Source organism: Catharus ustulatus, chromosome 26 (genome assembly GCF_009819885.2).
Source record: "Catharus ustulatus isolate bCatUst1 chromosome 26, bCatUst1.pri.v2, whole genome shotgun sequence".
NCBI lineage: Eukaryota > Metazoa > Chordata > Aves > Passeriformes > Turdidae > Catharus > Catharus ustulatus.
Genome location: NC_046246.1, coordinates 935,441 through 1,005,584, shown reverse-complemented (window position 1 = coordinate 1,005,584; position 70,144 = coordinate 935,441). Strand labels below are relative to the sequence as shown.

At 51.4% G+C, this 70,144-nt stretch overlaps 2 protein-coding genes across 3 annotated transcripts in view; both read left to right on the top strand.

Moving 5' to 3' along the window:
• Window positions 1-3,031, top strand: part of LAPTM5 (lysosomal protein transmembrane 5) — a 20,814-nt gene extending 17,783 nt beyond the window's left edge. For both annotated transcript variants that reach the window (XM_033081012.1, XM_033081009.1), the window contains exons 7-8: window positions 1,183-1,275; window positions 2,442-3,031. In XM_033081012.1, the coding sequence (XP_032936903.1) occupies window positions 1,183-1,275; window positions 2,442-2,516 (168 nt within the window). In that variant the 3' untranslated portion in view covers window positions 2,517-3,031. The remainder of the gene's footprint in view (window positions 1-1,182; window positions 1,276-2,441) is intronic.
• Window positions 3,032-11,674: 8,643 nt separating this feature from the next.
• MATN1 (matrilin 1) lies at window positions 11,675-34,743 on the top strand. The gene is made up of 8 exons (XM_033080462.1): window positions 11,675-11,992; window positions 16,763-17,109; window positions 21,631-21,853; window positions 25,942-26,067; window positions 26,319-26,732; window positions 29,453-29,605; window positions 32,003-32,083; window positions 33,572-34,743. Exons 1-8 carry the CDS (start codon window positions 11,842-11,844, stop codon window positions 33,619-33,621), a joined length of 1,545 nt encoding a protein of 514 aa, XP_032936353.1. The 5' UTR covers window positions 11,675-11,841; the 3' UTR covers window positions 33,622-34,743.
• Window positions 34,744-70,144: the final 35,401 nt, after the last annotated feature.

The following is a 70,144-nucleotide window of genomic DNA, read 5'->3' as shown; positions in this document are numbered from 1 at the left end:
AAACCAAAATCAGGAAGTCCATTCCTTTGCTGTGTGATTTTTATTTATTTTTCAGATTTACTGGAGTTTTTTCTTGGATGAGTGGAGGTTTTTACCCAGTTTCTATGACAGCTCCAGCTTTGCTCTCTGGATGAAGAGGCTTAGGAAGGGTTTTGCAATATTCCCAAAAGATGCTCAAAGTTTGGATTTGCCTCCAATGTCTGGAATGTTGAGATTGATTTTTTCAGCTCAGATATTTCATTCCTTTTTTTCTCTTTGTCTTGGCTTGGTGTCAACACAAACAGCCCCCATTGTCCTGGGAATGCTCGGCTGCACAGCCTAGCTTTGGGATCTGAGGCTCCCTGTGTTCCCTGAAAATCCCAGCAGCTCCCAGGCACATTCCAGGCCAACACAAACACCAGGCACACGACTCTGCCGTGCTGCTTGAGCAGGGAAAATATTGATTTAACAGGGCCAGTCCCACAGACCCCGCTTATGTCCCTGGGCCACAGCCCCTCAATCAATCCTTCCTCAGAAAAGCTCCATTTATTGCGTGGATAAATCCATGGGGTGCCAGGAGCTCCTGTCAGGGAGGTGCAAAAATGGGGTTTTGCTGAAGGAAGGGAGTTTTGGGGCGGTGCTTGGATCTCTGTGGTGCCTCTGGTGCTTTCCTGAGGCATCCAGACGTTGTCACCTGCTCTGAAAAATCAAAGCCATGAATTCATTTCCTGCCTCAGGATATTGTGATCTGACAAGTGTCCAGTGTTGTGTTTAATGGGTTTTGTGTTTAATCACTTCATTTTTTACTGTATTATTGATCCCAGTCCCACCTCAGTGTTTTGAATTCATGGAATCCAGACTTTGTAACCTGCTCTGAAAAATGACATCAGGGCCACGATTTCCTTTCCTACTCAGGATATTGTGATCTCAGTGTTGTGTTAAATGGATTTTATGTTTAATCACTTTAATTTTACTGAATTATCGATCCCAATCCCACCTCATTGATCTGAATTCATGGAATCATCACATTCCTAGGGAAGGATGGAAACACAGATTTAAGGCCCTGGGATCATGGTGCCAAACTTCTCCCTCCAGAGAAAAGAGCAGGAAAATCCCAGGCTGGTGGCAAGAGTGGAAATGTCCCTTTTGCCCTGCAGTGCCATGGGAAATTGCCCTTTTCCTTCCCTTTTCCCTCTTCTCCAGGCCTACATGTTCAAGTGTGTCCTGAGCTGCTTCAAGTACATCAAAGCCAGCAACAGGGAGGAGGTCAAAGTGGAGCCACAGGCAGTGGAAAAGGTGAGGAAAAATGAATTTACTCCTGAAAGTGGACCTAAAACAGTGGGAAAGGGGCATAAAAGTGAATTGATTCCTGAAGATGGACTTAAAAACAGAGGAAAAGGTGAGGAAAAGTGAATTTATTCTGTGAACAGGAATCCTTTAGACTAGTGATTCTTATCTCTGATTTTTTTGGAATCTGAGAGAATTTACCGCCCTTCAAATCCCCAGTAGCAAGTGCTAATAATCAGTTTTTAATTACAATATATCCATTTAATTTTACTTCTGCCTAAAATCCTTAAAGTCAATGTGCAAGGAAGGTGAAACTCAGGCATGGCAGATAAATGGGAATGGATTCCCTGTGATCCTTGATGTAGGAATTTGGGGTTAATTCCAGCTGGACTTTGGTTTCCATAGCTAAAAGTGTTTAAAATCAGCTTTTTCTTCAGCTTTATGTCTGAGAGTTTTGGATTTTCAATGCTGTAAGAATGGATGGGAAGGGAAGAGGGAGGGTATGGAATAGTGAGGGTTGGGAAGGGTGAGGGCATGGAATGGTGAGAGTTGGGAATGCTGAGGGTTGGGAATGGTGAGGGACATGGAATGCTGAGGGTTGGGAATGCTGAGGTAATGGAATGGTGAGGGACGTGGAATGGTGAGGGATAGGGAATGGTGAGGGATAGGGAATGCTGAGGGTTGCATTTATCTTGGCAAATCTGCTGAGCCCAGTGTTGCCAGCAGTGGTGCCCCAGCTGTGCCCCTCTGCAAAATTCCTCAGCATTCCTTGGGAATGAGGCTGGGATTCCACATGTTCAGGAGCCCTGGTCACTGTCCAGGGAATGGGGGTGTACCAGGGATGTCCCAGGATTATGAGTGTACCAGGGATGTCCCAGGGATGTCCCAGGGATTGGGGGTGCCCAGGGATGTACCAGGGATGTCCCAGGGAATGGGGGTGCCCAGGGATGTCCCAGGGATGTCCCAGGGAATGGGGGTGTACCAGGAATGTCCCAGGGAATGGGGGTGTACCAGGAATGTCCCAGGATTGGAGGTGCCACTGGCACGGGGTGAATCCAACCCTGCTGCCCCAGCTCTGCTGGATTCCTGCCCTCCGTGCCCCTGTGGTTCTTTGTCCCTGATGGAAGCAGGCAGGATGGAATCCCTGTGATCCCATGACCTCTGATCTCTTCCAGGCCGTGCTGCCATCCTATGAGGAAGCCCTGGAATTGCCTTCCAAGGATTCCCCTCCTCCCTACCTGAGGGTGTGAGCCCAGCCCGGGGGAGAGGCAGCTCTGGGTGCTGCCAGTGCCTCTCCCCTCACCCCAGAGCAGTTCCCAGCTTCTCCCAGCCAGATCCCACAGGACCTGCTGGAGTCTTGTCCTGCTCTGGCACTTTCCTGCCTCTGGTTCCCACCCCTGAATCTGGGATTTGGCTGCTGTGAGGTGCAGGGCTGGCCTGAGCCCTGCCAGCTTTGCTCTGTGCTCCAGGATGATGTTTCTGCTCTGGCTCAGCACTGACACCTTTATGGAGTGGGATTAAAGGATGAACAGGGAAGGAATTTTCTCTGGGATAACCCAGCCCTGCAGCTCCACCAGCCAGAATTCCTACAGCAAAGGGATCAGCCAAAAACCCCCAGGAATTGCAGCTCTCACCCTGTCTGCTTGTGATGATTGACAGCAACCCAGAATATCAGCCCAGCATTGCTCTGCCATTTCATACCTGAGTGGGTGCATTTTTCTGTGCTTTATGTGACTTGGAAGATGAGATTCAATTAAAATAAAAATGTTAATGGCTTCCAAACTGTGAGTCTGGTTTCTGAATGAAGAAATAATTTGATTTCTAAAAAAAATTAGAGAGCAAAAAATGGTGCTTTGACCTTGGTCTGATCTTTTCTCATGCTTGTGCTGCTTGCAGAGGAAAAGCTGATATTTCCATTTCAATTTCCTCTCAAAATCTGCCTCTCTGCCTTATCAGCAATGATAAGGATCTGTGGCCTGTTCACAGTGACTCTGCACAGCTCAGGCCCTGCAGATGTCACTGATGGCACTGCTGATGTCCCTGGAATTCCACACCTGCTCCCCTTTCGGGATCATTTCCTGCTCTTTGCAAACATCACACTGTGAAAAATGTGGGGTTTTCTCAGTCTTAAATAAAGGCTCCATTCCAGCCTCATGCAGAGCTTGGATCACAGCCCAGGGGGGCTGCTCTGCTCTGCTCTGAACCAGCACAAACCAGGCTTCAATGGAATATTTCACAGCAAACTTCAGTGGAATATTTGCAGAGGATGAATAAGAAATGTGGTGCTGCCCCTGCTCTTTTCACTGGATGTGCACTTCTGTAATGGGGATGAAGAGGATGATGTAGCTTGTGTATTTTCCAGCTGGTATTCCCATCAAGGGGGGATAATTCCATTTTTCTGTGTTCCATCTCCTTGTTCTGGGCTCCACAGCAGACCTGGGGTCTGGAAGGGTTCCCCAAATGACATCTCAGTGGCTCCATGCTTTTAAACACGCTTAGAAATCACCCTCAAAAAACACAAACTACTCCAATCCTCCAAGCAGAAAATCAATTTTCTGCCCCCACACCTGCCACTTGTTTAACTGTAACCAAAGAGCAAGAGAGCAACTCCAAACCCAGCCAGGAAACTTCACAGGAGAGCCCAGATTATTGCAGCAAAGCCCAGCCCAGGCTCCTGCATTATTCTGTGGCAAGATTAAAAACAATCTTTGAGTTATTGATGAAATTGGTTACTGAACATTGCACACATGTCTTGGTGACAGCCTCAGGACCAGGCTGGGTGCTGGAGCTGCTCTCATTCCTCACCTTGGCTGCTCCAAGCCAGGCCTGGGATGGGCTGCCAGGGTGGAGATTTCCTTTGGAAAATCCTGCCCTGAACATTCCTTATCAGAGCCTGGGACAGTGTGGGACAGCTCTGGGCATCTGAGCAGGCTCCTCCCACCAAAACCCCTTTAACTGGGGCTGCCCAAACGTGCAGGGCTGGCAATTCTCTTGGTTTCCAAACCAGAGGAGGGTTCCTCAATGTGATCCCACTAAATCCTGTTAAAACCCCTCCTCCACCTCTTCCAACGGTTCTGATTCTCCCTCTAATTAAATTCCTGCTAATAATGGGGAATGCTCCTGGCTGTTGAGTGGCTGCAGCAGAGTAAATCAGTCCTGGGCCTCTTGCTTTAATTGACTTTGATAATAGAGCTGCAGTAGCTCAAATACAGCAGGATGTGTCTGGCAGACACAGGGTTGGTTTCAATGGGGGTTCACACCTGGTCTAACTGAGCCTGACTCTAACCAAGCCAGCCCATCTCCTGCCTGGGGCAGAGCTTTCTCTCCAGGGCTCAGCATTCCAGCATCCCAGTTCCCTTTGAGAGCCTCCAAATCCCTGATAAATGTGATAAAATGTGTGGATTTATTGTGAGTTCCCAGCCAGGCCAGGCTGAACTCGAGACAGGACGTGGGCTTGGGTTTCTGGAATGCCCCAGGACTTGGCCAACACAAACTGAGCAAGGCCTGGCCCAGGCCCAGGCTGCTCACGAGTCCCACCATGGCCCCGCCAGTGCTGGGCTTGAGACTGAGAACAGACCCTTTTAAATGCCCCTGTTATTTTGGTTTGGCTTCTCCAAACTGAGTTACTGATGTCTCCCCAGCCAGGCTGAGACCCAGCTCACACAAAGATCTCAGCGCTGCTCCAAGCTTGATTTTGGTCAGAGCAGAGGAGAAATGAACAGTTCTGTGGTGGAGAGGGAAGATTAGGCTGAGGATTGAGCTGAGGGTCTCAGCACTGGCAGCACAGAAAAATGAGAGGCTCTTGACTGAACCAACACCATCTCCTGGAGCCTGAGATGTTCCTGGACTCCAGGGTTGATCATTAAATTCCCTGTCTGCCTGTGGCTTTTTCCACCCAGCAAAAGCTCCAGTAGAAAAGGGGATTTTGTGGAACATTCCTGCCAATGGAAGAATTTTACAGTGATTTAGGATGGGCTTGGAGCAACCTGGGGTAGTGGAAGGTGACCCCACCCATGGCAGGAGGCGGCACTGGATGGGTTTTAAGATCCTTTTCAGCCCAAACTATCCCAGGATTCTGGGATTCTCTGATTCCTGGGGCCTCTGTGTGCCTTGCCTTAACCCATCAGGTGTTTTGGATCATACACGTTGGAGAAAAGGAGTTGCCCTCTGTAATGGTTTGAAAGCAAAACCAGTGAGAGATTCCAAGTCAGAAATGCAATTTAATAGGAAAAAAGATAAAAATAAAATACATGAATAGTACAAAAGAAAACCACTGCCAGAGTCAGAACACAACCTGACACCCCGCTAGTAGGGTGGTAGTAGCACTCAGAATGAAGTTGAAGCAGTGATCCTGCAGGAAGGTCTGGTAGCTCTTGTCCTCTGGAAACCAATAAGGGCCAGGGTAAGGGCTGCCTTGGTGTCCCAAATCTCAGTTTTTATCTAGGTAGGAAATGTTTGGCTCCTCCCCTGGCTGGAGCATCTCCCCATGGGATGATGGAATTTTATCATCCATGCAGTGGGACTCCATGGCCATGAACAGGAGAGATCTCCTGGAGGGAGGGTGGGTGTGGGAAAGATAAAGAACACTGCCCCAGCTGGTTTAACAGCTGGCCCATTAACAGGAGATATCTCCCATGGAGATAAGGATCACTGCCCCATCTGGTTTCAGAAGATGGTGATGGAATGCAAACTTTTGGGCACATCTTTACATTGTAACCTAGGATACCCTCACAGTGACCACATTTACAGCTGGTAAATCTTATCCTGCAGTTCTTTCATAGAATCATCAAGTTGTGGAATATCCTCAGCTGGAAGGACCCACGGGATCATGGACCCAACCCAGACCCCCCAGCAATCCCCCCTGTCCATCCCTGGAGCTCTGGCAGCCTCGGGGCCGTGCCCATTCCCTGGGGAGCCTGGGCAGTGCCAGCACCCTCTGGGGGAGGGAAGAACCTTTCCCTGATCTCCAGCCTGAGCCTGCCCTGGCCCAGCTCCAGCCCTTCCCTGTCCCTGTCCCTGTCCCAGGGAGCAGAGATGGGAGCTGCCCCTCGGGAGGAGCTGCAGATCCCTGAGCTCTGCCCTCAGGGTGCTCTGCTCCAGCTGCACACACCGAGTGCCCCCAGCTGCTCCTCCTGACCCTTCCCCATCTCCATGTCCCTTCTTGGTTGCTCTCGAACACCTTCAGACCATTTTTTCTATTGTGATACCCAAAACTGCATAAAGTTCTTGAGCCATCCCAGCCACTTCTAGCACAGAAACAACCTCAGGGACTCCTGGGCAAGAACTGAGGACTTGCACAGGTGGAGAAATCCAGGCAGGGATGGAGGAGCAGAGCCTTGCAGGTGGTCAGCAGGAGAGGCAGGAACTGTGCCCAGGAGGCAGCTTGGTCCCAGGGGAAGGTGTGGGCACAGGGAACAAACAAAAAGTGATCCCTGTGAAATAAGTGTGACCCATAAAACACACAAACAAGGCCCAGCCATAAACAGCATTTGCTATTTCCAGCAGCAGCCCCAGGGATATTTGCCAGCTCTTTGCAGCTGGAAGGATAAACAGCAATTCCTTTGATCCTGACTGGATGCAGGGGTTATTTTCAAAGCCACTGCTGCCACTCCAGCCTTTCCCTCACATCGTTTGTTGGATGCTTTGCTCTGCCCCCACTGCTGTAATTCCATGGTCCAGGGTGGGAAATGGGGATGCAGGAGGTTGGGAGGGTCCCTCCATCCCTCAAACCGAAATAGAAACATTATGGGGATAAACCAGAAGAATTGGAGGTTTTGTCATCATTTCTCTGCGGGGTGAAAAGTGGAGCTGGGAATCCAGCTTGGAACACTCACCTGGAACATCAAAGGAAGCCAGAAATAGGCAGAAATTACAGAGCATTTTGTAAAACCTTGGAGCTTTCTGGAGGTGGGAGGGCAGCAGAGCTGTGTTTACTACAACTCCCAAGTTTGTTTAGAATGAAATAAAAACCAACAGCAAACAACTCAGGGTTTGGCTGCTGCTCCCTTCCCAGCCTTTTTATTCTGCCTCACCTGTGGGACTCAGGCACCTTCCAGATCCCTTTGGAGAATTTCTGGTCCAGGGCTACAAAAAAAATAAAGAAAAATCCAGTATTTAACTCAGGGCATTGTTAAGGTTGGAAAAAACTTCTAAGATGCTCATGTCCAACCATGGTCACCACTAAACCATGTCCTAAAGTGCCCAATCCACACATTTTTTTGAGCACTTCCAGGGACTTGACTCTACCACTGCCCTGGGCAGTCTGTGCCAATTCCTGACCACCCTTTCCATGATGAAAATTTTCTTAATATCCATTTAAAACCTTTCCTGGCCCTGAGGTGATTTCCTTATCCTGCCTTCTGCTGGAGCTCCACTGAAAGTTTGGGAACATCTTGAGATCCCTGATTTCCTTTTTCCCCACAGAAAACATTCCCGTTTTTCTGGGTCATTTCCATGGCAGTGCCCCAGGGACTGCTGCTGCATTTTGATTTTAACACTTGGGCTCGCTGCAGGGTGAAATTTATCACGAGATATTAAATGTAATCAGGGGCTGTTTATTGGAAATATGGAAATCCAAAGCTAAAATGCAGTTTTGGACTAAAACTCCAGCAGAACAAATGGCACGAGTGTGATGCCTTTAAACCAGAACTGTCAGTCCTGTGGAAAACCCACTGTTGTTTTTCCTGGCTTTTCCCAGCTGATCAGAATTCCTGGGAAGGGCTAGGATGGAGGAAGAATCTGCATTTACATCATGTACTTCATCAGAGTTATTTGTGTGATGACAAATGAGGAATTGCCACCTCTCCTGGCTTTAGTTTTGCTTTCATGTTTTCATTTTAGCACTTTCAGGACTTATCCTTAAGCTGAGCTTTGCTTTCCCTGCCCCAAGACTGGCAGATTTGCCACTTTAAAGGTGAAGGCTTCCAGCAGAGTGGAATTCTGTCACGGGGAATTGGCAAACCAGGGATTTGCAAACCAGGAAATTTGTCTGGAAAACAACAGAGGATCCAAAGGCAAACAAGAACAACGAGGAAACCATGAGGAATTTGGGGAACCTTGCAGAGCTTTGAAGGAAAACCAAAGCTCTCTCCTGCCTGGGTGCAGATGATGATTCCCAGTTGTCTGTGCTGGGGAGTGCAAACGTTGGAAAAATCACAGAATTCCTCAGACTGGAAAGGAGCTCTGGGATCACCAAGTCCTTCTGTCACCCAGCACCACCACGGCCACCACTGACCGTGTCCCCAAGGGTCACCTCCACACCCTCTTAGGACATTCCAGAGATGAGGACTCCACTCCTTCCTTGAGCCAATGCTTCACAACCCTTTCCATGAGGAAATGTTCCCAAAATCCACCCTGAGCCTGCCCTGCCCAGCCTGAGGCTGTTCCCTCTGCTCCTGTCCCTGTTCCTGGAGCACAGCCCGACCCCCCGGCTGTCCCCTCCTGTCAGGGAGTTGTGCAGAGCCACAAGGGCCCCCCTGAGCCTCCTTTTCTCCAGACTGAGCCCCTTTCCAGCTCCCTCAGCCTCTCCTGGGCTCCAGCCCCTTCCCAGCTCCACTCCCTGCCCTGGACACACTCCAGCCCCTCCATGTCCTTCTTTTCCAAAAATGCCCCCAAAATTGCAGGTGTGACCTCACCAATGCCCAGCACAGGTGACTCTGAACCTTCAGCAGGAGCAAGGTGGGACCAAAATCTTCTGGTTCTCCATCAGTAGAAGGAAAGTGAGGATTTGGTGTTTTAAAGCAGCACTTTTGGGTGAGGATCCATGGATTTGGGGGTGTTGGAGGAGAGGCAAAGGTTCCCCGTGCCAGGACACGTGAAGGCCACAACAGCAGCAGGGCCACGCTGGGGCCAGCACGGGCCACTCACGGTTCCTGTGTTTACCTTGCAGGAAGGCTGGGGAAGAGCTCAAAATGCATATTTTCCTCCTGAAATATTGACTCCAGTGTTCTCCTTCTGGGGGCCTGGGGAGAAATGATGTTTCATATTTTAAAAATAAACACTGCTTTTCCAGAGGCATCAATGCAGCCCCAGAGCTCCCAGCACACCTTTGCCTCTTGCCCTCGTTTCAAGGCTTTTAATGCTGCTTGTGTGCCACAAGCTCTGCTGGTGAAAATATCCACCTGAAATGTATTTATCTTTGCTAATTAACAGCAGAATGACACAGAGCAACTTTATATTTTCCCCGCAAGAACAGCCATAGAGGCTTCATTTACAGAGGGCTCTGAATGATCCCCATTCATGGGGAGCAAGTGCTGTCTGCACCAAGAGATCCTTGTGTGCAGGGCAGGAAAACAGGAGAAACCCCAGCCCAGACGGGTCCAGGGCAAAATCTCCCAAATTTCAGGCTTTTATTTCACTCTGGGCCCTGACAGTCATCAATGGATGGGGACAGTTTTATATATTTGGGGAGCAACCTCTGTGTGTGTGAACATGGGAGGTGATTGATGTGTTTGCACTGTCCTAAATCCGTGATTTTATAAATATATCCATGAAAGCATCCACAGAGGAAGGGAAGGGGGTGGAAGGGACCTTAAATCCCATCCAGTGCCACCCCTGCCATGGCAGGGACACCTCCCACTGTCCCAGGTGCTCCCAGCCCCAATGTCCAGCCTGGCCTTGGGCACTGCCAGGGATCCAGGGGCAGCCACAGCTGCTCTGGCAATTCCATGGCAGCCCCTGCCCACCCTGCCAGGGAACAATTCCATCACAACATCCCATCTAATCCTCCTGTCTTTCAGTCTGAAGCCATTCCCTGTGTCCTGTCCCTCCATGCCTCGTCCAAAGCCTTTCTCCATCTTTCCTGCAGCTCCTTCAGGCACTGGGAGGTCTCAGTGAGGTCACCCCAAACCTTCTCCTCTCCAGCTGAGCCATCCCAATCCTTCCAGCCTTTCCTCATGGCAGAGCTGCTCCATCCCTCACCTGGAGCATTTCCTCCTCCTGACAGAAAATCCCCAGAGCTGTCAGCTCCAGAGCTGGCTGAAATCCTGGGATGGACGCTGTGGGAATCCATGCTGATTTTGCATGAGAACATCGCCAGATTTTGATATTTAATGAACATTTTTAATGTTGAAGAGTTAAGAGGAGCCTGGAAGCTTCAGTGAGGACAGGTCCTTTTTTCCCCTCATCAAAGAGCCTTTCTCCCCAGGAGCTCCCAGGCTGCTGAAGTGCTTTTGGAGGGAAGAGAGACTCTGGATAAGGGAAAAGAAAGTGGGCTTTGAGTTAAAGGTACTTTGCATGGCACTGCACTCACACAATGCAGATTAAATGGATGAGGGATCCAAGGATGTGCTACTGGAAAAGGTGAGCAGAACCTAATCCATGCGAGGAGAAGGGCTTTAATCAAGTGACAGCAGTGTAAAACAGTCGTTAAAAAAACAGGAAAAGATGCGAGACAAAGCCATCATTAAATCTCTCTTCCCTCGCTACCAAATCTTCCTGCTGCTCCTCCACAAAGGAAACATCGATGTCGCCTCATTTGCAGCACCCTCAGCCTTGGGGGCCGATCGAGACTCTCGGGTTTTCTGGCAGGAGCTGCATCTCCCTCGTGCGTACGGAGCTGAACGCTGCACCGCCGCCTCAGTCACACCCCAGCCGTCTGTCTGTCTGTCTGTCCGTCCCCAGCCTCTCTGTGCATCTATTTGGGGTTCTGGAGCCTCTCACAGGGGCTCAGCCACACTGAGGAGCGCCAGTTCCCTGCAGCAAAATTCTCCCGCATCCCGGGTTTCCAGGCGTGCTCCCCAGCCCCTCTGCTTTGCGGCCACTCCCTGATCCCACAGGATGCTGTCCTGCCCTTGGCACAGGTGGGGACCGAGAGGGGACCCGTGTGACACTGGCGCTGTCCCTCCCTGTCCCTCCCAGGGGAAGAATACCAGCCTGGCACTCCCAGCCCCTCTGCTTTCCTGTGCCTCTCTCCGCTGCTGCTCCGAGCAAAATCCCTGATCCCACAGGGACCTCCTGCGCTGCCCTTGGCACAGCGGGGTCTGACAGGGACCTGTGTGGCGCTGGCGCTGTCCCCTCCCTGGGCTCTGCCAGGGACAGGACACGAACCCGGCACTCCCAGCCCCTCTGCTTTCCTGTGCCTTCACCCACGGCAGCGATCCCACAGGGATCTCCAGCGCTGCCCTTGGCACAGCGGGGCCGGACAGGGACCCGAGTGACTCTGGCTCTGTCCCCTCCCCGCACCCCCCGCCCCTCCGCTCGCCCCAGCTCTGCGGGCAGCAGCCGCTGGCCCGGCCCCAGCCCCGCTCCCCAGGCTGCTCTCAGTGGTGCCACTGTTCCAGCCCCATTCCCACCTTCCCCCGCTCCGGGGCCCTTCCGAGCTGCCCGTGCCCTCCGCAGCAATGGGGCCATTGTGGGGGCTGGGGGCCCCGGGGGCAGGGCAGGGCTGGGCATCGCCCCCTCCCCACCCTGGAGCAGCATCTCCTCCTGCTCCTTCTTCCTGCCCCTCTCCCCTCGCTGCCCCCCCGGCCCCGGCGTGTCAGGGGCTGGCTCGGAGCCTCCGCACAAGGGCAGGTTAATACTCGGGGCCAGCGCTCTGCCCCGCATTCGCGGCGCGGCTCCGGCCCCGGCACAGCCATGGCCAGGATCGGCGGTGCCACGGCCGGGACCTGCGGTGCCACGGCCGGGACCTGCGGTGCCACGGCCGGGACCTGCGGTGCCCTGCTGCTCTCGCTGCTGCTGCTCCTCCACAGCCCGGGCGCCTGCGGGGCCCCCCCGCAGCCCCGCGGTGAGTGGGGAGCCGGGGCTGGGGGTCTGGGGGTCTGGGGGTCCCTCTGCTGCCGCTGGGGACGGGGAGGGAGGAGGGAATGCCCAGGGAAGTGAAGGAACTGTGTCCAGGGTGTCCCTGGGCAGCAGGACCTGGGGCTGGGTTGGCTCCTGTTGGGACAGCACAGATGGCCGCGGGTCACTCTTGGGGCTGGAGGAGGCCCAGGTGGGACCAGGGCTCTGCCTTCCCTGCCCTCTCCAGCTCCACAGGGATTGCCTGGGCTGGGAGCTGCAGCAGGAATTGGCTGGACACCCCTGGGTCACCTCCCGAGCAGGGATGGGTCAGGTTGCTGGGAGTGGGACTTTCCTTGGATTTTCTTCATCTGTTCTAGAGCAAAATCCTGCTCTGCTTGGCAGGTGTGCAGTACGGCAGCCAGGAGCAGGTGGCTGCAGCTCTGCAGCTTGGGCTCTGAACCCCAGCTGGGAATGAGAGCCAGCAAGGGCTGGACACCGAGGGCAGGGATGGACACCCAGGGAAGGGCTGGACACCCAGGGAAGGGCTGGACACTCAGGGCAGGGATGGACACCCAGGGAAGGGATGAACACCCAGGGAAGGGAGGGTCTGGTCCTCAGGAGCATCTCTGCCCTTCCCTGGGCTCCTCAGGAGCATCTTTTCCCTTCCCCAGCTCCAGGCAGCCTGGCGAAATTGCTGCAGGAGAGGCAAACTCGGCTGCAAGGCCAAACTTGTGGGAGCTAAAAATGTTTGGGTGGTCTGATGATGAAGCCTTGCACGCAGCCGTGGGCAGCCTGGACTGTACAGGTGTGACACTGCAGGAGTACCTCGGGCTGTACAGGTGTGACACTGCAGAGGTACCTGGGCTGTACAGTGTGACACTGCAGGGGTACCTGGGCTGTACAGGTGTGACACTGCAGGGGTACCTGGGGCTGTACAGGTGTGACACTGCAGAGGTACCTGGGGCAGTACAGGTGTGACACTGCAGGGGTACCTGGGCTGTACAGGTGTGACACTGCAGGGGTACCTAGGGCTGTACAGGTGTGACAGTGACTGCAGAGGTACCTGGGGCTGTACAGCTGTGACACTGCAGAGGTACCTGGGGCTGTACAGGTGTGAGAGTGACTGCAGAGGTACCTGGGGCTGAGGGAGGGGAAATTTCAGATAAACTGGCCCATTTCTCCTCAGGAATTGGGGCAAAGAGGGTTCTTTTGCTGTGCAAAATTACAGTAATTTCACGCGTATAAGGCGCACCCTTTTGACTAAAATTTCGGTCCAAACCTGGAAGTGCGCCTTATACTCCAGAGCGCCTTATATATGGACAATGTTCAGAAATTTGCCAACCTGGAAGTGCGAGCTGTGAGCCGAACCGCCTGGGGCCGCGGGGCTTGGTGGAGGGGGTGGGGTGTGGCTTGCGCCAGGCCGTGGGGCTCAGCGGGGCTCAGCACGTGTCCTGGTTTGGAGGACAGGTGTCTGCTGAGAAAGGCAGGAACTTCTCTTTGAAAATGGAGAATGTAAACCTCCTCCCTCCAAATTATTATAATTTTGAAATCAAGGGGCTCTCAGGCAAAGATATGGGAATTAGGAATAACAGTTCTTTACTAGGGAAATTAAAATAGAAATACAGTACTACAAAGAAACAAACCCAAACCCTGACACAGTCAGAGTACAACCTGACACCCGTCAGTCAGGCAGGGTGTTGGCAGCAGTCCCATCCCATGGTGGCTGCATCCTCCTGCAGTGACAGATGTGGCTCAGTTGGAGCAGTGCTCCTGTACAAGGTGCAGTTTCCTCCCAAGCTCCAGTAGTGATGTGGAGAAGTCTGGTTTTCCTCTGAAATCTTGTGGAGAAAAGGCTCCTCTAGTGTCCCAAAATCAGTTTTTACCTGGGTAAGAAAGGCTTGACTCTTCCCCCCTGGCTGGAGCAACTCCCAATGGGATGCAGTAATTTTATCAGTCCCACAGTGGGACTCAATGGCCATGAGCAGAAAATGACTCCCAGGAGGAAGGATGGGTTGTGAAAAGATAAAGAACACTGCCCCAGCTGGTTTATAAACCATGGCCATTAACAGGAGATATCCCATGAGATAAAGAACACTGCCCCAGCTGGTTTCAATGGATGCCCATTAGCAGAATACCTCCCATGGAGATCAGGATCACTGCCCCACCTGGTCACAACAGATGTTGATAGAATAGATACTTTGATCACATCCTGTGTTGTAACCCAAGACAGCAGGGTTGGCCCAATTGTTACTAATTGGTTACTTTGTTGCACACAGATGTTCGCTGCAAAAAAAAGTGCACCTTTTACTCAGGTGTGCCTTATACTTGTGAAATTACTGTAAATCATTTTGGATTTCAGGAAATGAGCCTGAGCAGTGACTGAGCCCAGCTCACTGTGAGCAGTCACCTCTCTAAAACAAACCTCTTTCAGTCCTGGCTTACTGTGCTGTTTTCCTGGGGTTTTAATGGATATGACAACGATGCCCTGAGAGGGATTTTCTGCTAAGTCAGGGCATTAATTCAGCCATTCCTGAATAATTCCTACTGTGGATATTTGTAAATACAGAGGAAGATTTTATTTCTGATTTGAGTTTTAACTAAACTATGCTGGGCCAAGGTGTCAATCAGAGCAAGTGACTGTCACCTCCTGGAGAGAACAGGGCCTGTCCTGCCGACCCTTACTGTGGCTGAAATCCCAAAAATCTCCCACCTGACATCCCTTCTTTACTCTTCCCTTCTCTGAAATAAACTCTAGTCTCATAAAAAGAGGTTAAAACTGTTATTTAGGGCCAAATCACAGAGCAGAAATAAATAAAATACATAGACTTCAAAATTTCTATTGGCTCCAGCTGTTCTTAGGGAAATAAAATAACTTTTCCTGCTTGGTTTGTCACTGAATCCAGGGATGATTCATCAGCACAAAGGGGGATTTGTGTTTTATTTCTGGAGGAATTAATTGCAAGACTTTGAGCCTTTCCCTTCATTTCTCACCTGTAAACTGGGCACAAGCAACCCCTGGAAAAGGCATTTCCAGTGCTGCAGATGGATCTCCCAGGGAGCTTTCCTTCCTCTGAAATTAATTATGGGGGGAAAATGAAATTCATCCATACGGGAAAAGGTTAGATTGGATTTTAGTGGGAATTAGAGCTCCTGACAAAGTGACCACTGCCTGCTTTGCTCCCACCTTCCCAGACCCTTCTGGAGCAGATTTGGTCTTGATGCCCCTCAGGAGACAAACCTGATTATTTCCTTTACAGATCCATCACAGGGTATTTATTTTTATCTTCCTCAAAGACTGGAAGTCCCATTAGATCTCACACCGAGGACCAGCTGTAATATTTATGTCATCATTTGGAGCAGATTTGTTGGCCCAAAAGCTCCCATTTAAAAATCTGTCCACAGAAATCTCCTTTATGACAAGAGCTCCCTGGGCCCTGCAGAAATCAAATATTAACAGAGTACTTGCTGCCTGACAACAACAGGCTAAATGAGAGGAAAAAAATTAAAAAGAACAGGATGCCATAGATCTGCTGGGGGAAATGGGGCCATTCATTTACAAAATCATAAAAAACATGAGGTCTTTTTTTATTTCTTGTCACAGCTGCAAATGAAGATGGAAAATGGCATGAAAGCAAGAAATTAAAATAATAACAACAATAGTAACAATCATTCCATTTGTTGCATTGCTGATGCCTCCTGTTTATAGCCTCTCTTTTTCACTGTGGGTATTCATGGGGCTGTAGAAATTAATTATCAATTATGAATTATTAATTAGCAATGATGGCTTCCAGATTTCTCTGTTGTTTGCCCCTCACACATATGAACAAGCTCTGTGCTGTGTTCCTGGGGTTTATTATTGGTGCCATTACTGGGGAACGTTACTGGGGTCTGGCTCCTCTTGTGCTGGGGGCTTAACCTGGGAATGTTGTTCCCAATCCCAGCTGACTGCTGAGTGCCTGGCTCTGCTCCCATTCCCATTAACTGAAATCCCGGGGGATTGGTTATCCAGGTCTGAGGGACAGCAATCCCTTTCCAGCCTTTTTTGGATGCAGGAACATCTCAGGTTTCAGTCCACAGCTTTATCCCTCCTTCCCTTCCTTCTTCCCTCCCTCCTTCCCTCAGTGCTGCCATTCCACAACTAACTTCCTTCCTTCCTTCCTTCCTTCCTTCCTTCCTTCCTTCCTTCCTTCCTTCCTTTTTTTCCTTCCTTCCTTCCTTCCTTCCTTCCTTCCTTCCTTCCTTCCTTCCTTCCTTCCTTCCTTCCTTCCTTCCTTCCTTCCTTCCTTCCTTCCTTCCTTCCTTCCTTCCTTCCTTCCTTCCTTCCTTCCTTCCTTCCTTCCTTCCTTCCTTCCTTCCTTCCTTCCTTCCTTCCTTCCTTCCTTCCTTCCTTCCTTCCTTCCTTCCTTCCTTCCTTCCTTCCTTCCTTCCTTCCTTCCTTCCTTCCTTCCTTCCTTCCTTCCTTCCTCCCTCCCTCCCTCCCTCCCTCCCTCCCTCCCTCCCATGCTGTCATAGGGGATGAGGTTTCTTGCAGCCCTCAGAGACAGCCCAAGGTGACAAGGGACACCCTGCCCATCACAAATCCATGCCACCCCCAGGAACTTTGCTTTCCTACAGGTGCTTCCCTAGAAAAGCCAAAAGAAATTCAAAATACTCAGTTCAAGGTCTGAAACCTGCAGCTCCTCTCCATGCAGTGCCTCTTTCCCAGTGTCATTCTCTCCCTCCCGGGACACTTTTCCCTTCTTTCCCTTTGATTGCCCTCTGTCCCTGCTGTCCCCAGGCACCCTGTGCAGGACCAAGCCCACGGACCTGGTGTTCATCATCGACAGCTCGCGCAGCGTGCGGCCACACGAGTTCGAGAAGATCAAAGTGTTCGTGTCGCGCGTGATCGAGGCGCTGGACGTGGGCCCCAACGCCACCCGCGTGGGCATCATCAACTACGCCAGCGCCGTGCGCAGCGAGCTGTCCCTGCAGAGCCCCCAGAGCAAGGCAGCCCTGCTGCAGGCCGTGCGCAGGATCCAGCCCCTCTCCACGGGCACCATGACCGGCTTGGCCATCCAGTTCGCCATCAGCCGCGCCTTCAGCACTGCCGAGGGCAGCAGGGTCGGTGCACCCAACTTCAGAAAGGTAAGGAGGCAAGGAAGGGGCTGGTTCCTCCAGCTCCGTGCTTGGGACTCATCATGGAGTTGGAAAAAGCAGAAAGGCGATTTTCTCTGGGCTTTGATGGTGTGTGGGCATGTGGGGGTTGATCGTCAGAGGTGGGAAATCTCCGGGAGGTGCAAACTGGAGGGCTGAAAACCTCCAGCAAGTTCACACCTCTCAATTCTTCTTGGAAACCTCTGGGAGGTGCAAACCCCTCAATTCTTGGAAAACTCCAAGAGGTTCAAACCTCTTAATTCTTCTTGAAAACTTTTGAGAAGTTCCAACCTCTCAATTCTTGAAAACCTCTTGGAAGGCTCAAACATCTCAACTCTTCTTGGAAACATCTGGGAGGTTCAAACCTCTCAATTCTTGGAATCCTCTGGGAAGTTCAAAGCTCTCAACTCTTTTTGGAAACCTTTGGGAGGTTCAAACCTCTCAATTCTTGAAGACCTCTGGGACAGACCAACCTCAATTCTTGGAAACCTGCAAGAGGTTCAAACTTCTTAATTCTTCTTGAAAACCTTTAGGAAGTTCAAACCTCTCAATCCTTGAAGACCTCTAGGAGGTTCAAACATCTCAACTCCACTTGGAAACATCTGGCAGATTTAAACCGCTCAAATCTTCCTGGAAAACTCTGAGAGGTTGAAGCCTCTCAGTTCTTGAAGACCTCTGAGAGGTTTCAACCTCTCAATTCTTCCTGAAGACCTCTTGGATGTCTAAACCTCTTAATTCTTCTTGGAATCCTCTGAGAGGTTCAAACCTCTCAACTCTCCTTGGAAACCTCTGGGAAGTTCAAACCTCTCAATTCCTGAAAACAGCTGGGAGCTTCAAATCTCTCAGTTCTTGAAAATCTCTGTGAGGTTCAAACATCTCAATTCTTCTTGAAAAAGAAGCTCATCTTTGGGACTTAGTGAAAGAAAAGACAAAACTCATTATAACATATTCTGTCCGAGTCTCGAGAGTTACACCCAGCATTGGCCCCTCCTGTAGATTGGAGAGACATTTCCACTGACCTGTCCATGAAAATGCTGGATCCTCATCTCCGGAATCTCTTCCACACCATTCCATATCCCCCTGTCCTCGTGCACCCTTTTCCTGCAGCCAGACAGCTCCCCCAAGCCTTGCTGTTCCCTGTCACTTCTGGTTGTGTGGAACAGACTATCCTGGATTTCCAGTGTCTCCCTGAAACCTCCTTTCCTGGGCAGCTGGAAAAGCTGAGAGCAGAGGGCTTTGGAATTATTTACCTGAGGTATTAAAAAAAAGGGGGGAAAAAATGGAAATCACTCCTTGCTTTTCCCTCTTCCCTTCCACTCTGGAGCTGATCCAAGAGGCAGAATCACAGAATGGGGTGGGAGGGGTTGGGAGGGATCTCTGGAGCTCCTTGTGCTCCAGTGGAGCTGCCCAGGACCAGGTCAGGTGGCTTTTCAATGTCCCCAAGGTGGAAAACTCCACAACCCTTTGTATTCTTGGTTCCCTGGTTGTTTTTTTCACTTTTTTCCTCTGCCTTGAAGTCCAGCCAGCTTTTCCCTTCTGCTCAGGGTGACCCCATCCCCTGCCTGGGAGGAGGAACAGGTCATGCAGGGATTTAGGGAGGTGAAGCTTCCACAAACACCGGACACGGTCCTTGCTCCTTCCCACAGCAGAAATCCAACAAATCCTCACACAAATCTGGTTGTCAACATCCCAAAACATCACACGGTGCTTTGCTCTTGCTTTGTGCAGCAAATGTCACCCCGGGCAGGGAAAAGCACAATTTGTTTCCTCAGGAGCTCTGAGAAAAACCTGCTCCCACCTTCCTCAAAACCCGCGGGGAGCCCAATTACTTTCACCTTATTTTTAAGAGAAGAACAACTAATAAATTGCCAAATTGCTGAGCAAATCCAGGGCTTTGTGCAGCTTCCTGCCTGATTGTCCTTGGAGCGCGGCTGGAACATCACGTTCCCATCCCATAATAAGCCATCACTCCCTCATTAGCTGCAGGATCACTGGGAAATGCCACCCGGGGCTGGGAATACCTGGGAACGCTCAGGAATGCTCAGGGATGCTCGAGTGTCTGAGATTACCAGGAATAAATGGTGTCAGAGCATTGGGATTCCTGTCTGACAGAAGGATGAGGGATCCAGAATGTCAGGAATTCACAGGGAAAGCTGCTGGTTAAATGAGCACAAGGTTTGACCTTGAAAAGCAAAATTTCTCCATTTTCCCAGGGCAAAACTGAGGATCGGGGCAAAATTCAGCTGTTGCAGGCAGCAGAAACTTCACCTTTTCATAATTCCCCTCACATGGCTGAGCAGTGGCAGCCTCTCCAGGATCCAGAGGCTGCTCCTTCTCTCCAAGCCCTTCCCAAACCAGGCACGTACCAGGACTCAGCTTTTTCCATGGCAGGGAATTGCAGAGATCCTCCGACTGCAAATAATTTGGAGATAGGTTTGAAAATAATAATGAAAAAAAAAGGAACATTTTTCACATTGACTCAGGCTGGATGCAGGGAAAACATCTATGGTGGGAGTCCTAGGTAAAAACCAGGATTTCCTGATGATTGGGCTAACCAAATGTGATATTTAGAGGTATCTTTTACACTCTGTCAGGCTGTGATAGACAGCTCCCCTGGCTTCCTCTCACTGTTACATTCATTTTCCCCATGGGTTCTCTGGTGAATTCCCAACCCTGACTCTGTATCCAGAGGTTTTGTTTTCTCCAACGACAGGGCAGGAAACAATGGGAATTTTGAGTCCTTTCTGGCAGATTTCCTCACAGAGGCTTTATGAGGATCTTTCCCATCACATCCAGCTGTGCACGCTGCACCCTGTTTGGGGCTTATCTGGGCTTGGGTTTATGTGGGCTTGAGCTTATCTGGGGTCAGGCTTAGCTGAAGATGGAGAGGAGCTGACAAAACCCAGAGAATTTCTTGATTTAGGAAGAGAAATGCAGGAGGACACGTGGCTGCTGACAGGACCTGCTGGAAGGGTTTGGTCCCTAATCTGCTAACATAATTCCCTGATTTGGTAACGCTCTGATCCTTGATAACTCCTCTGATCCCTGATTTGATAACTCCTCTCATCCCTGATTTGATAACTCCTCTGAATCCTGATTTGATAACTCCCCTGATCCCTGATTTGATAACTCCTCTGTTCCTTGATTTGATAACTCCTCTGATCCCTGATTTGATAACTCCCCTGGTCCCTGATTTGATAACTCCCCTGGTCCCTGCCAGCCCGGCTTTGAGGAGCTCTCCTCTCCTCGGCAGCCCCGGGCAGTGCTGCTGGCCCGGCTGGAGCTCAGGCTGAGCCGAGGGCTCTCTCTCCTGGCAAAAGGCTCCACTGCACGGATGGATCTGCTCCCACCCCAGGAAAACCCCGGAGCTCCTTGGGCACACCCATTCTCCCCACACCACACACCCACACCTGCCACAGGGGATGCTTTGCCCTTTTTTGCCACGCTAGAAGGGCTTGGATTTGTTTATTTTTTCCTCCTTGGAAAGCACCAGTTATTGTGATGCTCCTGGGAATTTTTAATTGTGCAGCTCTTAGGAAGTGCAGATAAACAGCTGAAATTAGATAGTAAAGCGCCACATTTTTCTTGTTTCTCCTGTTTTTTTCCCCATTCTGCATTCCAGCCCAAGCCATTCCCTTGGAGCTGGCAGTCATGTCACAATAAATTAGTTGTGAGGAAAAGTGGCAGAGGCAGAAGAACTGGCAAAGAGCAAGAATTCAGGTCTTGTGACAAAGTCTCTTTCAGAAGAAAAATAAAGAGGGAAAGGGACAAACCAGGAGCAGGACTCTGGGAGGCTTTTAACTGGTTCAGGGCTGCATTTAATCCAAGCTGAAATCCAGTTTCCACTTAAACCAGCTGCCACTTTAATGCTGGCGTTAGCAGAGGTGGGTTTAATGCCTGCTGTTTATTTTGGAACAGAGAATCACAAATCCTGCCTGGCCCTGATACACAGCGTGACCTCGGGCCTCTTCCCCTCTCTCCCCATGGAGATGGTTTCAGTTCCATCCTTCAGCTTCTCCACCTATAAATGGGATGAAGCCTTCCTCTCACGTTTCCATGAGATTCTGTCAAGTCCCACACTCAGCTGGGTATGTCCTGAGTGTCCCTGAAGATCTTTAGTTTGGCTTGAGCTTGAGTTTGGCTATGAACAACATCAATTTAATTTAGTTCCCTTAGAGGAGGATATGCCAGTTGTCCTTTAGTGACATCCAATCCAAACCATTCAATCCTTGGCAGTTGTCCCTTGGTGAAACCATCAACCCCTGGCAGTGGTCCCTTGGTGAAACCATTCCATCCTTGGCAGTTTAATTTTTCCAGCTCAGAAAGAAACTAATTCCAACTAAAAAAATATGTTTGTGTGATCTCCAAAGAATGGGACGAGCTGGCGGGATTCCCTTTTCCCTTAATTTTAGGAATGCAAACCCTTTCCTCCTACCCCAGCCTGTTCCACAAACCTTTTGGGAATGTGAACGAGGCTATCAGTGCCCACCCAGCCTGTCCCTCCCCCTGCAGGTGGCCATCGTGGTGACTGATGGCCGGCCTCAGGACGGGGTCCAGGACGTGTCCGCCCGGGCCAAGGCCGCGGGCATCGAGATCTTCGCCATCGGCGTGGGCAGGGTGGACATGGGCACGCTGAGGCAGATGGCCAGCGAGCCCCTGGACGAGCACGTGGACTACGTGGAGAGCTACAGCGTCATCGAGAAGCTGACCCACAAGTTCCAGGAGGCTTTCTGTGGTGAGTCCTGACATGGCCAGCCTGGGCTGGGGTGCTGCCAGCCAGCAGGGAATTGGGAATGGATTGGGTGGAAGGACCTTAAAGCTTAGCAGAGAATCCTGGAATGCTTTGGGGTGGAAGGGATTGGAAAGCTCATCCCATCCCCAGCCATGGCAGGGACACCTCCCACTGTCCCAGGTGCTCCTAGCCCCAATGTCCAGCCTGGCCTTGGGCACTGCCAGGGATCCAGGGGCAGCCACAGCTGCTCTGGCAATTCCATGGCAACCCCTGCCCATCATGCCAGGGAACAATTCCTTGCCAAGATCCCATCCAGCCCTGCCCTGTGGCAGTGGGAGCCATTCCCTGTGTCCTGTCCTTCTAGACCCATTTCCAGAATCCCTCTCCAGCCTTTCATATGGAAGTTGTGCCTGTGACCACCCTTCACCCTCTGCCTCCTTGCCCCAAACTCTGCAGGACCGGAGCCCTGTGGGAGCCAGGGGCTCTTTGAAGTTGCCTTTCCAGAACTGCAGGTTTTTGTTCAGGGGATTTCAGGTTTTGGTTAAAGAAATCTTCAGATTTCACTGTCACTGAGGAGTTTGTAAACATGATCCACACACTCCTGGAGGCAAGGGAAAACAACCTGGCACAGCTGAAATCCCGCCTCTTTGGAGGCAGTTGAGAGAATTTGTTTTGTAATTCCCCCCTCCAGCATTGCCTCCTGAACTCCCAGTTCAACAGGGATGGTCCTAGTTCTGTTGGAGGCTGAGCTGCCTTTGCCTGGTGCTGCTTTTGGGGTTGGGGGTCTCATGGGGCAGGAATCTCTTCTGGCTGGAGTAGGATCTAATTGCTGTCTGCAAAGCACATCAAAGGAGCCCAAGCATCCTAAAACCACCATCCTATAAAAACAGCATCCTACAAACAGCACCCTACTAACACTGCCTGTCCTAGTTTGGAGGACAGGTGTCTGCTAAGAAAGGCAGGAGCCTCTCTTTGAAATGGAGAATGTAAACCCCCTCCCTCCAAATTATTATAATTTTGAAATCAAGGGGCTCTCAGGCAAAGATATGGGAATTAGGAATAACAGTTCTTTACTAGGGAAATTAAAATAGAAATACAGCACTACAAAGAACAAACCCCAAACCCTGACACTGTCAGAGTACAACCTGACACCCGTCAGTCAGGCAGGGTGTTGGCAGCAGTCCCATCCCATGGTGGCTGCATCCTCCTGCAGTGACAGATGTGGCTCAGTTGGAGCAGTGCTCCTGTACAAGGTGCAGTTTCCCTCCCAAGGACCAGTGGTGATGTGGAGAAGTCCGGTTTTCCTCTGAAATCCAGTGGAGAAAGGGCTCCCTTAGTGTCACAGAAATCTCAGTTTTTATCTTGGTAAGAAATGTTGGGCTCTTCTCCCTGGCTGGAGCAACTCCCAATGGGATGCAGTAATTTTATCAGTCCCACAGTGGGACTCAATGGCCATGAGCAGAAAATGACTGGCTGGAGGAAGGATGGGTTGTGAAAAGATAAAGAACACTGCCCCAGCTGGTTTCAACAGATGGTGATAGAATAGATACTTTTGATCACATCTTGTATTGCAAACCAAGACATCTCCCTACAAACACCATCCTATAAAAGCACAATCCTCCAAACTCCATCCTACAAACAGCGTCCTACAAACATCACCATACAATCACCATCCTACAAACAACATCCTATAAAAGCACAATCCTCCAAACTCCATCCTACAAACCCCATCCTCCAAATGCAGCTCTGCTCGTACAGGAGCTGCTGAAGAATGAGAATGTTTTATTGCTTCCCAATGTTCCCCAAGGCAGTAGGGCTGGGCCATAAATCCCCATTTTCTGTCAGCAGGAGAGGCCCAGGTGTTTCTCCTGCCATTCCCTGGAAGTGAAATCGAGTGGCAGCACTTCCTGCAAAGTGTGATCACCTGGAATCCCAAACACATGGCTGGGCCTTTGAGAGGTGTAAAATCTCCTGGTTCAGCTTCCAGGCTGAAAGGGATGAAGGGGAGCAGCTTTTTGTCATGTAAAATTGGCTCTTCTGTGGAAAGGAGGAAATTTTGAAACAGAGTGAGCCATGGATTATCCTCAGCTGGTAACACAGAGTGAGCCAGGTATGATCAGGTGTCACTGCAGCAGGAGCTGATGGAAGAGGGGAACAAAAACTTCAGACAAAGGAGGGAGAGAGAGACAGAATTGGAGGAGTTGGAATCCAGGCTGTGAATATTTGTGGGAGTTTGTGTTGGTTGCCCAGGAATCAGGAGGCAGTGGCCATGCAAAAGCCTCACTGTGTGAGGAAAAATCCTTTCTGTGCCTCCCTTTGCAGGTGGCAAAGCTCCTGCCATGGAAAAGCCCTGGGAGATGAGGGAAGCACTCAAGATTATTGCAGGGAGCAGAGGACAGCCCTAAGGGAATGTCCAAGTCCCTGTTACTGTGTTCTGCACATGCAACTGCCCCAAGCTACCCCAGAGATGAACCCAAACGCCCCTGCTCGGGCACAGCACAGGACTGACAGTACGGAAAAGTGGCCAAGTGCTTCCTACAGTGCTCAGCAAACTCCTGGGGGAACAGGAAACCCTTGGTGCTCCAGCCAGTGGTGAGATGAACTGAGCTACAGGCAGCTCCAGGGGCAGTAAAATCCCCAATGATGTGTGGCTGTGTGCCAGTGCTGGCATAGCTAAGAGAAGTGGAAGGGCTAAAAATCTATGAAATATGGGTAGATCAGAGCACAAAAGGCTCAAAATAACAAACCTTAACTCAGAAAGACTTTGTTCCACCTCCCGTCAGTTCAATCCAGCCCTGTGTCTGGATTTCTGCGCATTTTCCCCAGCATTTGTACCTGAATTTGCCTCCCCCAGCCCTGTTTTCTCTGGAGTTTTGTGCCATCCTTGCTGCCGTGGCTGTGACAGCGCTGTCACCCCCCAGTGCTGCTGCCTCCCAGTGCTGCCGCTCAGCTGCTGTTTGCTCCGAGCCACAGCCGGTCAGGATGGGCAGCAGGAATATTTGGAGAGCACGGATCTGAGAGCTGCATGTGCAGGGAGAGCTCTGAGGTGAATTCTACTGCAGAGCTGCAAAAAATTGGGTACTGGGCAGCTGAGGGGACCCAAACCTCACCCAGGAGCTTTGCACTTGCCCCACACCCAGCTGGGTTTGCCCAGGAAGGGAGGATTTCCAGTCCTGGCTGTGCCTTGGAGCAGGGACACTTGTGGAAATTGCTTCCTTGTCTTTATGCCTCAGCCATTGTCCAGGATCAATGAGCTGTGTCCCACAGATTTAATTATGGGGCTGATGTGGGGCTGTGCAGGGCTGGCTGTGGGTGGGGAGGCCTCAGGCTGGTCCCTGCTTGAAGCCCTGTCCTAGTTTGGAGGACAGGTATCTGCTGAGAAAGGCAGGAGCTTCTCTTTGAAATGGAGAATGTAAACCCCCTCTCTCCAAATTATTATAATTTTGAAATCAAGGGGCTCTCAGGCAAAGATATGGGAATTAGGAATAACAGTTCTTTACTAGGGAAATTAAAATAGAAATACAGTACTACAAAGAACAAACCCCAAACCCTGACACAGTCAGAGTACAACCTGACACCCGTCAGGCAGGGTGTTGGCAGCAGTCCCATTCCATGGTGGCTGCATCCTCCTGCAGTGACAGATGTGGCTCAGTTGGAGCAGTGCTCCTGTACAAGGTGCAGTTTCCTCCCAAGCTCCAGTGGTGATGTGGAGCAATCCCGTTTCCCTCTGGAGTCCAGTGGAAAAAGGGGCTCCCTTAGTGTCCCAAAACCTCTGTTTTTATCTTGGTAAGAAATGTTGGGCTCTTCCCCCTGGCTGGAGCAACTCCCAATGGGATGCAGTAATTTTATCAGTCCCACAGTGGGACTCAATGGCCATGAGCAGAAAATGACTGGCTGGAGGAAGGATGGGTTGTGAAAAGATAAAGAACACTGCCCCAGCTGGTTTCAATGGATGGCCCATTAGCAGAATATCTCCCATGGAGATCAGGATCATTGCTCCACCTGGTCATAACAGATGGTGATAGAACAGATACCTTTTATCACACCCTGTGTTGTAACCCAAGACAAGTCCCTTCCTTGTCTCCTTGCAGTGGTGTCTGACCTGTGTGCCACGGGGGACCACGACTGTGAGCAGCTGTGTGTCAGCACCCCAGGGGCCTACAGGTGTGCCTGCAGGGACGGCTTCAGCCTCAACAGCGATGGCAAGACCTGCACCGGTGCGTGAGGGTCCCTGAACCCAGCACACAGGGACTGTGGGACAGCATGGCATGTTCTGCTCAGAGAAAGGGAACCCCTGCTCTTACAAACCAGAATCACTTTTAAAACATTGCTGTAATCTCTTGTTGGGTTTTCTCTGATTAACCCCATTTCCTCAGTAATAAATGGCATTAGGGCTCTATTTTCCTACATCATTTATTGAGGTCTTTGCTGCTGTTTATTTCTGCCCTCTTCTCATGTTTTCCCTCAGCTTGCAATGGTGGCCTGGGGTCTGCTCTGGATCTCGTGTTCCTCATTGACGGCTCCAAGAGTGTGAGGCCTGAGAACTTTGAGCTGGTGAAGAAATTCATCAACCAGATCGTGGATTCGCTGGAGGTGTCGGACAAACAGGCCCAGGTTGGGCTGGTGCAGTACTCCAGCTCTGTCCGGCAGGAGTTCCCCCTGGGGCAGTTCAAGAACAAGAAGGACATCAAAGCAGCAGTGAAGAAAATGTCCTACATGGAGAAGGGGACCATGACAGGCCAGGCTCTGAAGTACCTCGTTGACAGCTCCTTTTCTGCCATCAATGGAGCCCGGCCCGGGGTCCCCAAGGTGGGGATTGTCTTCACTGATGGACGCTCACAAGATTATATCTCAGATGCTGCCAAGAAAGCCAAGGACTCAGGTAGGGCTCCTGAATTCCCAGAGGCTTCTTTCTCCCATGGCCCAGGCAGGGCTTTTTCTCTGGATGTGTCTCTTAGGATACACACAGGTTATTCTGAGTAATTCTGGGGAGATATTCCACAACTGTCCCTGCTCACAGACAGCTGGAACACCTCAGTCTGGGTGTCAGGTGCACCTTGGTTTGCCAAGAGCTGGTTTTAGTTCCTGTCTTGGTTTGAAAGACAGGTGTCTGCTAAGAAAGGCAGGAGCCTCTCTTTGAAATGGAGAATGTAACCTCCTCCCTCAAATTATTATCATTTTGAAATCAAGGGGCTCTCAGGCAAAGATATGGGAATTAGGAATAACAGTTCTTTACTAGGGAAATTAAAATAGAAATACAGTACTACAAAGAAACAAACCCCAAACCCTGACACAGTCAGAGTACAACCTGACACCCGTCAGGCAGGCAGGGTGTTGGCAGCAGTCCCATCCCATGGTGGCTGCATCCTCCTGCAGTGACAGATGTGGCTCAGTTGGAGCAGTGCTCCTGTACAAGGTGCAGTTTCCTCTGAAGGTCCAGTGATGATGTGGAAGGGTCTGGTTTCCCTCTGGGATCCAGGGAAAAGGCTGCTCTTATGTTCCAAATCTCAGATTTTATCCAGGTAGGAAATGTTTGGGTCCTCTCCCTGGCTGGAGCATCTCCCCATGGGATGATGGAATTTTATCAGTCCTGCACTGGGACTCCATGGCCACTAACAGGAGAGATCTCCTGGAGGGAGGATGGGCTGTGGTAAAGATAAAGAACACCGCCCCAGCTGGTTTAACAGTTGGCCCATTAACAGGAGATATCTCCTGGAGAGAGGATGGGGTGGGAAAGATAAAGAACACTGCCCCACCTGGTTTTTAACAGATAGTGATGGAATACACAGCCCTGGTCACATCCAGCTTTGCAACCCAAGTCAGTTCCCCTCTGTGTCTTTGGAGCAGTTTCTGCTGTTTAGGGTGGAATTTTACCCTGTGGGATGGACAGGGTGGAGTTTTACCTCTGGGATGAGATGGACAGGGTGGAGTTTTACCCTGTGGGATGGGATGCACCCAGGTCTAATTGCTCACACAAATGTGGAAGAAAACTGGAGGGGGAATTTGGAGGTTCCAGCTCCTTGAGGGTTGGACAGGGCCTGGAGAAACCTGGGATAGTGGAAGATGGTGGAACAGGATCTTCAAGGTCCCTCCTAACCACCCAAGCCAGTCTGGGATTTGTCTGGGTCAGGAAACCCAGCCCAGCACCAGAGGCACACAGGGGCAAAGACAACAAATCCCAGGAGCTGTAGGGCCATGCATGGCTTGGCTGCATCAGCCTCAAGGCCAGGAAAAGGCAAAGAAAAAGCAATAAAACAATAAACAAAGCACAGACATGGATTAAGGAGGAGCCCCAGGCACATTAATAAGAAATTCTCCTCAGCTGCTGTTGTAGGAAAAGTGCTCAGTGGCCACACACTGATGTGTCTGAGCCCCATGAAATATGAATGCCTCGAGCTGCCCCTTTGCTGACCCACTCAGCATGTTCCCAGTCTCTGCCACCCCTGTGTTAAATGGATCCAGCCCCTGGGAATTCAGACAGGAATTGTTGAATTATTCCCATCCTTTTAACTTCACTCTCCACCACTAGATGGGACTCGGGGCCAGCACATAACCAGAGAGGTCAGGAGCTCGTGAAAAACCAATGTTTACAAAGCACTCTGACATCTTATGGGGCTGTTCAGCTCTTATAAAACAAAAGGTTCTTATGAAGTGTATTTATAGAATTTATTCCTCCCTGGTGATAAAACTTTGTGCCTTGTCTCTCTCTCCTCTCTTGTCCCTGCAAGGAAATCTCTTATCTGTCCATAAGTTACTGCTATGGGATAAACAAGTACTTAAAATGAGACTGCAAAATTGTTCAGTGAGCTGAGCCTCAGAAAAACAAGAAATATTGGATATATCCAGAGAAAGAAAGGCAGAAGGGGGAACAGGGAAACATTCCACAGTGCCTGGGCATGGACAAGTAGAGAAAAATATTTTGAATCAGGGCTTAATTAATACCACCCAAAATGGGAAAACTGCATTTCAGTTCCATAGAAACAGGTTAATTGCAGATCAATCTCTTGGCAGAGCAGGATGATGTCTGGACAATTTCTTAACTCCCAGTGGGGGCTGCAACTTCAGACAGAGTCTCAGCTCAGTTCTGCAGACCCCAGGTCTCTGCTGCAGAGGGACTTTGCCACTCAGGGCTCGTTAACAGAGGTTAATTAACAGTGGCTGAGCCTGTTTTGGAAACTCACACTGTTTCCTTTTGCTACATTATCACTCCCTTATCAGTGGGGTGGTGTTACCATCACCTGACCTTTCTCACATCTCCAAAATCTTGTTCTTGTTGATGTTGGCTGGGAAATTCTAGTTAAATGCTGCCTGCAAAAATATTTTGGCTAGTGTTTGACCTGGCTGAAAGGATCATCTCCAAAACCTTATTCTCATGGCCACAGTGCCCATGGCCTGGTAAATTTTAATAAAATCTCTGCCTGTAAAATAACTTTGGCCCTGTTTGACCTGGCTGAAAGGAGTCTGGAACAGTGGAGGTGAAGGGGGAGATTCTCACTGAGAGCTGTGTGGGTCCTGGGTGTGCAGGGGGTGGACAAGGATGCCCAGCCTGGCAGAGGTGGCACCGTGCCAGCCCCGTGCCCTGACAGGATCCCATTCCTGCAGGATTTCGGATGTTTGCCGTGGGAGTCGGCAATGCCGTGGAGGATGAGCTGAGGGAGATCGCCTCCGAACCAGTGGCTGAGCATTATTTCTACACCGCCGACTTCAGGACCATCAGCAAGATTGGGAAGAAGCTGCAGATAAAGATCTGTGCTGGTGAGAGGGGATTGGGGCTCAGTCACAGCATTTGTAGGGTGGAGCAGAGGGGTGGAAGTGCCCCTCAAGAAGCTGCAGATGAAGCTCTGTGTTGGTGAGAGGGGATTGGGATGGAGATTTACTCACAGTGCTGAAGGTTGGAGTGGAGGGTTGAAAATGTCCCTGGAGAAGCTGCAAATCTTCAAACTTTGTTGGTGAGAGGGGATTGGGATGGAAGGGTTCAGTCAGAGTTTGAAGGGTGGAATGGAAGGATGGAAACGCCCTTGGAGAAGCTGCAGATCTTCAGTCTGTGTTGGTGAGAGGGGATTGGGATGGGGTAGAGGGATGGAAACGCCCTTGGAGAAGCGGCAGATGAAGATCTCTGTTGGTGGGAGGGGATTGGGATGGAGGTTTACTCACAGTGCTGAAGGTTGGAGTGGAGGGTTGAAAATGTCCCTGGAGAAGCTGCAAATCTTCAAACTTTGTTGGTGAGAGGGGATTGGGATGGAAGGGTTCAGTCAGAGTTTGAAGGGTGGAATGGAAGGATGGAAACGCCCTTGGAGAAGCTGCAGATCTTCAGTCTGTGTTGGTGAGAGGGGATTGGGATGGGGTAGAGGGATGGAAACGCCCTTGGAGAAGCGGCAGATGAAGATCTCTGTTGGTGGGAGGGGATTGGGATGGAGGTTTACTCACAGTGCTGAAGGTTGGAGTGGAGGGTTGAAAATGTCCCTGGAGAAGCTGCAAATCTTCAAACTTTGTTGGTGAGAGGGGATTGGGATGGAAGGGTTCAGTCAGAGTTTGAAGGGTGGAATGGAAGGATGGAAACGCCCTTGGAGAAGCTGTAGATCTTCAGTCTGTGTTGGTGAGAGGGGATTGGGATAGGGTAGAGGGATGGAAACGCCCTTGGAGAAGCTGCAGATCTTCAGTCTGTGTTGGTGAGAGGGGATTGGGATGGAGGGGCTCAGTCAAGGCTGGAGTAGAGGGGTGAAAATGCCATTGGAGAAGCTGCAGATGAAATCTGTGTTGGTGACAGGGGAAATTGGAGATGGAGGGGTTCAGTCACAGCATTTGAAAGATGGAGTAGAGGGGTGAAGATGCCCTTGGAGAAACTGTAGATGAAGATGTGTTTGTGAGAGGGGATTGGGGATGGAGGGGTCCAGCCAAGGCTGCAGTAGAGGGATGGAAATGCCCTTTTAGGTGGATGTTATAAAAATCTGGAGCTGGCAGGACACACGGCAGGATCAGGAGACATCAATATTTTGGGTGGTTGCCTGAAGCAAAGCAACCCCCACACCTCAGCCATGTCCCCCTCTCCCAAATCCCCTTCCCCTTCCTTTTTCCTCCACCTTTCTGCCCTTCTTCTTCCGAAACGATGAATTTGTCTCCAGGTTCCTGAAGGTGGGATTTGCTTTCCTCCTGGAGAAGTTGGAGAGGGATAATCCCTGTGTCTGCAGAGCCAGGATTGCAAGGCAGACACTCTTTTCCAAGTCTCCTTAAAAAATTAGGATCAATCCAAGAACAAGAGGATGGGAGCTATATCAAACCTCCAACAAATTGTACTTTAAAATCATTCAAATGCATTTAAGCTTCAGCCTTCAAAAAACCCCTAAATTTCAGAAAAAAATATTTGTTTGTAAAATACCAATTTGGGTAAATATATTTACATTTGAGAATTAAAAATAAAAGGAAAGCAAGGAGATATTTGCATTTCTTTGATTACCAGTGCCAGTTTGTATTTCTCAACAGCTGCCTGGAAATCTTCAGTTAATCTCCAGCTTTAGGTTACTCCTGGCTGGTTTAAACCCATTATGTTTGGTGCTAGTGATTAATTTCCTTCAAAAATTTTCTCTTTTATTTACCCCTCCTTTGCTCTGCTCAGAATGGCCTTGTACCCCCTCCCTTTCTTTCCCAGTCATCTTTTTCATCCTGTCCCCATCTAAGTTAATTTTCCTTGAAGAACAGATGTAAATTACTGACATGAATTAGCAAACTGATTAACGCTCACGGTTCCACCCCATCAAGGACTGGAATTACTGAACAAAGCTCAAACCAGCCTTGATGGCAGCAGTACCTCCAATTTTTATTAGGTGTTGTTGTGGAGACAGAGCTTGGTTTTATTTGGTCAGACTCCAATTTTAGGGCAAACTTGAAGCATCAGGAGCAGAGCTCAGTGGGCTTCCAGGGAGCTGGAAATCCAGGAAAGACTTTTAATGGCTGAAATAACAGAAAAAAGTGACACTCTCTGTTCATCTGCAGTTAAAGCCAGAAGAGATCAATCAGATAATTAGAAATAATTGTATTTTTATATCCTTTCTGTCTCTGACATAGAAACAAGAATTGTTCTGTTTCACTGGGCTCAGGGGTTTTGATTAAATAAATTTTTTGTGCCACTCATCCTCTTGCTGTTGTGACCCATAGAGGAAGATCCGTGTGAGTGCAAATCCATCGTGAAGTTCCAGACCAAAGTAGAAGATCTCATCAATTCCTTGCAGCAGAAACATATCCTTTGGAAGTTTGGCTGGGACTGGGTGGGTTGGGCTGGGATTTCTGCAGGGACCATGGGAAAGGTCTGTTCCTGGGGGAAGGAATTGGGCTGGGCTCAGGTAAGTGGGAATGAGCCACCTGGGGGGTTGGATGTGGGCAGAGCTCTGGGCTGGTGACAAGGTGGGCTTGGTCCAAAGTTGGACTTGATGGCCCTGGAGGGCTTTTCCAGGTTCTGGGATGCTGGGATTGTGGGAGATGGGGCTGCAGGTCCTGAGGCAGCTGGAATGGGAGGAGGGAATTCCCTCAGAGCAAAGGAACACTGCCCAAATTCCACCATGGACCAGAGGGACAGAGGGTCCTCTGCATCAGAACACCTCAGACTGTGCAGTGGGTGCTGTGGATAATCCACATGGATACATCCACTCATCCCATGTCCTCCCAGCTGGCCAAACTCAGTGCTGGGAGATCTATCCTGCTGGAACTGTTCCCTGCAAGCATCTCCAGCCAGGTGAGCTGGATCCCATCAGATCTGAGTTCTGCCATGCTGGGCCTCTCGTAGAGTGGCAGAAAGAGACAAAAAAGCCACAGAAAATTGGGAGTAGGATTAAAACTTCTCCTGAAGAAAGGAGCTCATGGAGCCTCGGGGTGGCTCACACGGGCAGGGAGAGTTCTCACCCCTGAGGATCAGGAGAGGATCTAATTTTAAAAGCAGTGCTCTGATTCCTTCACACGTTTCTGGCGCTGCTGTGGCACTCTCGCAGTTCTGTTCCTCCTCCCGGGGTCAGACCGAGTGAAATCGGTGACTCGTGTGCTGCAGAGGTCACAGGAGGTCACAGATCTCACCCGGTGGGTGGCCTCTCCCAGGCACACCAAGAACAGGAATTAGTGAGAAGAACTCCAGGAAAAGCCTCTGCTCCTCTCCTCAGGGTCAGGAGCTCTGCCAGCCCCTGCTGACACTCCCCAGTCGTTCTCCTGCTTTTCCTCCTCCTTTTGGAGTCAGCCCATGGCTGTGGGAGGATGTGTGAGCACATGATGGGTGTGGGCACAGACACAGACAGCTCCTTCCTCCAGTGAGATCCATCTGCCTGAGCAGCTCTGGGACTGCCACAGGGGATGGGGACAGATTCCCTCTGCTCCTGCTCCATCCTTACCTGTGCTGCCAGCCTGGGATCGTGCAATTATGGAATGGTTTGAGTTGGGAGAGGCCTTAAATCCCATCCAGTGTCACCCCTGCCCTGGCAGGGACACCTCCCACTGTCCCAGGTGCTCCCAGCCCCAATGTCCAGCCTGGCCTTGGGCACTGCCAGGGATCCAGGGGCAGCCACAGCTGCTCTGGCAATTCCATGGCAGCCCCTGCCCACCCTGCCAGGGAACAATTCCTTGCCAAGATCCCATCTAAACCTCTCCTCTTTTAGTTAAAACCTTGGCCCATCACTCTGTGCCCACACAAGAAGTCTCTCTCTGAACATTTCCTGTCATTTTTTCTCCTTAACTCCTCCTCACTGGAAGCTGTGGCCAAAAGGATTGAAGCCCTGGAGAACAAGATCATCTAAAACCCCATACCAGCAGTTTTTTACCTCCTTCCCAAAGTAACAGAACCAGAACTGCTCCACTTTTCAGGGAGTGCAGCTCAGCCCCAGGGCTCTGGGCAGCTTTTATTAAGGTCTAGGCTACCTGCATTTGTTTAAAAAGAAGAATTATTACAGTAGAGCAGACTTTGTATAAAGGGCAGAGCACAGGGTGTGACTGAGAGTTAGACCAGGCTCAAGTTTGTTGCATCCTACAGAGTGCATATATTCAAAGAAAACAACCAAAAAAAACCTGGAAAGATTTTTTTTATTTAAAGCTTAATATATATACAATGTGTTAATGAGTACTTGATAATGAGTTCTGTGAATCCTCTGTTGCAGCTTTTGTTTCTGTGCATGTGATTATTTAATTTAAAAGTCAGAGTGACTTCGAGTCACCCTCAGCTGCTGGGTGTAAACCCAAAGCTGAGCTCCTGGCTGTTTTCAGTGCTTAGATGAGGTTTAGTTCTGGTCCTGAGCAAGCTCTGCAGGCTGGGCCAGGCTGCTCCTGGCTGGCTTTATCCCGAGCTGTGGAACAATAACTGAAAACTTTCCTGGCAGGGAATGGGGGCAGTGTCCAGTGCCCCGGGCTGAGCCTGCTCTGGGGGAGGTGCAGGGACCCTCTGTGCCCTGAGTGCCACCAGCCAGGAGATGTCCCCTGCTCTGGGTGACCCTGAGTGCCACCAGCCAGATGTGCCCTGCTGTGCCCCCACACCCTCAGCTGGAGCTCCAGTCCATGCCCACCCCGGGAATGCTGTTGGAGCTGCCCTGGAAGCAGAGCCTCCATCCCTGAGCCCCCCCTGGCTCCCCCCACACCTCAGAGCTCCTCCAAGCTCACCGTGCAGACTCCTGCTCCTGAATTCCCTGGGAATGTGGGCTGGGAGCACCTCAGGCTGCCTGGCCCTGCAGCTGTACCTGGCCACGGATCCCCACTGCACCGCCGGATTTGGGTTTGTTTATGGGGTTTTATTTTTTGTACCAAAATATTTATACGTGAGACTACGTGAGAAAAGCTTTTTGGGGCGACTTGGCCTGTTCAGAAGTGTCACCAGAGTAGATGTGTTTTGGTTTTGGGGGAATATTAAAAGATTGCTGGAAATTTGGGAAGCCAGTGTTGTCCTTTGTGCGAGTGCTGAGGAGGCTGCCTGACAACACCACCTCTCCAAAGGCTCCTTAGTGGGAGGAAATCACCTCATGTCACATCCTCATCTCTGTGAAGGGGAAAAAATGATGCCAGAGAGAAAGCCAGACCCTTCTCCCCAAACAGAGCTTCTTTTACAATAAAAATAATTTCTTTCACTCCTGGAGATGCAGGGATGAGTCAAGCACTGAGTCAAGGACTGCAGGCACTCTTCATGGCCAAACCTCACCCTCTCAGGCAAATCCTGACTATCCCTGCACTAACCCCTCCAGCTCCTGAACTTCTTGAGATGAGTTCTTGTCTATTTTTACACAGAAATTGTGGATGCTTTGTATTTGTTTCATATTTTCTCCTTGGCAGAAGCAGACTCTGTTACAATCACTTGTGGGATTATTCCAAGTGCACTTTGAGAGCCCCTGAGCCACTTCTCTTTATAAATTAGAACAAATTCAGATGTGCAGGAACCTCCTAAACCCCTCTCCCAGGGCAGCAAGCCACCCCTGCTGCCACCCAAGGAATCCTTTTCCTCATGTGGAATCACTTTCCATCATAAATGTATTTGAAATGGGAGCAGGAAAGCCCCTGAAGGAAAGTAGAAGTTGTTTCTGCATGTTCTGGTTCTCAGCTTTTTTCTTACTCTTTACTCTGTTTTTCTCTTCTTCTATTTCCCCCTCTCTTCAATCAGCTGATCAGAATTCATCCCCATCTGATAAGGTTAATCATTGATTAATTTGCTTCTATTTCCAGCTAAAATCCCTTTGCCCATCATGGAAATGAGCTCCTGTGGGTAATTTCCTTCTGTGCTTATTTATTTATTCTTTAAACACCCCAAAAGCAAAAATTTAATGGTCTCAGGATCTGGAGGATGGATTTGATTTTAATTCCTGCCATGGCACCATGGAAATGCCCACCTTGGGAGGTGTCACTGTTGTCATCCTGCAGCTGAAGCCATTCCTCTGATTTTTCAGGAAATGGGAAAAATTCCTGGCTGGATCTTTGAGCCCAACAACTTCCATAAAACATTTTTGGGGGAAAGAACACAGTTTCTAGCCCTTTCTGGGGAGGCTGAGCCAGGCAGGGCCATTCCTGGGGGCAGGGATTCCAATTCCAGTCCTGTGCTGATCCTGAGCATTGCTCCAAAGCACTTCCAGGCAGGACCTGGGGGATTGGAGCCTTCCTCAGTCCTGGAGCTCCTTGTTGTTCCTGGAGTTGTTTCAGGCGTGCAGGCACAGCAGCTCCTCTTCCCTGTGGTTTTGGAAGGAGAACAGACCCTTATATCCATGTTCTGCTTCCTGGATCACCCTCACTCAGGAAAATCCCCCTCAAGGAGCCCAACCTCAGATTGGGCCATACATAACAAATAAAAAATGAACTTTTTCCTCCCAGTGCTCCAGATCCATTGAATTACTTCTGTGAGGAATATTCGGGCTGTGGTGCAGATAGAGCAGAACTGAACAAATTAACAATCCTCCTTCCTCCATTCTCTCTTCCCCTTAAAACAGCAAAAGCCATCCCTGAAGTCAATTAGTCAGCGGGCTTCTGATGTCCTAATTAGCCTTCATTAATGGATTGCCCAGGGGCAGTGGGATGGGACCCAGCAGAGGAAAATCCCTCAGCTCAGCTTGTGTGGGAAACAAAGGATGCTGCACAATCCCACACAGCCTTGATGTCCCAAATCCTGGGAGGGGCTGGCACTGCTCTGGGTGCAGGAGGGTGAAACACAGGGAGCTCCTTCCCCTTCCCCCTTCCCCTTCCCCTTTGGTGCCTCATCCTTAAAGGAGATTTTCCAGAGAGGTGCTGATGCTACAATCCTGGGAACATCCCAGGCTGGTTTGGATAGGGCTGGAAGCAAAGTGATCTCCTGGAGGATGTCCCTGCTCACTGACCAGATGACCTTTAAAGGCCCTTTCCAATCCAAACCATTCCATAATTTTACGATCTTACACATGCCCACTCCTTTCTACTTTTCTAACATGTCCCAAGTTCCTTTAGATTTTCAGGCAAAACAACTCATAAAATATTGTCCACCAAAAGGCCCAAGTTCCTTGAGGTCTTCAGGTAAATTAATTTATAAATTATTGTCCTTTGAGCATGGAAATAAAATCCTTGGCTGCTTTCCCCTTGCCTCCCGTTGGTGCTGAGGCCATGGGAAGCCTGAAGCTCCCTAAGGCAGAGGGAAACTCTTTTCCCTCTGGAGAAGCAATTTCCTCCTGCAGGGCACTGAAATCATAACACAGGGCCATTAATAATCAAATTAAAAGTGTTTCCAATTAAACCTAGGCCTGGGAGCTCGCTGACATCTTTCAGCAGCAATTTGTAACACTCACGCCCTGTAATTGCTGCTAATGAGCGGGTAGGGAGCACACCAGACATCACTGTGGCTTTTCTCCAGGCCCTGCAATCGGGCTGGGATCCCAATAAACGGGAGCAGTTCCCTGCCCTTGGGGGTTCCTGGGGGGATCAGGTTGGATTCTCCCTTTCCTGGAAGGAAAGGAAGTGAATCCCAAGAATTCAGAGCGTTGGGAAGTGCTGGGAGCATCCTCCAAGGGCTGGAGGGACGGGCAGGAAGGAGGAGTTCCTGTCCTGGACACCAAGGGCTGTCCTGAAGCTGGAGGTGACAAGGACATTGTCCAGCTTGGTAATGCCCACACCCCTGAGGACCTGCATCCCCTCTGGTTCTCTATGGTGGCACCTGGCCACGACCCCAGCAGCAGCTCTCAGCAGGGATGTCCCTGGGGTCAGGGCAGGGATGTCCCTGAGGTGACAGCAATGTCCCTGAGGTCACAGCAGGATGTCCCTGAGGTGACAGCAGGGATGTCCCTGTGGTCCCTGGGGTCACAGCAGGATGTCCCTGAGGTGACAGCAGTGTCCCTGGGGTCAGGGCAGGGATGTCCCTGGGGTGACAGCAATGTCCCTGAGGTCACAGCTGGGATATCCCTGTGGTCCCTGAGGTGACAGCAATGTCCCTGTGGTCACAGCAGGGTGTCCGTAAGGTGGCAGGAATGTTCCTGGGGTCATAGCAGGATGTCCCTGGGGTGACAGCAGGATGTCCTTGGGTTGGCAGGGATGTCCTTGTGGTCCCTGTGGTCACAGCAGGATGTCCCTGAGGTGACAGCAGGGATGTCCCTGTGGTCCCTGCGGTGGTGTCCCCCTCCCCGTACCCCCCTCCACAGCCCCCTGGTGTGATTCCCTCCAGGTGAGGCAGTTCCCTCTCTGGAGAGAAGGAAAAGCAGGATAAAAGCTGTTCCTGCCTTCCAGGGAAGGAGCCCCGGAGCCAGCTGGGCTGGAAACTGGGAACTCCACATTCCTGGTGAACTGGGAACAGGGAATTTGGCACCTCAGCACAGTCCAGCAGGGCTCAGGTGACACAGGGAGCTCCTGGCCCAGAGCTCTGGGGAATCTCAGTGGTTCCACCTGGATCCTGGGCCAGGGCTCCCTGGAATCTCAGGGATTCTGTTGTTGGACCTTCCAGAACAGCACAAAAGGAATAATTCCTCAGGGGAAATCACTCCTGCCCTTTCCTGCACCTCCAGTGCAATCACCTGGATTTGGGATTTTATCACTGTGTCCATAAATTAGCCACTGTGTCTCAGCAGCTAATTGGAAAAAACTTAATTACTGATAGCACAGTCTGCTTTGGGAAATAAAGGATTAATTTCAATCCTGTATGAGGGAGATCTTGATAGCAGCAAGTGAAAGGGAAAAATTTAAGGTGGATGTAAATGGAGAGAGGGAGATAAATTGGTAAATGTGGAAGTGGTTTTGGAGCTGAAGTGCAGCCTCTAGGGCAGAGATGGAAAATCCTCAGCCCCACGAGCCTTTCCTCCTGGAAATGAGGGAGTGAAGTGAGAGCTCCCAGAGGCCAGGGACAGTGACAGGAACATGGGTTTGTCATGGCCCCGGGTGCTGCCCCAGATGGGCTCTGGGGCTTGGAGGGCAGCTCGGATATTCCCTCTCACTCTGTGGGGCACCTTTATTTTACCACCCCCCCCAGTTTGTCCACACCCCAGCCTGTTCTGGAAAGATCCATAAACTTCTTATTAGGGATAAGAATTTCTTTAACCTGGCACGTTCTGCCCTATTTCTCCATGCCCTGGTGCAGGGTGCCCAGAGCAGCTGTGGCTGCCCCTGGATCCCTGGCAGTGTCCCAGGCCAGGCTGGATGGGGCTGGAGCAGCCTGGGACAGTGGGAAGTGTCCCTGCCATGGCAGGGGTGACACTGGGTGGGATTTAAGTTCCTTCCCACCCAAACCATTCTGGGATAACAGCAGATGCCCAGAGCACAGGGAGCTGGGAGTGTGACAGGGACAGTGACAGATCCAGGAGGGAAAAGCTCCAGGCCTGGCTGTTCTGCTTTGGAGCAGCAATAAATGAAACACAAGCTGTGCTTGTCCTCTGCAGGCGAGCAGAGGACATTTGGGACAGCAGCACAGCAGGGACGGGGGGAGCCCCCCCAGCAGCAGCTGGAGGGTCACAGGTGCCCACAGGACACTGGCTGCAGGTGACACCCAGCTGCAGGTGACAGCACAGCCCAGGCCGTGCACAGAATGAGAATCAGCCCTGAGGGAGGAGCAGGAGCCAGCCTGGGTCTGCGGGCGGGGCTGGGATTTATCCACAGATTAGCGGACTGGGAGCTGTAGGAGTTGAACTGGGAGCACTGGGACCCTTCTGTTGCTCAGTGCCACCCCTGGTGTGGTCAGTGGGGGCTCAACACCACCGACCCCCTAGCACAGGAGTGTCCCTGTCCCTGTGACCCTCCCTGGGCACCAGAGGAGCCCAAAGCTGTGCCAGGCTTATCCCTGCCCCACATCATATTCCGCTGGATGGAACCTGGCAGGGATCCCGTGGGTGGCAGTTTGGGGGTGCCCTGCCCCATGGCGAGACACCCCAGACCCCAAGACAAAACCCATTTGGGGCACGGCCCGAGGGGTGCCCGGGGTGGAGGGGAGGGGGAGCAGCAGCGGCGCTGGAATCCCAGAGCTGGGCTGCAGGAGGGCAGCGCGGCTGGAATCAGGCTTGCCATCCCCGGGATGCTCTGCACTTGTCGCCGCGGTCACTAGATGTCCCCACGTGAATACAAATCGCGGCTGGCACCCCGCGCCCGGTTCCCGTCCTCGGCACTGACGGTAATTAATGACAGCACCACTTAGCCGCTCCTCATCGGCTCCGCAGCGGCGAGCTGTGATTTGTTTAACCTCAGCAAACAAAGTGCAATGGATAAATAAATAATAAAATAAATAAAATATAATTCAGCAGCTCCGCGGGGTATGCAGCACCAGGAGGATGCAGGGGGCTGGGATCGCTCCCCGGATCCGGGCTGATGCTCCTGCTCATCCCCCGGGCACCACCGAGGGAATCCTTCTGTGTGCTCCCCTCAGCCCTGCCCTTGGGGCTGGAAATGGGGCTGGAGCCTCCCCGAAAGGAGCCCACATGGGCTGGATCGGAATGGGAGCTCTGGGAATTGGAATGGGAACCCTGGGCATTGAGTGGGAATTGGAATGGAAACACTGGGCATTGAGTGGGAATTGGAATGGAAACACTGGGCATTGAGTGGGAATTGGAATGGAAACACTGGGCATTGGAATGGGAACACTGGGCATTGGAATGGGAGCTCTGGGCATTGGAATGGGAACACTGGGCATTGGAATGGGAGCTCTGGGCATTGGAATGGGAACACTGGGCATTGGAATGGGAGCTCTGGGCATTGGAATGGGAACACTGGGCATTGGAATGGGAGCACTGGGCATTGGAATGGGAGCACTGGGCATTGGAATGGGAACACTGGGCATTGGAATGGGAACCCGGGCATTGGAATAGGAATCCTGGGCATTGGAATGGGAATCATTGGCATTGGAATGGGAACACTGGGCACTGGGGTGGGAGGTGTGAAGTCCCCGAGCCTGGAGGTGTTTAAGGAAAGCCTGGATGTGGCACTCGGTGCCATGGGCCAGTGACAAGGGGGTGTCAGGTCTCAGGTGGGACTCGGTGATCCCAAAAATCCTTTCCAGCCCAATGGATTCTGTGATTCTGTGCTAACCATGGTTCCCACGGCCCTGCCCGTTCCTGGTGTGTTCATGAACACCCAGATCAGCGCAGGCCAGGCAGTTCCTGGTGCCTGGAAGGGATGTGAATTCCCAGGGTCGGGGGACTACCATGGCAGCAGGGAACGAGCATGGGCAGAGGGACAGGCTGGCAGGGAGGGAGAGGGACCGAGCTGCATGAACTGGGCACACGTGAGGGCTGCACGGGAGAATTCCAGTGCCCAGGGGCCCAGCTTTGCCTGGATGTGACAATTCCAGTGCCCAGGGGCCCAGCTTTGCCTGGATGTGACAATTCCAGTGCCCAAGGGTACAGCTTTGCCTGGATGTGACAATTCCAGTGCCCAGGGGCCCAGCTTTGCCTGGGTGTGACAATTCCAGTGCCCAAGGGTACAGCTTTGTCTGGGTGTGACAATTCCAGTGCCCAGGGGCCCAGCTTTGCCTGGGTGTGACAATTCCAGTGCCCAGGGGCCCAGCTTTGCCTGGATGTGACAATTCCAGTGCCCAGGGGCCCAGCTTTGCCTGGGTGTGACAATTCCAGTGCCCAGGGGTCCAGCTTTGCCTGGATGTGACAATTCCAGTGCTCAGGGGCCCAGCTTTGCCTGGATGTGACAATTCCAGTGCTCAAGGGTACAGCTTTGCCTGGATGTGACAATTCCAGTGCCCAGGGGCCCAGCTTTGCCTGGATGTGACAATTCCAGTGCCCAGGGGTCCAGCTTTGTCTAGGTGTGACAATTCCAGGGTCAGGGGCTCAGTTTTGGTTGGATGTGACAATGCCAGGGCTCAGTTTTGGCTGGTGAAGATTTCCACAGCTCAGGGCCCAGCAGTGGAACATTAATATTAATTCCCAGCCCATTAAAGCTGCTTTATTTCCTTGAGGAGAGGACAGTGGAGATTGTGACTGGAGCTGATCAATGCTTGTGCTTTGTCCTCCCCATTTCTCTGCTGGGGCTGCTGCTCTCATTTCTCCAGCTGGGAGCTCAGTTCTCCTGGGAAACAGGCTTGTGTTTAGGGGCAGAGGATGATCCCATGGGACATGTCCCTCCTGCTCCTGCCCTCCTTGGTGTTGCTGGTCTTTAGGGCTGCTGATCCTTAGGCTCAGGGTTTATTCCCTCTCCAGTGTGCCTCATTTTGTCACACCAGCCCTCGATGTCCCCAGGACACATTTTGCTTCTTCCTCCCTCCTAAGAGAGCTCTCAGAAGTGCTTGGGCTGTGTGACAAGGCTGATCCCATAAAACATCTGGGAACTGCACAACATGATTTCTCATGTCACAGGAAAATGGCCCACGGCCATCAGAGGGGAAGAAATAAAATTCCAGCTGCTGTAATAACGGCCCATGATCTGCTGCCAATGGTTCTGGTAACACCCAGACCCCTCTCACCCACCCAGAAATCCCAGACAAGAACCCAGAGGTGCCACGGAGAGCTCTGCTCAGCATTTCTGTCCAACAACAGAATTGGGAAGTGGGATTGGTCCTGCAGGCTCAGAAGAACGGATTGAAAAATGTGTTTGGAGAGCAGGAATGGCCCCAGCCGTGCTGCAGGTGGGCTCATCTGGGATTCCAGGCAGGCTGGGCAGGATTTCACTTGCCAATCAACATCTGATTTATTTCCTGGGAATGCGAGATCTTCATTCTGTGGCTGTCTCTGCTCTGACATCTCTGGAGATTGCAAAATGAAGCTGCATGGCTTTTTTTTTTTTTTTTTTTTTTTTTTTATGGTTGTTTTGTTTCATCCAGAGCAGCAGGAGAAGGAGGAAAACATAGATCCAAGAAGAGCTCCTGGGCAGGGTGGGATGAGAGCAGGGTCAGCTCCGGGTCACCCCTGTATCTGCTCAAACACTGGGATTACCAGGCTGAGGCTGGAGCTCAGCTCCAGCTCAGATCCCAGGGATCATCTGGGATTGATCCTGGCTGGAAATCTCCACCTAGAAGGAGACAAAGGCTGGGAAAACAAATCCACTGTTCCTGCCTTCCATTCTCTGCCCACATCAGGGGATCCCAGGTAGTTCAACCTGGTGGCTGCAGTGACAGGAGCAGCTCTCAGCAGGAACAATCCCTTGGGAAGGGCTGGGGCTGTGGAGCCTGGGGCCTGTGGAATGCTCAGCCTCTGCCCAGTGAGAAGTGTGGTATCCAAGGAAACACAATATCCAAGGAAATGTAGTGTCCAAGGGATCATGACATCCAAGGAAATACAAAATCCAAAGGGCTGTGGTGTCCAAGAGATCAAGGTATCCAAGGGAACACAGGAAATGTAATACCCAAAGGGAACACAATATCCGAGGAAATATGGCATCCAAGGGATTGTGGCACCAAGGGAACATGGTATCCAAAGGGTTGTGGTGTCCAGGAAATGCTGGTGCCCACGGGAACACAACATCCACAGGACTGTGGTACCCAAGGGATGGTGGCACCCAGGGGAACACAATATCCATGGGACTGTGATACCCAAGGGATGGTGGCACCCAAAGGTTGCCCCATGCAGCCCCTGGAGCTGGAATAACCGTGTCCCTTCACTCCAGGACCACTTGGATGTCCTCATGGAGCATCTCAAGGCCTCCCTGGATCCCTGGAGCTCCCAAAAGCCAGAGCCAGTCCTGGTGTGCTGCAATGGCATGGGCAGGACAAGGGGCATGGGCTCAGGCTGTGCCTGGGGAGGCTCAGGCTGGACATCAGCAGGAATTTCCCCATGGAAAGAGGAGTTAATGAGGGAAGGAACTGCCCAGGGCAGCACTGGAGTCACATCCCTGGAAGTGCCCGAGAAGTGAGTGGATGTGGCACTTGGAGATTCAGTTCTGTGGGATTCAAAGTTTGGCCTTGATGCTCTTGGAGGTCTCTTCCAAGCACAACTGCTGTCTAATTCCATGATTTCCCCAAGAGTCTGGGCATCCAGGGGCTCGGGATTGTTTCAGGGAAGAACAAAACCAAACCATTTCTAACAGAAACAACTGTTTGAGATCGGCTCTTTTTTTTTTTTTTAGTTTGGTTTTGTGTTTTTTGAAGCTTCTCCACAAGTCCCAGGGTGGGAGAGAGCATTCAGATCCTCATTTTCATTCTGCTCAAGACAGAAACCTTTTCCTGCAGTTGTTCCATCAAAAAAGAATCGGATTTTTCTCCCCCACTCACCCTCCCTGAATCAAATAAAGAAAAAAGGTCATTTAAATGAAAGCTGGTGCTCAGAAGGTTTAATACATTAAATTAGATGCAGGGAAATAAAACCACACTGGAGTTGTTTCCTCAATGAAGGATTTGGATAAAAGAGCTCCCTATTAAAAATGTTTTGTCACTGTTTTGCTCTGAAAATATTTGAACTCCAGTACAAAAGAGACCAAAAAAAATAAAACACTTTCCAGAAAGAACCATCAGAAAATAACTCAGAATTCAAATTAATGTAGCATGTTTTGGTTGGGATTTGGGGACTGAAAAATGTTGTTTGGGAAAAAGAAGCTGGGTTTGCAGACAATGGGGAAGAAGGGCACAGACAGAGACATTTAAAAAGCGCTTTTTGCTTAAAACAAAAAATCAAAATGCACAGATTTGGGTGAAAACAAACAACCAGCCCCATTCAAGGTGTTGGAAGAGCCAAGGGATGTCCTTGTGTTTGGTTTTCCAAAGCTTCCTGCTCCTCACCCTCAAAAAAGGTGCTGCAGGTTAACAAAATATTCCCCTCATCTGGAACTCTCCCAGCCAGAGGAAAAAGGCAGGCATTTTCCTGCCTCATTCCTTGGGAAGCTCTGGGATGGGCTCTGGGGCTCTGCCTTCCACAGCTCCTCCAGCCCCTCCTGCAAAGGTCAGCACCAGGAATGGGAATTTCTGCTCAGTTAAAGTCTCTGTGGCAGGACCTGGGAATGGCTGATTTCCTTCCATTCTCCTCATTCTATTCCTCCATCCATCCTGTTCTCTCTCCTCATTTCATCCATCCATCCCTCCATCCATCATCCATCCATCCATCCATCCATCCATCCATCCATCCATCCATCCCCATTCTCTCTCCTCATTCCATCCATCCCTCCATCCATCCCCATTCTCTCTCTCTCTTCATTCCATCACCGTTCTAGAGCAGTTTCAGGCAGCTCCATCCTCACCAGCACCAGCTCTGCCTCCACCCCTGCTCTGCTGCAGATCCCAAAATGTTGGAGATGCCACCCCATGGCCATGGGACTGCAGAATCCCAGGATCCCTGAGGCTGGAAAAGATCTCTGAGACCATCGAGTCCACCCTGTGCCCGATCCCCACCTTGTCCCCAGCCCAGAGCTCTCAGTGCCAGAGTCCTTCCTTGGACACCCCCAGGGATGGGCACTCCAAACTCCCCTGGGCAGTTTCAACCCCTGCCCACCCTTTCCATGGGGAAATTCCTGCTGGTTCCCACCCTGAGCCTGCCCTGCCCAGCCTGAGGCCGTTCCCTCTGCTCCTGTCCCTGTTCCTGGAGCACAGCCCGACCCCCCCGGCTGTCCCCTCCTGGCAGGGAGTTGTGCAGAGCCACAAGGGCCCCCCTGAGCCTCCTTTTCTCCAGGATACAGGAGGATTGGAGAATGTTTCCTTTTAGCCAGGCCTTGGCAGGGGGTGCCCAGGGCGATTTGGAGTCCCTATTCCCAGAGGTGTCCCAGGAGTTCCTGGATGTGGCACTCAGGGCTGGGGACAAAGTGAGCATCGGGCACAGCTTGGACTCGATGATCCCAGAAGTTTTTTCAACCTCAGCAATTCTGGAATTCTCGAGGGTACTGTCACCTTGAGGGAGCAATGAAAATCAAATCACAGGAAGTTCTGAATGCAAAAAATGTTCCATCCTTTTATTTGGAGCACGAAATCCAGCCCAGACCCGTCCCAGCTCCAACCCCAGCTCCATGTGAGCTCCAGAAGTTGCCTGGCAAAGCTTCAGTGGAACCAGAATTGCCATTCACCCCCCCGGCACGGCAGCCGGTCCCACCCAGAGCGGCTGCTCTCCCTTTCCTCCCTTTCACTCCTTTGTCTCATCCTTCTGGGAAGAAACCCAAGATGAAATCTCAGCCCCTTTAGAGCGCGGGGCAGGAGGGAAGGAGCCTCAATGAGCATCGCGAGTGCTGATGAGGAGGAAGCACATCTGCAGAGGATACTCGCAATAGAGCATTGTCTGCGGGGTGTCGCCGGCCCATTTCCTCCCGTCGGAATTCTGCTGCTGGAAGCACTCCCGGGGAGCGGCCCCGCTCCACATCTGCAGCAGCCCCCGAGCTGCGAGCTCTCAATCCCGCCTTTCAAACGCCGGGGATGAGGGAGGAGAGCGGGGGAGGCAAAATCGCGGCTTTTATTGATGAGATTCGCTCTCCCTTCCGCAGGCACCGCCATCCTGCGGGGCGGACAGCCCGGGAGCGCCGGGCACCGCTGCCCTCGCTCTGGACCTGTCGGAGGAGCAGCAGGGACCCGACCGGGCACTGCCAGGGCTCCTGGAGAGCTGTGCCCGAGGGATGCTCCGTCCCCCACCGCAGAGGAGTGTGCGGAGCCCCCGGGCTGGCCGGGCAGGAGGGGAAGGGGAGCGCGGAGCTGCTGCAGCATCAGCGGCTCCCGAGCCGGGCGCGCTCCCCCCAGGCGGAGCTGCCCGAGGGCACGGCGCAGCCCCGGGCGGAGCGGGCTGCCAAACACGGAGCTGGCAGCAAGTACAAGGGAAGAGCAAATCAGCCAGGCGGGGGCAAGGGCAGCAATCAAACATCTCCTAATGCTGCCTGGCAGCGCTGGGAAAGCAGCTGCAGCTCCCGGCCAGGGAATGGATAAAATGAGGATGTCTGGGCAGGAATCGCTGGAGCGATGCTGCTCTCAGAGCTGCGGTGACAGCAGGGATCAGCCATTCCCAGGAATTCAGAGCACCAGGAACTCCTCGTGCAGTGTGGCTGGGACCAGCAAGGACGAGGCTCGAAGGTCTTTGTCACAGCCAAGGGTGGCAGCTGCAGCAGGGCAGGAGGTGACCGGGCTGCTTTGGCACCACCCAAAATCATCAGCACAGAGGTGGAGCCGAGTTTGACCCAGGGGGTCCCTGAGCCTGTACTGTGCTGGCTCCCCAGTGACCCTGGAGGTGACACTGGGGACAGCCCTCAGTGACCCCAGGCCCTGAGCTCATCCCACACGTGTGACAACCGCTCAGTCCCACTGCTGCTCACTCCCACGCTGCCATCCCTCACCATTCCCACCCTTTTTTTTTTATTCCTTTGACAAGCCAGTCAGCTCAGCTGCAAAGCAGCAGCTTCTCCCTGGCCTGCTAGGGAGGAAATTTCTCCCCTCAGAAAGGATCAGCTGGGAGATGATCCAGGGGGCAGAGTGGGAATTTCTGCACTGCAGGGGCAGCAGGAGCAGACACCAGGAGCACCCAGGATCCAGGGAGGGGACAAAGAGCAGGAGTTCAGGTCCTGCTGCTCCTCGGAGGGTTGAGGTGCTGGAGAGCCCCAGACCTGCACCAGACACCACTGAAATAATTTGGAGGAGCTGATTTTAAAGGGTAGGAAGGAAATAGGGTCAGGGAAAATAGGTCTGAGCATTTGTACAGATAAAAAGCTGTAGTGCAAAGGGCCAGACTCACCCTAACCCTCCCAGGGCTCTGTGGCACAGGATTCCCTCCAGCATCCTGCAAGGACTCCTCAGACTGAGGCCCCACATCCATCTGTTACGGAGGACAGAGCCATTTACAGATAGACTCAAGGGTAAAAGGATTTGTGGAGCTCTCTGGTGCCAGCCAGGACCTGGGATTTCCAGCAGCAGCAGCACAAGTGATGAACCTGCAGCCCCAGGGGATAAAACCCAACACATCCCCTGGATAAAAGTGCCCTCGTGTCAGGGATGATACAGAAAAGCTTTTAATCAATCCCATTAGGGAGAAGTGGAATCAGACCTGCCCCTCTGCCAGGCTGCCTCCGAGCAGCTCGTTCCTCCCGGCAGCTTCTGCAGGTGCAGAGATTGCCCTTACTGAGGTGAAATTGAATTGAGCCAAAACAAATCCGAGGATGTTTCAGGCATTAAAGTTCCTCAGGAAGGTCGGTGGTTATGTGGTACAAGCATGTCCTTTTCAATCTCCCCTGGAGTTCCAATTTAGAGGAAGATGGAGTGCTCTGATTGCTGCCTTTGGAGGGAAGTGGAACAAATGAGCCCGGGCAGGAGGGTTTGGGCTCTCTGGAGCAGCTCCTGGGGCTGTGGCAGTGGTTGGAGCTTGGGTCTCCAGGCTCAAAGCTCATTCCTGGCTGGTGCAAGCTGAAAGAAAACACAAAACCAAAGAAATTTCGCTGCATTTGTGTCCTTGATGGAGAATCTGCTGCTGCTCCTCACCCCTTGGGCCTTGTGAAGACCAGGGGAAAAGGAGAGAGGGAAGGGTGGAGACTGCAGGCAAGGCCTGAGAGACTTCACATCTGCCTGAGGAGCTGTAAAAAATGTCCCAGAGTGAGCCCTCGGAGGAGCTGCTGGGACGGGAATGTGGCAGAGAATGATCCCGGTGTGACACACCCGGGAGGATCCCCCAGGAAGCCCCGGCAGAGGCTGGAATTCTCCTGGAGGAGGATGGGGACACTGAGTGAGGATGAGATGGAGACTGCAGGGGAGAGAATTCCATGAGAGAATTCCATGGGGACAAGGTTTGCCTGGAGAGGGAACAGCTCCTGTTGGAGCGGTTGGTGCCGCTGGGGGGGAAGGGAGCAGCCCAGAGCTGCGGGACAGAAATGGGCTGAGGGATTGGAGGGAGGGTCAGGCAGGGCTGGGGCCGATCCCATTGCGGGTGTGAAACTCCCGGCTGGCTCTGGAATGATTCTCATTCCCTTTCTCTCCTCTGTGGGAATGGCGATGGCTCAGCCAGACACAGCTGGATCCCTGCTCCCACCCCCGGTACGTGTTCCAGGAGCAGCTGGAATAGTGCAGGGCAGGGATGGATCACCCAGACATGCTCAGGGGGGAAGCCACTACTCTCTGTCCATGAGGAAAGGGGAAATTCCTCTCACAGGACACGAGCTGGAGGAGTTTTCCTTGCGGGAGCAGCTCCTGGAGGGAGGCACTGACGCTCCGGGGCCGCCGGATTTCACAGTCCCAGCTGGAAAAAATCCCCCCCAGGGATGGGGACTCCTCCACTGCCCTGGGCAGCCTCTTCCAAGGCTTAACCAACCTTTCAGTGAAGGAATATCCGCTAAAATCCACCCTGAGCCTGCCCTGCCCAGCCTGAGGCCGTTCCCTCTGCTCCTGTCCCTGTTCCTGGAGCACAGCCCGACCCCCCCGGCTGTCCCCTCCTGGCAGGGAGCTGTGCAGAGCCACAAGGGCCCCCCTGAGCCCCTTTCCAGCTCCCTCAGCCTCTCCTGGGGCTCCAGCCCCTTCCCAGCTCCCTCAGCCGAATTTGCACAATTTGTCCCCGATTTCTCTCCCAAAATCAGCATCACGCCAGGAGGAAGGACCGCCGGTCCCGCTGCATCCCTGGCGGTCCCTCGCCACCTCCACCTCTCCAGAAGCCTCAGATTCCTCTGGGAATCCTGAACAGCCTCTAATTTTCCAAATACTGAAATCCCAGCCTCCCTCTCTGCCCCGTTTTAGGGACGCTTCGTCCCCATTTTTTGCCTTGGTGGCTTTTGGCTTCCCCCGGACCCCTTTGGTCTTTCCTGTCCGATTTTCCAGCTTGTTTGCAAACTGAATCGCAGCTTTCGTGTGTGGGCAGGGCTAGAAACCCCTCGGAGCGGCGCAGCCGGGAGGGCTCGTTTGTCTGCGGGTTATTTTGCATTTCAATGCCAGCTCAGGGTGTGAAACAGCACCAGCGCTCCTTTATTCACCGGCGCTCCTTAACTCGGCTTGATTGATTCCAGTGGCCTTTCCCCGCCCTTTCTTTTTCCTCCTCCATTTATCCCTTTATTTTTAAAATTTTTATTCTATAAAATTTAACACGGAAGTTTTTAACCTATTACTTGTGCTTTGATACAACAGGTTAACTACGGTAAATTATTTCAGTAACTTTTCACCGAGCAAAGCCCTGATTTCCGGGCGGGTTCCAGCCCCTCTGGCCACCCACGGCTGGGCTCAGGTGGGAGTGGAAAAGCTTTGCCCTCTCTTCATCAGGACAGGAAAGGATTGCGAATTTGATGGGAATATTCGAGATTGAAAGCAGACACAGCCAATTCTCCTCACCTCACTTGTTCTTGGAGAGAGCTGGGCCTTGAATCACATAAAAATGGCTTTAAGTGTTGGGGGTTAGTATTGGGAGTGAGGGAACACAGCCCTCCCCTGCCTCCTCCTCTGGCCGTCATTTATCCCCAGCCAATGAACTCCTGCAGGATTCACAGTCTATCACATTGTCCATGCTTCTTCCCACACAGAATTCCCGAATTTCTGCTCTCTCGGTGGGAAACAATCAACCCTGTAAAACAAGTAACTCACTACTGAGCCAGCCAAATTCGCCTTCCTGCCGCCCAAAATGAGAGTGAAGACCCAAATGTTGAAATATTTACTGAGTTCCTGCGGTGATCGAGCTCTGCCACGGGCTCAGTCCATGGCTGGGATGAAGTTTTATCTAAAACTGGAAAATCCGTGTGGAAGTGCTGCTGTTTGCCAAGGCTTTCTCTTGGTGACCTGGCACGAGGAAATTCTGGGGTGTCCCTGTCCTGTGTGTCACCCATAGCCAGTCCCCATGGCTGTATCTGCCCAGTGTGTGTCACCCACAGCCACCCCTGTCCCAGTGTGTGTCACCCACAGCCACAATGTCCCTGTCCCAGTGTGTGTCACCCATAGCCAGTCCCCATGGCTGTATCTGCCCAGTGTGTGTCACCCACAGCCACCCCTGTCCCAGTGTGTGTCACCCACAGCCACAATGTCCCTGTCCTGTGTGTGTCACCCACAGCCACAATGTCCCTGCCCTGTGTCACCCACAGCCACAATGTCCCTGCCCTGTGTCACCCACAGACCAGAATGTCCCTGTCCCAGTGTGTCACTCACAGCCCCCAAGGTGCCCCGGTCCCAGCATGTCACCCACAGTCCCCAGGGCTGTCCCGGTGTGTCACCCACAGTCCCCAAGGGTGTCCTGTCCTGCCTGTGTCACCCATAGTCCTCAGGGCTGTCCCATTGTGACACCCACAGTCACCAGGGCTGTCCCTGTCCTGTGTCACCCACAGTCCCCAGAGCTGTCCCAGTGTGTCACCCACAGTCCCCAAGGGTGTCCTGTCCTGTGTGTGTCACTCTCAACCAGTCCCCAAGGCTACCCCTGCCCAGTGTGTCACCCACAGTCCCCAGGGCTGTCCCATTGTGTCACCCACAGTCCCCAGGGCTGTCCCTGTCCTGTGTCTCCCACAGTCCCCAGGGCTGTCCCATTGTGTCACCCACAGTCCCCAAGGGTGTTCCTGCCCTGTGTCCCCCCACAGCCCTGCCCTGCCCTCTGTTCACCCTGACCCAGATCAGGGGCGCTGTCCGAGTCCCCCAAATCCCAGCTGGAGATTTCCCATTCCTGGTGGGATCCCTGGAGGGAATCGGGGCCATTTCCAGCCTCCCGCTGTCACCTCAGCGGTGACAATCGCTGATTGCATTTAGCGCCCCGTCAGCTCCTCACTGCACGCCCGATTGACGCCTGTCACTGATGAGGTTTCTCTTAATGAAGGCAGGATGACGGGAGCCGCATGTGGAGCATCCCTGCAGGGCTGGGGGGCCGCCAGGACCCTGCCCTGACCCCTCTGCCCCCTCTGATTGCCATTTTGAAAGGAAGATTAATTAAGAACGGTGTCCAGGCTCCTTTCTTAATTAGCCATGAGCAATCGAGCTGTCCCACAGCACAGACGGGTTCGGCATCTCCCCACCCCTCCCACGTTATTGCTGCGGCAATAACGGGACACGGACGAGCCCGTGGGTTCAGCTGAACAGGAGCCGAGTTTTGGGGTTCTCCAGCCCCCCCTGCCTCAGTGTCCCCAGTGAGGGATGCGGGAGAGTCCATCGGTGCCAGTGACCCTGGAATGGTTGGGATGGCAGTGGAACGTGCTGGGCACAGAAACACAGGGAACCCTTTCCAGAGGGACCCAAAACCCAAGAACAGCAGGAGGAAAGAAATGCGGTCAGTGTGTTTGTTGGGGCTGAAATCTGGGATCTGAAAAGAAGAAATGCAGTCAGTCCGTTTGTGGGGCTGAAATCTGGGATCTGAAAAGAAGAAATGCAGTCAGTCCGTTTGTGGGGCTGAAATCTGGGATCTCTGCACACTTCATTTCCAGGGGACAGCCAGGACCCCTCTGGGAATCAGGGCACAACATTTGGGTGTTCCAGCAGGGATCTGAGACACAAACAGGGAATGAAGACCATGTTCTTGGGGACAGGATGGGATTTTGGAGAGTCTGTGCAGGGCCAGGAGTTGGACTTCACAATCCCTGTGGGTCCATCTTGGGATATTCTGTTATTCTGGGATACTCCACCCCACTGTACAGGGCCAGGAGTTGGATTCCATGATCCCTGTGGGACCTTTTCCATCTCAGGATCCCTGTGGGTCCCTTTATACCTCAGGATATTCTGTGATTCTGTGATCTCTGCCTCACTGTGCAGGGCCAGGGGTTGGACTGGATGATCCCTGTGATCCCTTTTCCAGCCTGGAATATTCTGATATTCTGTGATAATCCACCCCACTGTGCAGTGCCTGGAGTTAGACTGGATAATTCCTGTGAGCCCTTTTCAGCCTGGAATATTCTGATATCTCTATTCTATTAATTCTCTATTCTTTACCAGACTGTGCAGGGCCAGGAGGTGGATTTCATGATCCCTGTAGGTCCACCTTGGGATAGTCTGATATTCTGTGATAATCCACTCCACTTGCAGGACCAGGATTCCATGGTCCTGTGGTTCCTTTTCCAGCCTGGAATATTCTGCTATCCCGTGATCTCTGCCCCACTGGAGATGGACTCTGTGTCCTTCCCTGGCTGGGTCCCCAGGATGTCCCCAGGCCACCCCTCCAGGCTCCTTTCTGGCAGCTCCAGCTGATGCCAGGGCAGTGCCTGTGCCTGGGAATGATGGAGGGTGGCAATTCCCGAGTTCTCCAGAGGAATACAAAGCCCTGCTATGATATTCCAGCACAGAGCCACCAAACCCCTATTAAGAGGCTCCTCTTCATTATTCCTCTGATTTGCATGGTGCTGTCTGAACACAGCCTAGATGTGATTATTCCTTGGTGCTGCTTCTCCTGTGTTAGAGGGAGCCAATGCCACAGGGCCTTGTTCAAAAACTGCCTGGATAAATATTGTTAAAAATAAATGCATAACATTAATTCTCCATCGTTCATGTCGCTGTTTATTTAATGCTCTAAAAAGCTAATTACCACTAATTTTATTCTACATCTTCTTCAGGTCTCCCAGTCTCAGCGCTGGAAGATAAAAGAATTAATTGTTAATTAGCATCCCTTTCTGGGAGAACACTTTCTTCTTTATCAAAGATTACAAGAGGAGGGAGAGAGGGAGCGAGGGGGGAAGGAACCAAGCTCTCAATATTTCTGCCAGCCACGGTGCCAGAATGGGATTTTTTTTTCTTAAACAGCAACACCGAGCTCTTATCTGGCCCTGGGGAGGAGAGGGACGAGCTCTGGGGTGTGAAGGCAATAAAATCATCCCTGTCAGGAGCAGCTCTGCTGGCTCTGGGTGTCTGAACACGCTGTACTCGCTGGTGTCTGCAGCCAGGGATGGGAAAGGATGTTCCTGGAATCTGAGACAGACAAGGCACCTCAAAAATGAGTCAGGGCAGCCTCAGCTGGAGATCAGGGAAAGGTTCTTCCTTCCCCCAGAGGGTGCTGGCACTGCCCAGGCTCCCCAGGGAATGGGCACGGCCCCGAGGCTGCCAGAGCTCCAGGGATGGACAGGGGGCATTGCTGGGGGGGCTGGGCAGGGTTTGGTTTGGGATTGATCATCCCTGTGGGTCCCTTCCAGCTCAGCACATTCCAACGGGGCAATGCTGAGCTGGGTTTAACCCTAACAGAAATTTCTTGGCTCTTGTTCCCAAGTTTTCAGCCCCTGGCACAAATGCCCCATTCCCTTCCCCTGGAGCCTCCTCCGTGATGGGAACGCTCAGTTTGCTCCAGCCTCGCTGGCTTTGGGATGTTTTCAGAGGTGCTTTTCTCTCCAGCTAATTGGACATGTTGGGGAACTTTTAATTTGTAACAATGAAGTGAAAACTCTGCCGCCTGGGTATTTACATAAATCAGGGAGACTTTGCACACAAACGTTTCCTAGAAGAGAAGACAAAAAGGAGACAATTTCAGGATGAGTTTCCTGCTCAGAATATTCATGAAGTGAGGCATAAAAATAAGGGGAGTGTCTGGAGAGTGTTGTCAAAACACAGAATTAGGGACTGAGGGGTGGAGATGTTCATAAACATGTCCTGGGTAAGGCTGGGAGAGCTGGGGGTGCTCCCCTGGAGAGGAGAAGGCTCCAGGCAGAGCTCAGAGCCCCTTGCAGGGCCTGAAGGGGCTCCAGGAGAGCTGCAGAGGGACTGGGGACAAGGCAGGCAGGGACAGGACCCAGGGAATGGCTCCCACTGCCACAGGGCAGGGCTGGATGGGATCTTGGCAAGGAAGTGTTCCCTGGCAGGGTGGGCAGGGGCTGCCATGGAATTGCCAGAGCAGCTGTGGCTGCCCCTGGATCCCTGGCAGTGCCCAAGGCCAGGCTGGACATTGGGGCTGGGAGCACCTGGGACAGTGGGAGGGGTCCCTGGGGTGGCACTGGGTGGAATGAGTTTAAATCCCCTTCCATCCCAACCACTCCAGGATTTTTGCCTTTCCCAGGGGACAGTCCCTGCCCTGTGTCCCTGCCCTGCTCAGCCCCAGGCACGGCCCAGGGCTGGGGGAGCCGGCAGATTTGGGGCTGGAAAATGAAAATTTATTCTGCAGCAGGAGCCAGCGGATTCTGCTCCTCCTCAGAAGGATGGGAGAGCCTGAAATATTCAATCAATGCTCAGGGCTTGTGGCCTCATCTGCTCACACCCACAACCTCCATTGTGTTCCCAGTGAATATTTAAATCTCTCCCAGCTAAGTCTCAGCATTTTGGGCAGTTTTTATGGTACCTACAGGCAGAGCCCAGCCAGGGGCAGTGATTCAGCTGCTGGCAGAGTTCACACCCAGCTCTCTCCAGCATCATCCCATGAATCTCCCATTAACCTGAATAATTCCATTAATTCAATATTTATCTCTGCTGCTGTTAATGGAGTTATGTAAAGTTAACAGTACATGAATATTGCATCCAGCAGACGGCAGGGAAAGAGGGGAGGAAAAAAAGGTGAAATTAGAATTTAAACCCAGAACAGGGTAATTGCCAATCTAACACACTTGCAAAATTGTTAAACACAAATCCTGCCAGGCCTCCCCCCACCGTGGGACTGACATTTCAATCCAAGATGGAGCAGTTTGGGATTCCTTCAGAGAGGCACAGCCCACCAGGACTGCTGGAACCCCCAGATGTTCACATCTGCTCCATGTTTGTCTTGGGTTACAATACAGGGTGTGATAAAAGGTATCTGTTCTATCACCATCTGTTGAGGGTGGGGCAGTGATCCTGATCTCCACGGGAGATATTCTGCTAATGGGCATCCATTGAAACCAGCTGGGGCAGTGTTCTTTATCTTTTCACAACCCATCCTTCCTCCAGCCAGTCATTTTCTGCTCATGGCCATTGAGTCCCACTGTGGGACTGATAAAATTACTGCATCCCATTGGGAGTTGCTCCAGCCAGGGGGAAGAGCCCAACATTTCTTACCAAGATAAAAACAGAGGTTTTGGGACACTAAGGGAGCCCTTTCTCCACTGGACTCCAGAGGGAAACGGGATTGCTCCACATCACCACTGGAGCTTGGGAGGAAACTGCACCTTGTACAGGAGCACTGCTCCAGCTGAGCCACATCTGTCACTGCAGGAGGATGCAGCCACCATGGGATGGGACTGCTGCCAACACCCTGCCTGACTGACGGGTGTCAGGTTGTACTCTGACTGTGTCAGGGTTTGGGGTTTGTTCTTTGTAGTGCTGTATTTCTATTTTAATTTCCCTAGTAAAGAACTGTTATTCCTAATTCCCATATCTTTGCCTGAGAGCCCCTTGATTTCAAAATTATAATAATTTGGAGGGAGGGGGTTTACATTCTCTATTTCAAAGAGAGGCTCCTGCCTTTCTCAGCAGACACCTGTCCTCCAAACTAGGACAATGTTCCCCGGGATTTGCTGCAGGTCAACCAAAAAAAAAAAAAAAAACCCTAAAAAACCCCAACAGCAACAGCAACAACAAAAACAAACAAAAACAAACAAAAAACCCCCCAAACCACACACACACAAAATTTAAATCCAAGGAAAAAAAAAAAAAAAAATCGGTCTTGGAGGAGCAATAAGAGCTTGAGTCAGTCTGGAGGCTTTGTCACCTGGGGTGGCACAAGGACACGAGGTCTGGGCCCCACAGGGACAGCCGAGAGCAGGGAGCTGAGCTGGGGGAACGACTCCATTCCCTTTTTTAGGTGTTCCTGTCCCCAGAATCACTCAGAAGTTCCTGCTTGCACCCCCTGGAGTTCCTTGCCAGGCTGAACTGAAGCAGGAAAATGGGGAGAAAAGAGAGAAAAACGGGGAGGGAATGGGTGGAAAAAAGAAAAATTAAGGAAAAAGCAAGAAATGGGGGGAAAGAGGGACAAAGGTTGGGAAGAAGGGAAAACACGAAATGTATAAAGGTATAAATTTGGTGGTTTGTGACTCTACCTAGAACAGTGATTTTGCAGGGATTTGGGGGGTTTTGGGGAGGTTTGGGGGATTTTGTGGGAGGGGAGGAGTGGGGTGAGGGCACAGCCCTGTTGTGTAAAGCACAAGTGTTTATTTACACTGGGGTGCCCCAGGCTTGGAGACAGCTCTGAGCTTTGTGCAGCTCTGACTTGGGGCAAAAAATGGTTACCTGGCAGATGTGTGACCAACAACTTCCAGATGTGCCACATTTTTATTGGAAACTGCTAAAAATTGAGCTGTTTACAGGTGAAACACTAATCTTAAAGAAATTAGGATTTTAGTTAAAAGAAACTGGGCTTGAGATAGTTACCCCTATTCAAATAATTGATTGCCTGTCAATTTATGTTTGTTCAGCTGTGCTTGCAATGGGAAAAGATGAAACTGGTAGTTAGGTCCAAAGAACACAAACAACTGCAACCAGAAACTCAGTCTTTGCAAAACTGGAGTTGCCCCAAAAGCCATTTGTATTGTCATTGATAGAAAAGGTCAGGGCGAGGAAGACTTGCCTTACTTCCTCCTTTTAAGACCCCTCCCCACAAAAAACAACCCCAACCACGCTGCTTAATAGCTTTTCAAGCTAATTACCATAGGAAGCAGGGGATGGGAGAGGCTGGTATTATGAATATGTATTTGTTTGAACCTTTTGTCAATAAATAGACTCTGTGATCACCTGTAATTTTGCAGTGTGTATTAGGGGGCTACCCCACACTGCTGCCCAGCGCTGAATAAACACACACTTTCTAACTTTAAATTGTTACAGAGTCTTTTGTCCGTCACAGATGAGTATCGGTATAAGACCAATACTCATATCTTGGTAACTCACAGGGAGGGTGTGGCAGGATGAGGGGCATGGTTGTGAACTGACAAGGAGTGGATTTGGATGGGATGTTGGGGGAAAACTGTTCCCTGTGAGGGTGGGGAGGCCCTGGGATGGGGGATTCCAGGGCTGCCCCATCCCTGGAAGTGTCCAAGGCCAGGGTGGACAGAGCTTGGAAGAGTCTGACATCAACTCACCTCGAGGTTTCTGCACCTGATCTGATTTGAGAACGGAACTGAAATGTTTGCAGAAAAGTAGAAGAAGGGAAAAAAGAAAAAACCAAGCTGGCCAAAGTGGGAACTGCCCTAAACTGCTGGAACTGTGCCCTTTGTTCCATCCAAACCCTGCAGAGCCTCAGGACCACCCCACACTGAGCCCATCCCACCCTGTGAACCCAAAACCTTCCTGCAATACCTGTCCTGCCCTGAGGACAGCCCTGGGCAGGGAGGGGACCCCTGTCCCCTGTCCCCTGTCCCCTGTCCTGCCCCTCTTACACCATCCATGAGGGGCTGGCACATCTCTGCCTCCTTTCATTGGAAATATCCCCACAGACTCCTGGTTGGGCTTTAACTAAGGTGTCTGCAGGCAAATCCTGCTGAGTTTTGTCTTTGTTCCACACCTGGGGATGGGATCTAGAGCTTTGTGGGCACAGGTGGGTGAGCAATGTTGGATTTGTCTTTACAAACAAGCTGTGGCTCTGCTGGTAAATAAAACCAGCATGTAGAGAAAAAAGAAACAATGGGAAGGATTCCACTGATTGATGAATGGAAAAAGATATTTGCCTTTACAAACAAACTGTAGTTTGCTGATAAATGGAATTGGATATTGAAAGATGAAGGAAGCAATGGGGGAAAACTATGAATTCTGTAAGAATTAGAAATTAAAAGGGAGGGTTGTACATTAGAGGGGAATCTCAGGTATCAGTGTTTGGGAAGTCTGTGCCTCTCGAGTGCCTCAGCCCATGGGGAAAGAGAGAGGGAAATGTGGCCAGGAAATTGGGATAAAGGAGGCTGTGTCCTCCAAAATCTGAGAGACCTCAGGGGATGCCCCATGGCCTCTCCCTTTATTCAAATAAAGTAAAAGGACTCCTCTGCCTCCTTTTTGGACATAAACCTCTGGTGTTTGTGGATTCATTTTCCTGACAGGTGGTGAAGGAAGCTCATGTTCCCCTCACCAGCCCCAGCCCCCTGCTCACCTCAAACAGGAGAGTTTGGGGCAGGAGGGGACACGTCCCTCCCTTCCCCGCTCTGTGTCAGGGATTTGCCCCAAATTAGCGCTCAGTGTTAATTATTGATGAGGAGCCCGGCGCTGGCGGCAGCAATCTCACCCTTCTGCCACTTGCCAGCTTATTCACAAGGAGTTTTTGCCTTGTTCCCGGAGCTGCTCGAGCGTGTAATGAGGAGAGGCTGGGATTTTTATTAGGTTTTTTTAGGTGGAAGTTGAGATTCTCATTCCATTAGAGCCTGCCAGAGCACGTTCCTGCATCCCGGGTGGAGAAGAGAAAGGGATGGTCCTGTTCTTGCAGAGCTGGGAGGCGTTTCCAGGTGAACATTCCCGGGATTGCTGCAGGAATCTCCTCTGAGGGAAGGTCGGATTCCCAGGAGCTAAAGGGAAACCTTCCCCAGCTCTCCTCGCTGCCATTTCCCTCTCTCTTCTCCTCTTTCGCTGTTATCACTCCCTAGAAAATCATTAATGAGGTCAAATTCAGAGTTTTTAGGATATCTGTTATTGGATGTGCACTCAGCCCTTCACCTCTCGGTGAGGGGTGATTCCACACAATATTCCCATGGAAAACAATTCCTGTCTTTGTTCTCGTCCTCACAAGAAACCCCTGGCAGAAATTCATGGTTACATTTTCCCTTGAGGTGGAGGGAGCCAGGCAGAACCTGGGAGCCTCCCTGGAGGTGCAGTGAATGCCAATGTCCCTTGGAAAAAGTGACAGTGATCGAGGGTTTGGCTCCCTGGTCAGCCCTGAGGAATCCTCCCCTTATCCAAAGCACCCCTGGAATTCCATGTGTGAGAATTCCAGGTTTGGTTCTCCCCTCCCAGGATGAGAAAAGCATCAAGAAGCAGCTGGGAGATCACAGAGCACTCTGGGTTTAAACTGAGGGGAATCAGTTCAGGTCTGAGGTTTCTGCACCCCTTTGAACCTTTAGAAAAGTTAAATTTAGGTCACTATCAAAGCAAAACCTCATTGCAGCACGCCAAGGCCAAATGCTCATTTTGCCAGGGCAGAAAGAGACTTTTCACATTTTTACTGTTATTGTCTCTTTGCCTTTTTCCTCTTCTTTCTGCTGGAAACCTTTGTCAGAAGTGCCCCAGACTCATAAATAGTTATTTATAACCTGGGCAGGAACTGGAAGAGCAGAGCTGCCCCTCATCCCCCACCTCCCCCTGTTCAGGAAGGGTTTGGGGCCACCCAGAATTCTGAGCCTTGAAACAGCAGCAGGATGGACACAGGATGGTTCCAAAGGGGGATTTTCCTCCCAGTTTCCCCCTCTCAGGTGTTTCAGCTCCTGACACAGCGATGACTGAAGTGTGGTAGGCGATTCCTTCTGCCTGTCTGTTCACAGGAGAGCAGCCAGAGGTGATCCCAGCCCTCCCTGCAGTGAGGAATGCTCCAGAGCATCTCCCCTTTCCCACCAGGAACTCATCTGGACGTGCCCCTGGCTGTAATTAGCACTGTAATTAGCACAGTCCTGGCCGGGCCCTGCTCTCCAGGCTCATTTTTCATCCCTCTGACGATTCCCTGGCTGCTGGCAGGGGCTGTTTTCCACCGCATCGAGTGCCAGGAGCTGCTTGTCACCACCACGAGTGCTTTAGATGGAAAGGAGCCTCAGGTGAGCTGGAGCAAGGGAGGGGAAGCACATTTGGGGTGGGACAATTGTGCAGTGGACCCGTGGAGAGGTGATCAATCCACTGTCAGGCCCAGGGATCAGGAACATCCTTCTCCTTCAAACAGCACCACTGCAGAATTGTTATTCCTGCAGCAAAACCAGCAGCTGGATTTTCCAGGGGCTGTTCCACACGGACAAAGCCTCCCACAAGCAAACCCTGTCCAGATGTGCAGCTTCAGCAGGATCAAGAATCCCAGAATAACCACTGGAATAACTGGGGCTGATGGACTATCCCCATTCCTGACAAATGCGGAGCTGAACAACGAGTGCTCGTGTAGGCAATGTTTCCAGTTCTCCTGTGCAGGACTTCTATTGGCTCATCCTGGCTCTGTTCTGGCCTGGCTATGGACAAACCTTTGGAACACAGACTGAGGTTGTTCCTCTTGGTGTCCACTCAGCCTCACTCCCACAGGGCCTTTGTCTCCATCACCATTCCCATCAGGAAACCGGCTTCCAGAGCATGAACTATCCCAGCACTTCACTAAATGCTGCCCAGGTATTGATTGTGCAGTGGCAGGAGCTGAGGATGGAAAATGTTCCCACATTGGGAACCCCGTGCCAAGCGTCACAGGGGGATCGTGGGAACAACATTTCCCTGCCTCCTGAACTGCACAGAAATCCCAAACCTCACCCAAATCCCCCTCCCTCCCCTCTGACAGAACTCCCATGCAGAGCCAGTTCGGGTTTACCCTGCCCTCATTTCCATGAGTACATTTAGCAGGCCCAAGCCTGAGCTGGTAATTAACACCTGTCTAATTAGCTGGAGAGACACTGGGAGGGTGATCAGCACCTTGCCCTGTTCCCTCCTTCCTTAAATGAGCAGTGACCTTGTAAAACCCCACAGACAAACAGGAGCAGGGAAAATAAACACGAAACAGTTTCAGATCTTCATAAAATCAGTTTTTTTCAGTGGTTCAGATCAGAATCAGCAGCATCATCCAGGGAAGATCACAGCTCTGTCCTCTCTGCCATGGAAAAAAGTGACAAAATATCCCCTTGTTCAGGTGTTCCTGCAGTTTTTGGGAGAGATGCAAAGAATCTCAACGAGCCCCTGCCTGCATTCCCTCCACCAGCCCCCAGCCCCCACCGGGATCCAGCTCCCTTCAAACTGTGGAGATTTGGTGATTAAACACCAAGGTCGAGCTGCCCTTTGCTCCTCCTCACCCACAGCCCACTCCCTCTGCCCAGAGCCTGCAACAGCACTGGAAAATACCAAAAGATGTTAAAGCTATGAAAACAAGGGGCAGACTGTCACCCTCACCAAGTGGGAAAGCAAAGAAATGTTTTGATTCCAGATTTTGCTGCTAGCTGTGCACCTGTCTGAACCCACCAGGCTGGTTTAGTGCTCGGTTTTATTTCCCCACTCCTGCTTGAAACGTTCCAGGTTTGGAATTGGAGGCAGTTTTAGGGAATTGATAGTTGGGAGGTGCTGGAAGGGGGGGATTGTGCAACCCTTGGCTGTCCCAGCACGGGGACAATAAATACAGCCATAAATGCCATTAAAACCAAAAGGCTCCGTTTTTCCTGGAGACGGATCCCAGGGAAGGGCTCGGGGAGGATGGGGTGATGGGTCCCTCCTGGATATTCCATGCAATTGTACAAACACATCAGGAGTTGCACTCTGGGTGTGCTCCAGGGAGAGATAAATAAATAAATGCATTTTGATAGGCTTTGTTTTGTCCACAGTAAATGCAGGCTGGGAGAGAAAATCTATGGCTCTTCCTTTTATTGCTGTCATTCCCAATAGCTGGGAGATGGGAATGGGGAAATATATCCAGGGAGTGATGGGCTCTGCTCTGTCAGAGGTTTCAGAGGTAAATAAACAAGTTTTATTGGCTGCTCTTACATCTCGATACAGCATTTAATGGATATATTAAACACTGATGCAGCTGCCAGATATCCCAAGGAAATATTGAGCACATCCCAGCTCAGCCTCGCAATGTCACAACAAATCTGGATTTTCCTAATGGGAACAAGGTTTGCTCCCATAAACCACTCAGAGCTTTTGAGCTGATTTCCTGCCACTCATTTCTCCCCCCGCCGTCACACCAAGGTTTTGCAATTCCACCCAAATGACCTTCATTCCCTCCTGGCTGGGGGAAAGCAGGGATTGGGACGGAAATTTGGGGTGGGAAAGGCCTTGGATGAAGAAATCCAAACAGAAGGACTCGAATGGCCCAGTACCAAAAACAAGATTTAAGCCACTAAAGCCAGACCCCCGTGGATGCAGAGCTGATGCCTGAACACAGAAATAAAAAAGAAACAGGATTAAAGAGAGGCAGAGTCACCACATCTCTGTGGTGGCCAGGCCTGAGGAGGAAGAGCCAACTGTGTTCAATCTTGTCAGGAGCGGAGGAGCAGCCCTGGGTGCCGACACCTCGGGGCACTGCTCCTATTTATATCCTCCGGTGGGAACAGCTCGGCAGCCTGGGCTGGGCTGCAAATAAATGCTTTCAAAAGAAGAATAAAGCTCATCTGTTCTTCCTTGCTCTCCTCAGGCAGCTGCCCTGTGCAGGAGGTTTCAGGTCATGAGTCCCAAGATCTCCAGGTTTTGTTCCTGAATCAGCCCCAGGCCCTGTGTGACCTCTGGGGCTGAGCTTGGTGCTCCAGGTTCCTCTGCTTCCCCCCAGCTCCAGGGAATGCTCCAGGTTCCTCTGCTTCCCCCCAGCTCCAGGGGATGCTCCAGGGAATGCTGCAGCCTCCTCTGCTTCCCCTCTGCTCCAGGGGATGCTCCGGGTTCCTCTGCTTCCCCCCAGCTCCAGGGAATGCTGCAGCAGGATCAGGAACAGCCACCGGGCCCCGAGCACCTCCTGCTCCAAGGAAACCATCCAGGGGTGCCTGGTCCAGCAGCCTGAGGCTCCTCTGCAGGGAAAATCCCGGGGATGGAGGGAGCTCATCAGCTGATGACACTCATTAACAGTGTTAATTGAGCGTACAAACCACTCCACCCGTAGTTAATTCACCCTCTGCTCCCGCACAGACCTGCTCTGAGAGCTGGCTCAGGCTGGGGGACCCGGGAAGGAGCCTGGGAAGGGCAGTGCTGAGGCCACTCACAGGTGCTGCTTGTTCAGCTCCTGCCGGGCTCAGCACGGGAAGGGCAGTCCCAGACTGCCCAGGTGATCCAGGCTGGCCTTTTCCCAATCTGAGCATGGGAAATTCTGCCCCAGACCATCCCCAGGTGATCCAGGCTGGCCTTTCCCTGGACTGCCCTGACTCTCTCACAGACTCTGGAGTGACTTGGATAAAGATTTTGATTGCTTCATCATGAAGATGTTTTTTGGGGTTTTTTTTGGCGCTGAATTGTTGAGATATTTTAACATCTCCGCATCTCTGGCCATCCCTGGTGGATGGAAAAACAACTTCTCCAGGGTGCTCAGCTCTCCATGGCCAGCCCAGCCTGAGCAGGAGATGCTTTTCCCAAATCCAGGCCAAAGAGGCCTCCACAGGCTCGGGGTAACACAATTTCTGGGGTTTCCCAACACAGCCACAGAACTGACTCTAAAAAGACCCATCCTAGGCCCAAATGTTTTCTCTGCCTTCCTGGGAACCCTGAGGAGGAATGGGCAGACCTGGCTTGAGTTCTGCTGTGGCTGAACAGCCCCTTGTGTCTTCTTCACTGCTCTCTTCTTCCTCATGGAACCATGCCTGGAATGTCCAGGGAGCTCTGGGGTGGATGGACCTGGTCTCTCATGGAAATGCAGCTCAAGGCAGGTGCACCCTCAGAGTCCCACTGGTTTGCTCTGGGAGGAATTCCCTGATGAGGAATTTCCCTGAGAAAAGCCTCGGTGAGAACCCCAGATTCCTGGCACCACACCCACACAGGAAAACTTTGGGAAAGAAGGAGAGAGGCAAAGCCCAGCGAAGGCAGAGGATGAAAAATGCATCAAACATCGAGGAGAGACGAACAGATGAGAGAAACAAAATAAAAACAAGGAGCAAAGGGAGGATCTGAAGAAAATTCTTTCTGATACAACACTCAGTAATAAATAAAATATGTTCCAGCACAATATGCTCCAGCAACTGGCTCTGGGCAGTTCCTTCTGTCTCACACAAAGTTCCCACTGCTGATTAAATTCATCAGAGCCAGCTCTGCTGCCTCGAGCTGCTTGCTCTCCTCAAACACTCTCACTCCTGAATTGCTGCAGGGATTTCATTTGGAGTTGTTCTCTGGCTGCGTTTTCTCGGGGTTTCAGAGCTGATCTGATCTCCATGCTAATGAAACACTGTCCTGATGCACACCACGCTCTGCTCACAGCCACGAGTTGTTTTCTCCCCCAGAAATATTCCAGGAATAAAGTTTCCCAGGATGAAATAAAGAATAAATATTTCCAGTACCAAGGCCAGCAGATTTTTCCATCAGTGTTGGATCGCTGAGTTTCCTTGATTGCTGCCAGTCCCATTTTGGAGGTCAGAAATCCCTGGGGGAGGCTCCCTGCAGGTCAACCTGGGTGTGGCTCCATCCTCGCTCACCTGGGGGACTCAGGGAATGGTGGCAGGGCTCAGGAATGGTGACAAGGGTCAGGAATGGTGGCAGGGCTCAGGAATGGTGACAGGGCTCAGGAATGGTGACAGGAGCTGCAGGAATGGTGGCAGGGCTCAGGAATGGTGACAGGAGCAGCAGCAATGGTGACAGTAGCTCAGGAATGGTGACAGGAGCTGCAGGAATGGTGACAGGAGCTGCAGGAATGGTGACAGGGCTCAGGAATGGTGACAGGGCTCAGGAATGGTGGCAGGGCTCAGGAATGGTGACAGGAGCTGCAGGAATGGTGGCAGGGCTCAGGAATGGTGACAAGTCTCAGGAATGGTGACAGGAGCTGCAGGAATGGTGGCAGGACTCAGGAATGGTGACAGGGCTCAGGAATGGTGACAGGAGCTGCAGGAATGGTGGCAGGGCTCAGGAATGGTGACAGGAGCTGCAGGAATGGTGACAGGAGCTGCAGGAATGGTGGCAGGGCTCAGGAATGGTGACAGGAGCAGCAGCAATGGTGACAGGAGCTCAGGAATGGTGACAGGAGCTGCAGGAATGGTGACAGGGCTCAGGAATGGTGACAGGGCTCAGGAATGGTGACAGGAGCTGCAGGAATGGTGGCAGGGCTCAGGAATGGTGACAGGGCTCAGGAATGGTGACAGGGCTCAGGAATGGTGACAGGAGCTGCAGGAATGGTGGCAGGGCTCAGGAATGGTGACAGGGCTCAGGAATGGTGACAGGAGCTGCAGCAATGGTGGCAGGGCTCAGGAATGGGAAGGGCCTGGCGACACTAGTGCAGGGCTTGGTGACATTTGGCTCCAGCTGTGCCCAGGGCAGGGACAGCTGCCAGAACAGCTGCAGAAAAAGCCCTGAGAGTGACCTTAAATCAAATGGAAGGGAGAGCTCTGGATAGAACCAGGCTGGGTTTTCCACAGGGGAAAAACTCCTAACGAGGAGGCTGAGTCAGGCCCAGGAATGAGTCATAGGCACGGAATAAAGATGATTTAAATTCCCAGGGACTCCTGGCACCAGGAGATTGGAGCTGCAAGGCCCAGATTTTTTTGAGGTGCCTGATTTTTGGTGTTTCTCGACCTTCAGATTGGCGTGGCCAGAAGGAAATTCCAGGGGCAGAGGTGTGGGAATAGAGGGAAGCAAACCCTGGGTCTCTCACCCCTTGCCAGCCAGGATCAGGGCAAAGGGACTCCCTTGAATGTCTGTTTTTAATTCTTTATTGAATCTCTTTTTGTAAATCTCTACTGAATCTCTATTTTGATATGAATTGCATTTTCATGCAGAACAGCCATTTTCCTGAAGCACCTTTAGTTCTGAAAAAAAAAAACCCAAATAAACAAAAAAACTTTCCTTTCACTACTCCAAACATTTTTTTGCTTCTTTAGTAGAAAAGCTGCTTTGAAACAGTAAAATCCATTTTCCCCCCTAATAAACACAAACCTTTCTGCCCCAAAGTCTGTTTGCAGTTTTCAACAGAGCTGAAGGCACAAATAATGAAATTCAACCAAGAGAACCCACCTGGGGAACATCTCACCTGTGGGCTCAGGTTCTGTCTCTCAGGTTATTTGGGGTTTAATTTTCCTCTCACACACAGAGAAAGTTCCATTGGAGATGGTGGAGGAGTTCTGATGTAAAAAAATTATGTCAGACTGGCAGAATCAGTTTTTTTCTTGTTGAATCCATTAAAACCAGGTCTCTTCTTGTTAAAAAAATCCTTCAGAGTCTGGGGTTTTGCAATATTCAACCACTTTTCCTCCTCCTGATCACTGCAATCACCCAGCCCCTGGTGAGCCCTCCCAGCCTGAACAAACAGCTCAACCAAGACCTCCAAAGATCAAAAGCAGGAGGGAAAGAATAATTCAAAATAATTTCATCCTCAGAAAAAATGCATGAGGAACAGAGACGGAGAAAACTCCACATTCTCCTGGTGCAGATCCCCTGCCGGTGCCGGGATTTGGGGGCTTTGTGTCCTGGGTGGGACAGAGAGCTCCAAACCTCTTCTCAGGGCAGAGCCAGGCTTTGCTCTCAGGCACCTCCTTCATGAGTTTTTAATGCAGGACAGGATCTCAGAGAACTCCATCTCCCTTCACACTCTGCTTGCACTCACATATTTTTTACTGTTTCCCTGAATTTCCTTCTCATTTGCAGCTGAAAGTGGGAATCAGTTTGGTGCTCCCATGGAACTCTGCAAATTCCCACCCAAATTATTGCAGAGCTGCTGATGCAGAGGGGCCCTGCTGGCTGTGATTCCATCATTTGGAATATCATTTACATTCCCACCAGGTTCAGGGATAAAGCTCTGCCAGCTGGAGGGCATGCACACAACATTCTCAGGTGGCTTCCTGAGGAGTTTCCGTGTTTGGAAGCCACTCTCATTCAGACATTCTCATTTTCCTGGTGAAGCAAAACAAACTATTTTTATTTTCTTCTTATTTTTTAAAAAGGTTTTTTTTTTCCCTCAAATGATCCAGAATGGCCCCAAGTGCAGCACCAGCTGCTGTGTGGCTGATCTGGTTTGTTATTCCATTCGTGGTCACACCTTGAAAAGCCAAAGGAAAGCAGCAGAGCAGGAAAGAGCAGCTCAGTGACGCACAAAAGGTGGACGTGGTGGTCAAAGCTCAGGTTCTGTTCTCTGGGAGAATATCCCACGCAAAACCAGTGTGTCCCAACAAAACCAGTGTGTCCCACCCAAACCCCACTGCTGGTGCCCTCCTTGTTCAGGTCTCATTTTCTCTTTCTGAGCCAGGAAATGCAGGATTGTTCCTTGAGCACCAGCAGCTTTTCCCAGCAGGTGTTAAACACAAATTCCACCCAGGGCTGTGGGACTGGCAAGGGAAAACAGAGCTGCCATTGCCTGGAGCTGCTGTTCCACAGGGCCAGAGGAGACAGAGCTCCCACAGCTGAGCTCAAACCTCCAAAGGGAGGAGAGGTCTCACCTGGAAGGGATTTCCAGAGTTCCAAAGGGGTTCCTGCCTGTGCAGCTCCTCCTTCCCCAGGCCAGAGTGATCCTGCATTGAGGATTTTTGGTGGGAATGTGTCAGAGAGGGAAATTGCTCCACCCAAAGGCTCTGTTATAGTTTAGATTTGCCTATTTCAATATATCCATTTTCTGTTGTGAGATAGAATTAGGAGCAAAAGCAAGGCAGGCCTAAAACTTAAAGGGTGTAAAGGAAAACTTTATTAACAACATAAAGAAATAATAAATTCAGAATAAAACCTGCAGACCACCCCTCCTTCCTTCTCCCACACTTTTTTCTCCTTCTTAACAACAACAATACAGAAATACTTCAGTCAGTTACCAACTTAAATAATATTTTTCAGTTCACTTTAGAGAGAAATCTCCTCTCTGTTCAGCTATAGGTTTTTTCCCACAAGAAGAAAAAAACCCAGTTCTTTCATGGCTTCACTTTCCACAAATTCCTCCCACCTTCACAGCTCTCCCAAACTGTGTTTATGGGTCATGTTAAACTCATGGGGTATTTACTTTTAAGAATGAACTGTTCAGAAGAAAAAGTCCTCTTCATCTCTCTTTTTCTTTGTTCATACTTCATCCTCAGGACAGAGATCCCCTTTTTCCTTTGGGGCAAAGGATCCTTAACACACATGCTTTTGCTCAACGATCTATTAAGTCAAACGCTCCAACCCCCCATGTCTTTTCCATGGTTTATAGGAATCTTTAGTACAGTCCATCCCTATAGCTTACAAAAGGATTTTCAGCCTAAATTCACAGTGTCTCCTCATTCTCCTTCCGTCTGGAAACTTTGCTGACTTTGGTGTATCCTCTCTGTTCTTTTTCCTGTCACTCAAGGGAGGACTGAAGGTCTGCAGCTCTTATCTGAGCATTGGAAGGGTTAAAATCTCACACAGAAGATGCAGAGGGCTGTGGACAGCCATGCTGGAGCTGTGCCAGGATTTCAGGACACTTGGGTCATGCTGGGAGCTGGGTGAGGGCTGCCCACCAGCACCCATCTTCACCTTGCCCAGCAAGGAAGGGCATGGAAGGGCTTTGCCAGAACGGGGCTCAACTTGAAATGAATGGGCCAGGAGACCAGCTCCTTTTCAAGGCCTTTAGTAAGGACAGCTTTGGGTGGGGAGCCCGAGGGGTCACGCACACCATCGCTGTTCCCAGTGGGGGGATGACGCTGGGGACATGCACAGCTTTGTCTCTTGGCAGAGCTGGGGCTTCTGTGCCCACAGGAGTCCTTAGGAAGACATTGCTGGCTCTTGGTCTAGGGGTGTCATGCCGACCAAGTGCTGTCTAAGTCGTGGCGACAAGGCAAAAAAGCTCTGGTTGGTGATTCCATTTTTCTCCACTATTTTCCCCACCTGGGAGTACCATTTTTAGTCCTGGATGTTATGTTGGCTTGTTGTTTTTAGGGGATTTTACCACTGCACGGTGTCCCATGAGCACCCGCTGTCACGTGCCAATTTGGAGGGGCAGTGGAGGGGGCATGGATATGAGACGGGGTGAGGGACAAACAGCTACGGGTATTAACAATTTACAAAGATACAAAACGCTAACAAATACAATCATTAACTGGGTGGACACACATCAACACAAACAATTCATTAACAATTCATTTATAACAAGCTACCTCCACCCTGCCAGGCCTCATGGGTGACAGAGCAGGCCCAGCCACCCCACTCCGAGCCGGCGGCAGGGCAGGGTTCTGCCGAGCTGCGGCCATACCAGGGACAGGGGCGAGGATCCTAGCAATGGGCATCTCCTTCCTCTGGCCATGCTGGGGGGACGGGGGCGAGGATTCTAGCAATGGGCATCTCCTCCCCCTGGCCATCAGGGCCCCTGGTTGAAAATGAGGCCCAGTGGCCTCCTGAGCCCGTGCCCAGCCCAGGCCGCATGGGAGGGGGCCAGGCCGGTCAGCGTTACCTTGTGAGAGGCCCAAAACAAAAGAGGACTTTCCTGAGGTTTTACTTGCTTCAAAATGTGACTCACAGTGGCCAACTGAATCCTCCAATTGTTTTCTCAGGCAGTTAACAACTAAACCAGCCTCCAGCTGGTCCCATCAACTCACAGAGGAAGTTCTCAAGTAGAAAAAGCCTCCGTGTATCCCTCCTCCAGATGCCAATCAAAGCACAACCAGCACAGGCTCTCATGCCAAACTCAGGACAATTTAGAGCCTGGGACAGGTTCCATGGTCAAATCTCCTGTGATTTTAATGGGTTGGGATCACAGAGATCATGGAATCATGGAATGGTTTGGGTTGGGAGAGACCTCAAATCCCACCCAGTGCCACCCCCAGGGATACCTCCCACTGTCCCAGGTGCTCCCAGCCCCAATGTCCAGCCTGGCCTTGGGCACTGCCAGGGATCCAGGGGCAGCCACAGCTGCTCTGGCAATTCCATGGCAGCCCCTGCCCACCCTGCCAGGGAACAATTCCTTCTTGTCTTTGGACCAACCAAAGCCCTGGACTGCCAAGTTCATGGAATCT

Coding starts and splice junctions, on each gene's coding strand:
- MATN1 (XM_033080462.1), top strand. CDS start 11,842: ATGGCCAGGATCGGCGGTGCCACGGCCGGGACCTGCGGTGCCACGGCC. Junction 11,993..16,762: donor GGCCCCCCCGCAGCCCCGCG/GTGAGTGGGGAG, acceptor TGCTGTCCCCAG/GCACCCTGTGCAGGACCAAG. Junction 26,068..26,318: donor CGATGGCAAGACCTGCACCG/GTGCGTGAGGGT, acceptor GTTTTCCCTCAG/CTTGCAATGGTGGCCTGGGG.